The sequence below is a fragment of the Cucurbita pepo genome, chromosome LG19, assembly GCF_002806865.2.
Source record: "Cucurbita pepo subsp. pepo cultivar mu-cu-16 chromosome LG19, ASM280686v2, whole genome shotgun sequence".
Taxonomy (NCBI): Eukaryota; Viridiplantae; Streptophyta; class Magnoliopsida; order Cucurbitales; family Cucurbitaceae; genus Cucurbita; species Cucurbita pepo.
Window position 1 is genome coordinate 4,315,823 of NC_036656.1, and position 64,975 is coordinate 4,380,797.

The 64,975-nt window shown below is 34.8% G+C and overlaps 7 protein-coding genes across 11 annotated transcripts; 2 read left to right on the top strand and 5 right to left on the bottom strand.

Moving 5' to 3' along the window:
- Positions 1 to 1,780: 1,780 nt before the first annotated feature.
- On the bottom strand, positions 1,781 to 16,480 carry LOC111781827 (DNA polymerase delta catalytic subunit). The gene is made up of 30 exons (XM_023662539.1): positions 16,122 to 16,480; positions 15,894 to 16,004; positions 15,218 to 15,324; positions 14,969 to 15,128; positions 14,455 to 14,650; positions 14,204 to 14,339; positions 13,895 to 14,032; positions 12,901 to 12,978; positions 12,484 to 12,575; positions 10,906 to 10,972; positions 9,997 to 10,068; positions 9,601 to 9,687; positions 8,700 to 8,819; positions 8,521 to 8,619; positions 8,031 to 8,138; positions 7,823 to 7,918; positions 7,606 to 7,671; positions 7,417 to 7,473; positions 7,253 to 7,340; positions 7,083 to 7,162; positions 6,269 to 6,382; positions 5,870 to 5,984; positions 5,610 to 5,782; positions 5,413 to 5,484; positions 3,145 to 3,219; positions 2,985 to 3,074; positions 2,745 to 2,905; positions 2,365 to 2,438; positions 2,192 to 2,279; positions 1,781 to 2,040 (listed from the first exon to the last, which is right to left on the bottom strand). The coding sequence occupies exons 1-30, from the start codon at positions 16,372 to 16,374 to the stop codon at positions 1,953 to 1,955; spliced, it is 3,261 nt and encodes a 1,086-aa protein (XP_023518307.1). The 5' UTR covers positions 16,375 to 16,480; the 3' UTR covers positions 1,781 to 1,952.
- Positions 16,481 to 18,020: 1,540 nt separating this feature from the next.
- LOC111781382 (tRNA uridine 5-carboxymethylaminomethyl modification enzyme MnmG) lies at positions 18,021 to 26,990 on the top strand. The gene is made up of 13 exons (XM_023661940.1): positions 18,021 to 18,335; positions 18,532 to 18,683; positions 19,706 to 19,797; positions 20,589 to 20,702; positions 22,018 to 22,348; positions 22,715 to 22,894; positions 24,011 to 24,091; positions 24,576 to 24,794; positions 25,049 to 25,191; positions 25,356 to 25,522; positions 25,637 to 25,854; positions 25,963 to 26,055; positions 26,349 to 26,990. The coding sequence occupies exons 1-13, from the start codon at positions 18,140 to 18,142 to the stop codon at positions 26,553 to 26,555; spliced, it is 2,193 nt and encodes a 730-aa protein (XP_023517708.1). The 5' UTR covers positions 18,021 to 18,139; the 3' UTR covers positions 26,556 to 26,990.
- Positions 26,991 to 27,380: 390 nt separating this feature from the next.
- LOC111781383 lies at positions 27,381 to 29,768 on the bottom strand. Its single transcript, XM_023661941.1, has 2 exons — positions 29,561 to 29,768; positions 27,381 to 28,908 (listed from the first exon to the last, which is right to left on the bottom strand). Exon 2 carries the CDS (start codon positions 28,905 to 28,907, stop codon positions 27,519 to 27,521), a length of 1,389 nt encoding a protein of 462 aa, XP_023517709.1. The 5' UTR covers position 28,908; positions 29,561 to 29,768; the 3' UTR covers positions 27,381 to 27,518.
- A 4,483-nt stretch (positions 29,769 to 34,251) lies between these two features.
- LOC111781545 (V-type proton ATPase subunit H-like) lies at positions 34,252 to 42,620 on the bottom strand. Of its 2 annotated transcripts, none has more exons than XM_023662203.1 (12): positions 42,513 to 42,620; positions 42,159 to 42,229; positions 40,349 to 40,474; positions 40,096 to 40,198; positions 39,583 to 39,655; positions 39,109 to 39,174; positions 38,861 to 38,978; positions 36,552 to 36,713; positions 36,224 to 36,349; positions 35,854 to 35,979; positions 34,825 to 35,004; positions 34,252 to 34,710 (listed from the first exon to the last, which is right to left on the bottom strand). In XM_023662203.1, exons 2-12 carry the CDS (start codon positions 42,192 to 42,194, stop codon positions 34,462 to 34,464), a joined length of 1,365 nt encoding a protein of 454 aa, XP_023517971.1. In that variant the 5' UTR covers positions 42,195 to 42,229; positions 42,513 to 42,620; the 3' UTR covers positions 34,252 to 34,461. The 2 variants fall into 2 exon arrangements, with proteins under 2 accessions (XP_023517971.1, XP_023517972.1); XM_023662204.1 differs by having other exon boundaries at positions 42,462 to 42,527.
- A 1,330-nt stretch (positions 42,621 to 43,950) lies between these two features.
- Positions 43,951 to 47,553, bottom strand: LOC111781931 (50S ribosomal protein L21, mitochondrial-like). Of its 4 annotated transcripts, none has more exons than XM_023662671.1 (7): positions 47,397 to 47,553; positions 46,950 to 47,065; positions 46,217 to 46,746; positions 46,044 to 46,124; positions 45,135 to 45,236; positions 44,409 to 44,483; positions 43,951 to 44,312 (listed from the first exon to the last, which is right to left on the bottom strand). In XM_023662671.1, exons 3-7 carry the CDS (start codon positions 46,667 to 46,669, stop codon positions 44,199 to 44,201), a joined length of 825 nt encoding a protein of 274 aa, XP_023518439.1. In that variant the 5' UTR covers positions 46,670 to 46,746; positions 46,950 to 47,065; positions 47,397 to 47,553; the 3' UTR covers positions 43,951 to 44,198. The 4 variants fall into 4 exon arrangements, with proteins under 4 accessions (XP_023518439.1, XP_023518438.1, XP_023518437.1 ...); XM_023662670.1 differs by having other exon boundaries at positions 46,919 to 47,065; XM_023662669.1 differs by lacking the exon at positions 46,950 to 47,065.
- Positions 47,554 to 51,578: 4,025 nt separating this feature from the next.
- Positions 51,579 to 54,023, top strand: LOC111781930 (gibberellin 20 oxidase 1-D-like). Its single transcript, XM_023662667.1, has 3 exons — positions 51,579 to 52,130; positions 52,214 to 52,535; positions 53,503 to 54,023. The coding sequence occupies exons 1-3, from the start codon at positions 51,601 to 51,603 to the stop codon at positions 53,773 to 53,775; spliced, it is 1,125 nt and encodes a 374-aa protein (XP_023518435.1). The 5' UTR covers positions 51,579 to 51,600; the 3' UTR covers positions 53,776 to 54,023.
- Positions 54,024 to 55,954: 1,931 nt separating this feature from the next.
- LOC111782087 (E3 ubiquitin-protein ligase RGLG3-like) lies at positions 55,955 to 63,550 on the bottom strand. Its single transcript, XM_023662871.1, has 12 exons — positions 63,360 to 63,550; positions 62,820 to 62,896; positions 62,119 to 62,203; positions 61,894 to 62,034; positions 61,684 to 61,797; positions 59,257 to 59,354; positions 59,080 to 59,159; positions 58,905 to 59,010; positions 58,275 to 58,402; positions 58,070 to 58,202; positions 56,873 to 56,929; positions 55,955 to 56,400 (listed from the first exon to the last, which is right to left on the bottom strand). The coding sequence occupies exons 2-12, from the start codon at positions 62,886 to 62,888 to the stop codon at positions 56,320 to 56,322; spliced, it is 1,092 nt and encodes a 363-aa protein (XP_023518639.1). The 5' UTR covers positions 62,889 to 62,896; positions 63,360 to 63,550; the 3' UTR covers positions 55,955 to 56,319.
- Positions 63,551 to 64,975: the final 1,425 nt, after the last annotated feature.

The following is a 64,975-nucleotide window of genomic DNA, read 5'->3' on the forward strand; positions in this document are numbered from 1 at the left end:
CTAAGTTGTAAATAGTGTATATTCAATTGTCAATTTTGCGTATTAATTGAACTTAAGGAGACGTGTACATACTCATAATACATTATGGAAATACCCTTTTACATTTTAATTATTAATTAAAAATAGTAACTATACTCAAATTTTAAATCAATACCTATATTGAAATAAATAAATAAATAAAAAAAGATAAAAAGCTAACCCAATTACAAATCATCCTCTGTAATATTATCGCTTCATCCAACTTCATTCGAATATGAAAAAAGGTCACAATTCATGTAAATGGTCAATAAACCTTTGAAATCAGGAATTTAGGGTGCTACAAATATGACTTTTCACCATGGCCAAAACAATACACGAAAGTGTCATTATTGTTACACGAAAAGAAATTTTAATAAAACCATAAACAAATATGGGTGTAATGTTTTCTATCAACCTGAAGAAATTCCAAAATATATATATAGGAAGATGGAAGGAGATGAAAGAAGAACAAAATAATTTTGAGAAATTTTCTTTCCTTCTGGTTAAAAAATTAAAAAAATAAACAAATAAAAACAGTAATGAAACACATTCATGATCCATTCTAACAAAAACAAAGAACAAGAAATCAGAGGACCATGCCTGAAAAGTTGGAACAGTAATACCTGATGGATTGGAGTATGTGTTGTTTTGATGTAGAATGAGGGACCAATCTCCACCTCTGTTTCTGACCCTACGGATTGAACAAAGACTTCCATTGACATTTTGTTTCCCAATTCTGCACTGAAACATAGTGCGAAGATGAAAGCCAATGAATCAATTAGTGCAAAATCTAATTCTTTTTTNATTTTTTTTTTTTTTTTTTTTTTTTTTGACCTTCATCATCCACATTTTGCTGCCAAGGATCCATTCTGTCACTATCCACTACTTTACCATCCAAAAGGTAGGTATGTTCCACTCAAACTTTATAGCTAAACTGTTAAACTTCATAACTAAACTGTTCTTCCTTGGGTACTATTGTATGTGTCCATCTTTCCTATAAACAGGTCAAAGTTGAATGACATCACGATTCCTAACACAGGACAAGCAACCACTTTGAAGGGATGTCATCTTAGCCCAATCATGTCAAATTTAAGATTCTTCGACTGACTTGACCGTGACGATCCCCTGTTGCTTCTTATTAGCTACCTCGACTCAAGCCACACATTATAGCACTAGCACCAATATATCATGGACAAGCACCATCTCAAACAATAAACTTGTTTAGCTCTTCTTAGCTTATGACTCTCTTTAATCGTATTACTCCTTCAAAAGAGTTTCATGTACATCACAACATTTGCTCTCTAAAAGGAAGCTTTCACAATCCTCTAGGTTGGACTTCTTCTCAAGACACAGACTGTCACTACTTTTTTGCCACTAACATCTAACTTGAGTGTGTGTATTAGTATGTAAGTTAAACATTTCAAACGGTCGTTTCATCCAGTAAGTCGCTAAGCAACTTGTATACATGTGTGTGTGTGCGCCCATATATATCTGCCTTTTNTGTTTTTTTTTTTTTTTTTTTTCTTTTTCTTTGGATGATTTCATGATGGAATCAATGAACCCTAAGATTCATAGCATAGCCTGTTGCCCACTCTTCCAATATCTGGTTCCACTCGACTCTATGGACCCATGTCGATGTGGATTCACTATTCCCACAAATGCTAGAAGCTATGGCCCAGAGGATGGCCACTATGATGCAAAAAAACCATGAGCTCTGAAGAAAGATAATCGACAATATAACAACAGTGAAGAGAACCGGGAGTTAATGTACAAATGATGTAAAACCATATATTGCCTTCAAATGCATAGTAATTATAATAATTATAATTTACAGGAGGAAGGAGGCTTCTAGCAACAAGATTAAATTTCCAGTCAATATCAAAATCATGAACTTGATGGTGGTAAAAACAGCAAAACAAAACCTTTCAACGGTATTAGAAATTCCAACGTTCCAAAAGCTGTTTAGCTTCAGCCATGTCTTTTTGTGCCTTCTTTCTTCGATAAAATATTGGACAGTCTCGACTGTAAACCAAAATATAGCATTTGTGAAACTATGAATCAGAGGCACAAGAACAACATTTGAATCTAGAATAGAAGATCTGCATGCATGCTAATAATACTAGGAAAAAGTAATGATCATAAGAATTACGTCAAGAAGGTAATAAAACAATACCTCGTACAGAGAACATCTTGGTGAAGGGACCCTTGGCATTCTTGGCACTGCGTCCAAAGCCTTCCAAAAACCATCTCCAAATCAGACACTGCAACGGTTAACGACCAAAAATTTTATATAGGTGAGAATTCAATTAGCTAGATATTGGAACAAATTCTTACAAAGAAGATTACCATTTTCTACCGCTTTGCAGTAAAGTTCAGCTTCTCTTCCTTTGCAGTGTGCGCAGAGAGTATGGTCTGCCTTGCTGGAGTAGTCAAGTATAGTATAGAATTTATTCAATACATATTGCTCTGCGGACTTTCAAGTGAATCTTTTCAAAAATATTCAAAAGATAATAATTGTGTTCCTTGTTAAAATGACACAACAAACTAGCGCTAGTCTTAAAACAATTTTTGCTTTTCCAAAACTGTAACGCAGAATGGAAACAAAAATCAGTTCCTCTCAATTTCACTATAGCAAGGTTATTGAACTTCCTACATCGAACATTAGAAGAAAATATTGCCCTCAAACTAGATAAAACCAAAATGGATAATAAAACTTTCAAAATTACCTTAGCAGAGCCTTACAGCCAATGCAGGTAAGCTGTTTCTTGGCAAATTTCATTATGCCACTGTTTGAAGGAGTAGAAATAAAAATTGATCTCGTGTGACTTCCATGTAGAAGTTCCTTGCTAGCATTTTTCAGGATGGGCTCAAAAATTCGTAGAAGAGGCTGCAACTTAGACATAATCCTTCAACGTCTACGTAAATGAAGTAAAAGAACAGAACAAAAAAGAATAAAGAGATCAAACCTTGCTCATCTGATTCTCGAGATAGTACTGAGGGTCTATTGGTATGCTATTCTCTAGTACGTAAATGGGATCCTCTGATTTCTCATATGCCTGATTGTCATCCAATATTAATCTTCATACACATTGAGCATTGGAAGGGTTGAGATATCAAATGGATTACCTTGGCACCTTTTGCAGCTTTAATGATCACGTAAGGTACTCGATCACCAACATTTGGAGCAGTGGCAGCATCTCGCTATTAAGGATAGAAATAAGTTAGATAATCTTGTTTTAAAACCAGACACAGCAACGAACTGGATTAGGCTACGAGAATCAAAAACCATGTTTCTTACTGCAAGCATTCATTCAATGGAGTCATGAAATAAGAATATGCATCACAAAATGCAAGATATGATATGTAGAAAGAAGAAAATTTTCTTTCGTTTTACAAATACTTCTTGTGCGACTTAATAGTATATTTCCAGAATTCTTTTAGGATAGGGGTCAGAAAACACATGGATGTGTGAAAATACTGCGCTGAGGAGCACTGATTTTGAATCTATTAGAATAAGCATGCTATTTATCAATTAGGATACCAAAATAAAATAGGGATAGTGTTAGCAGCCTCATTTCAGATTATGAAAAGCATCTCCAACGGTTTCTATAAGAATCCAAGCTCTATTTTTCTTTTCCTTCTCCGGAGGGAATTTCTTCAATCATTGGCGATGAGCTCAAATCTTCAAAAGCTTCAAAGGAATTATTAGTTATTATTAAGGATTTCATTTTCAATATTTATTTGTGGTCTTTAGCAGCTTTGAAGGTGACTCGTGCAGTCACTCTTGTTGGAACCTTCATGGCTCTCTCCAATTGTTTGTCCCTCAGATAATGGCTTTGGTGGGATAGGGCATTAGCTTTAGTGACTATTTGGTCACGTTTTTCTTTCGGGACTTTTTTGTGTGGTTGCTTCATCTGAACTTTTATGTTCCATTAGTATGTTTCTTGTAATATATAGAATCAAAAAATAGCTTACTCTAGTCCCATAATTAAAATTATTACTTGGGCATTCCCATAATTAAAATTTAGCAAATCTACTAATAGATGAATTTCTCTTCGAGACCAAGTCCTTGCAAGCAAACATAAAACCCATGTGCAGGGGGGAAGTATAATCATTAGTGGGGTACTTGTAGAGTGTGGAATTGTTAGAATTTCTAAGCAACCACAGGTTAACTAAAAATAGGGATTGCAGTGATGAGAAAGTTGGGAAAATTAGTGGTCATCTAGTCATTGAAGCTTGAGCTCAGTCAAGATGGATGCATCCAAGTTATTCAATTACTTGATACCATATTCATGGTATAAAATTTTCCAATTCCTACACTTTAGGATTGGCAGTGGCAAGAGGTATAAATTCTTAATAATTCTAGGGTCAAGTGACATGTCACTAAAGATAAGTTTATGCATATGTATGCGCATGACATAAATGAGAGGGCTGCAGTGGTATGAACAAAAACATTTCAATCATACAATATACAAATTTTAAGAAAGATGTGAGAAAAATGTTTTCAAATTACCACAAGATAAACTCAAGTTGCAATGTCACATTAAAAAAGAATCAAGTTTCTTGGATGGTTACAAATTTTGGGTGGATGGTAATCTAGAGTTATGGTGTTTCATTAATGAATTTGAGTTTTAAGATTTTGTATTTACTTTAAAGTTACATTTACAAAGTGGCTAATTATGGTTATAAAGTACAAAAGTTATATAACTCTTGAAACGCCTCGTGAAAGGTCAAGGATTTTCTTTTGAGGCTATACAAAGTCATGTATGTTGTCTTTGTAAGCTAGACTTGAAAAATGCAGTAAAAAAGCATTTGTGCCTTCCTTTAACTAAATGCTAAGTTTCTTTTCAATTCTATGTAGAATAGGTAGCATGTGTAGAATCATTCAAGCTTGACATGTCTATCTTGCTTGTGGAGTGATTTGAATCTCAAACAAGTTTTCTTATCTTGAGATATTTGATCAATAAGGTAATCCAGGTTTTACTTTTCCTTGGGATAATTCCTTATCATTCTAGAGGACTTGGATATTTAGATCTAAAGGTCTTACTAAAGTTGTTAGATCGAATTTACAAGAGTTACAATTATTTGGGATGAAACCATTTTGATTGGGGAGTTTCGGCATTTATGATCTAGGGGTTTGCATATCTATGAGGGTTCTTAGGTTCGCTGTACTACTATTAGTCTTAAGCCAGACGTGCCACAGTAAGAAAACCTAGGATTGCATCTAATGAACACTACATGGTCGAACAAATCATGAATAGTTTTCCTCAATACACCCATGCAAAGATAATAGTGGAACCGATGTTCATTATGTCAACAAAATAGACGTGTAGGAATTTGACACCAAATAAAGAGTCAAACAACAAGGAAAAAACTATAATGAAACACCACAACCTTGCGCATGCGCTCAGCAAGTTCAACATGAGCTGCCTTCACTTCATAATCATCTCCAGTTTTTGTCAGTCCCTGTGGATCAAATAATTTAATGCACTATGAAGCCTTCAAGTTAATGTCCTAAAAGCAAACTTATGACAAGGGTTCCTTGACACTTAATGAAAGTGAAATAAAAATATTTGACATATATCTCCAACCTTAGTGATAACCAAGAGAGATAAATCCACACGGTTCATAAGTAGATCTGAAATCGTGTTCTTCACATATTGAACTGCCCCAGGGACATCTCTATCAATAAGAATTCTGTGCAAGCACTCATTTACAAGGTTTTTCACCAATAAACAATTATCTCTTCGAACTGTCTCAATGCCTGCGGTTGTCAAATAGAATATTTGAAATGGAGGGAAATAATTTAAACGTGGGCAAAGACAAATTCTTTTAGCTTCTCCATCATTACCTTTGGTATCCATCTTGTCAAACTTGTTTGGATTAGTCCAAAATAAACCAGCGTATCTCTTCTTACTAATCAACAGATATGGGTAATAAACTTTCTCAAACTCTAACTTGATGGGCTACAAACCATGAACGAACACACAATTAAAAAAAAATAGAATGAAGATGAAAACATCAGCTAAGACTGCACAGGGAAATTTATAAGAAAAAGTTACAAATCTGATAATAAACTGTTTACTTTGGATTTCAAAGAAAAACTATACAGTTAATTTACTCATATACTATACTCATAATAAAAATACAGAAGCAGATGGAAAACTTCTTGCAAAGCACTTAGCAGTATACCAATAAAAACGAGAAAAAAAACATAAAAAGGCATAACAACAGCGCAAGCAACTCTTACTTTTGTGAAAGTACCACTGATATAATCAGCTGCTTCCCTTCCCAAGATCATCGCTGCTTCTACACTGGGCACACCAAATTGTACCATTACTGAATCTGTATCACCATAGATTACCTAAAACCATAAAACGCTGACTTCTGTAAGGTCATCAATGAGATATAGATTGATGCAACACAAGAATCTAATTATTATTCTTTTAGAAGTTGGAACATAAAATCAATGATTTAACAATTCAAGTCTGTCTCAACCATTTAGACATATCAAAACGTTTTTTAGACCAGTGATTCAACTAGTAAGGGAAATCGTTGTTAATTGAAAATATATAGACAATTCTACAGGCATCGTATTCCAACGCTACAGAAACTATCAAATACTTAAAAGAAGTTGTCTACGGAAAGAATACAATTTCCATAAGTACAGAGCTTAAACAGGACAAAGAGGAGCTAAACGTAGTCCTGATTCTTTGGGATTGACTTGAACTGTCTGGTCTATTATAGTATTCAAATTCATCGTCAAATAGTTTGTACTGATAATCCTGTAATCTTCTAAATCAAAATGGAAATTTTACCCCTTCTCTTCTTTCAGTTTGTATTATTATATGTGCTTCTTCGTTCATTGATGTGCAACTAGAACTATAATTAGATAGATTCCCTCAAATACAGCCCATTTAAAGACACAAATGCAAATGATCGTTGAATTAATAAAAGGCAATACCGAGTTCCTCTGTAAAACTGAGCATAAATAAACTTGGAAAATGGAGCTAAGTCAATTATATTTTATTTCCAAAAATACCATCAACAAAATTTTAACTTACCTCAGCATTGTGCTCGTAGCCCCCAAGAGTTGTAAATTTATCTTCCACAAGTTTCTTTGTGTGCTCAATCATTTGTCGGCCTTTAAAGTAGCCAATTCATTAATATGAATAGCTTGAGCGTAAAGAATTTAATTAAGGATAATAAGAATTAATCGTATTTTTTAGTATACCATAGCTTGTAACACTTGAAGATATCTCTAGACACGGTAACTGACCAACAGTAGCTCCTGTAAACCCATACACAGAATTTGCACTTATCTGCAAAGATAGAAGGAAACATGTTAAGTCCAAAAAACTAACAGAATGGGGTACATAAAAAAAAAATGTAATGTACCTTCAGAGCTAGCTGTCGACCATCCAACACAGCCTTCTCAAAAGGATCCTTTGCCTCCTACACAAAGGCAACATGGATGTAAATATTATTGACAAAACGAAGTAAATTTGACTGACAAAACATGAAATTGGAACAGTACACTGATTGTGTAACGCAACAAGCCAACTACTGAAAGAGCAATGCAATTACCTTCAAATCTGCTTTTGCTCTTTTCCGAGCGGTCAATAATTCCTCTAATATTTCAGGAAGTATCCCCTGAATTATATCAAAGTTATTTGGTACATTAGTTTGAAAAACAATATTTACTGCAGAAGTTGTAAGTTTTAAACAGGTGGTTAACTTTGTTGAGGAGGCATAAACTAAACCAGATATCTTTCATAAGAATGGAAATTATTAACCCGCTGACCTTCTGTAGATTTGGCTTGACAAATATCTCACCAGAGGGGGTTTTATTGAAATGTTCAGGGGGCAGATTTAGCTTGCGAACGTCTTCTGGAGTCACCTTCAAAAGAATGTTTAAAGTTGAAGGCTTCCCCCAAATTTATTAAGAATAATTTCCCAGCGTGAAATGAACAGCACATTCTATAAGCCAAAAAATATGTTAGGGGCGTCACCAGAGTGCAATAACATAAATTATATGCCATCATGATGGATGGATACAGAGATGCAAAATCCAGCGTGGCAATGGGCTTCTCATAGAACCCAGCCCTTGCTTCCAAAACCTGCATGTTCGAAACCGAGATTATTCAGATATATTACCTATTTCAGCTGATACATTCATAGCAACATAGAATTGAAGTAATCGAATCGACCAAATTAAGTTTGCTCAAGTCTGAGGATTTTCACATGCAAGAAAAGTCAGTCAGAATGGAGCAAATATGTTAACCATTTCAATTCTGAGGCATGTTTTTGAGACTCAGATTAGGACCGACAAAGAATACAAAGATTCTGAGCTTAGACATCATCCTACATTAAAGTAACTACACTAAACATTCGTGGCATGAGCACCTATGGAACCTCTATCATTTACTACTTAAAAACATCAATAAGATTAAAATAAATTGTTGAGTCAAGGAAAAAGATGCAGGATGTCGAAGAACATACAGTAGCACCCTCATAGGTTCCTTGATCAGATCCTGCCTGTTTAGCATTCGGAATAACGAGGTTCTTTTGTTTTGCCTTCCTAAGGAGTTGAGAGAGCACCTGGAAACAAATTCTTAAAGTTGATAATAATTCTGCTAGGTCAAAAGGAGTGCCTAAAAATTAAAAGACAGAAGGATTACCTTGATGCTTTGCCCTCTTGAAAGAAGAAACGAAATAGGAACACCAGTTACTCGAGCCATCTCCACATAATTGTAAATGAACATCAGTTTATCTAAAAGCCGTTGTGGAAGATATGCATCCTGAATTCCCGCACCCCAAAAATATGAAACCAAAAGAATTTTAAGAAAGTTTGATATTACTCAAGAATATAAAGAAAAGATTGGAAACAACAACCTCAATGGAGTTCCAAAGCTAAGAAAATGCATAGTTTAAACAAAAATAATTGCACTTGGTGGCTGTAATAATATTAGATCATTTCCAAATTTCTCCACGGGATTCCAAAACCAAGCATATGAAAATCTACGGACACAACTTTTTTACTAAAAAGAGAGAGGAAAGAAAGCAGAAATAAGCAAAAGGACAGAAAAAGAAAAGGCTGACGGAAGACTGCATTTATCTTCTACAAAACAATTATATATTTTCATGAAAGGCTTAGGCCTACCAAATCAAGGTTTCCACCAGATCACAACCGACCAGGATGTCTAAAACATAAATGCATGCAAGAGGGTAGAAGTTTTCAATGACAGAACCATAGACTAATTCTTGGGGTTGCTCACTGAAAGAATCATTCTTCAAAAAATTTCCTCCTAACTTAATCATTCTTCAAAATTTTCCCTCCTAACATACCTTCTTTTTCTGATAAAACTCTTACCTTATCATTCTAACCAGGATGTAAGTAAACAGCCTCCATGTACACTAAATAAGGTAGACTAAATCCTTCTTCGTGCTTACAAACGTCACCACTATTTTGCAGGACTAATTTCAATTATAAAATGGATTGCCTCGAAAAAACAATGATAAGTAAATGTAATATTGAATGAGATGGTAATATCTGAAATGCAAATGAGTCGAGGAAGGCACCTTTAAACAATAAACAGCCAGCCGTCTACGTGTTTCTGCATTACCATTTTGAAGATCTGATATTATTGAATGGTGGACATCCTCTTTCTGCAGAAGTAAAAATGAATCATCATAACAACCATGAATAGATGGAAGCTTGATAATTCACTGTTTCTAACAAATTAAATTGTAAAATATAATTTATAACTCCTAGGCTCTTGGTAAACTAAAGAAATAATATGAAGCCCTCTTCAAATGAAGTAGTACTCTTTATTAGCGTAAACAACAAAATACAATGTTCCAAATCCAACTAACACTCACACCAGTGACTGAATACATAAATATTAATTGCCTAGAGAAACAAATTATAATAAAGATTCACATCAGAAGGTCTAAGGGAGGACTCTTGAATATCACCTGTTCAGAAAGGAAATGTGAAGAAACAGAATTCAACGAGTATGAACTTAATTTATAATCTCGTTGCATTGCCTGCAAAATAAGAGAACAAAAACATGAGCTAAATTAAGCTTTGATGAATTAAAAAACATCTTTATCTTTAAACTATTAAAAGGTAGAAAGTTGGAATCATCTTGTGACCAATTCCCACTCTTCAATAAGATAACTATAAATACATCCCTTCATAAAATCACATATTACTTTCAATACATGTAACACATTCATGGAATTCAATTGTTTTCTTTTACTAAAGGTTAAAAAAAGCTTTTAGTGGTCAAGTAAAAGATATATTCAAAACAAAAATTCTATTAAAAATTGAAAATACAGCGTAACTCAATATTTAATCCTCAAAGATTTTTCATTCTTGTACGGGAACTGTTGATCTCCCCTTGAGGGATTAAGAGTGCAAGCAGCTACAACCAATTAAGCCAGTTTATTCTTAGAACTGGCAAGACTAAAAGTAATTTGATTACATTTAACATTTGCTTTTGGTTGCTAGATTAAAAAAGTGTCAACGTTATAGTCAATAGTTGTAAGTTATCTTATATGCTTTATTTTTACATAAAGGCAAGAGATTAACATACACATACATTAACATGATAAAAAAAGGCATCAAAACTTGGAATAATATATTTGATAGTTTCAATTCGTTCAGAACATATTAATTGTTAGAAAAAAATAACTACACTAAACTAATACATCAAAATAATACTAGTCATACATTTCAAATATATGTGGTTTTATACAGACAACATATTAGTATTTAATAATGGTTCATTTAAAAACCTATTATGTTACAAAATGAAATCAAATTTAAAGCTCTTACATGCATCATCCGTGCTAATTATTTAATGTGTATAAAGATAAAACCTGAAGTAAATCAAATTGGACTCTTCCTTCCACCGTTATTTCTTTACTCTCCCTTGTTCCAAGCTGTCTGAGGCAATAATCAACAATTAAATTCATTTGTAACCAAGAAAAAAAATGACATAAAACATAACAAATACATAAATGTAAGAGTGAAACCATTAGAGCCATTCATATATCTTCTCTATATACTGCCTTTATTAGCATAACTGTAAAGCTTCATATTTTACAAAATAATGTAACTCAATCATTAATTTTTTTTATATTTGTGAGTGTCCGCCCAGCTTGTGCTCATCTCAACTATTCTCAAGGGCCAACTGTCTACCCTATTACATTTGGATGCATAGGTAACTCGTAAGATATTAGACCTTAGTGCCACCATGGCTTGAACCCATTCTCTATAAGCCCTTCATTAATTACATGATCCATCTTGACTATTAGGCCAACCCATAATGGTTTTTAATTGAATCATTAATTGTAACCAAACAGTATAATACTTGAAACATGTCAAAGTAAGAAGAAGAATGTTACAAGAACTTGCCATTCACTTTAATGAACGTTCACCATTATTAGTTTTTTTTCATACATATTACTAGCTAAAATAGTGAAAGTTTTGAAATACTGGAAATGAAATTGAAAATTGGTATAGACATTTTGGATGGAATCATGGAATTATGTATTTCGCCTACATGAGTATAATTTATCAACATAAAACACCACATATATAACTTGAATAGCATTAAATGTTCACCCAAGTAAAATAAAATAAAAATAAAAACAATGTCTTACTTGTAAATAAATGAAGTTGCAACCGAAAGTCGTTAAATTAAAAATTAAGGCATTGAATTCAAAGAGTTCTATCTATTTAATCCCAAAACATTAAAATTTTCAATTATGTCCCTAAATACTCAATTTTGATATTGATAAGTAATAGTCGTTAACAACTTAACTTTCTGCAATATCGATGTAGAGTGCTCATTGGACTAGTAAATGAAGGATGGCACAAGGAATAGGTCATCTACGTAAAATAATGGTGGGTAGGACCAAAAGAAATCAGTTCAAAATGTATTCCACTAATTTCCCCTATTAAATTTTTTGGCTCACCATTCTTTCTTGAATCACATCGTGTCAAACATAAATAAACAAACAATGGGAAATTCATTCACAACAAAATTCTCCACAAGGAACCCTGGCCCCATCTTCACTCCTTCTAACAAGGGGTTCTAATTGGACGATAGGAGTTCTTTGATAGTTTTAGGGATGAATCACATCAACTGCTTCACTCTTCTTAGAAAATAAAAACATAAAGATTCCTTCGGGCAAGAAGTAAGGCTTTCATTCCCAAAGAAACTTTGGGTGTCTGTTCATATTAGCCATATGTCCATCAAAACCAGAATGCTTACACAAACCCGTCTACTTGACAGCAGACAAATGATTATTTTTAATGGACAACATATTCATAGTAATATATTTTCAGAAAAAAATTGAATTTAGGAAAGAATAATTCAGTAGAAAATTTTATTTATGAAGCGTAAAAGTATAACACGATCAAAGTCGTAGACAACCTAAATTCTAGTATACCTTGAAGAAAAAGTTGTATCTTTAACACGAACTTTGCTATTCCTGATCCGACCCAATATTGGAAATTCTGCTATTTTCAGTGCCTCAGCTCTCTACATTCAGAGAAGCAGGATAGTGCATTAGTACGAGTTCAGAAATAATCGATAGAATCAACATTTAGTTTTGAAGTGATGGCATCAACATTTTCAGACCTCACAAAATATTGACAATGGATTCGGGAAAAATTCTATGAGACGTCTTAGCATTTTCAAATTATCAATAGATTGAGCAGAAAAACAACATAGAAGACATCTGTGAACTAGTAACCATGTCAACTACAACAAATAAATACTTCTCAGTCATGAAGAACTCTTCACAAGAAAAAGAATATTGCAAAGAACTCCAAATTTCATAAACCAAATACATTGGTATAAATACCTCTATTAGATATGGCAAATCAAATTTGCAGATGTTATATCCAATTATTATATCAGGGTCTACTTCACGAATTAGATCCTGCAACCAAATATTGTCGTCAGAGTTAAAATTGTTCTCGTCATTCACAATCTACACACATCAAAAGTCCATCTGTCACTAGGGTATAATACATCAAAGAATGAAATAATAAACATAAAATTCACTTTCATGTCCCCTTCCCTTGATCCACGATCATTTCTAATAAGAAAGGCTGTCAAACTGCAATTTATAAATTATAAAGAGACGTGAAGATAAATGTGCATTCTCACGTCTGTTAATTGTTACTTGAGCACATGATCACACATTCTTTGTCTAATAATTATTGTTTTATTCAATCCATAACCAAGCAAATGGTTAATATGATACTGAGCTAATAACTTATCTTTTGACATTATGATGTAAACTAGTGCGGGGAATTTTATTCATTGTAGTCAAAAAGTAATGAACAAAGACTGCGACTCCTTATTTATACAAGTAAGAGGGATGGAACAGAATTTAAAAGCCAAGGTAACTGGCTGAACAACATAAAAATAACTAAACAGTAAAAATGTTTACCATAAGATAAAAGATCACTTAAACAAAATTTTCATGAAACTAAGGAAAGTATAATAAATGCCTAGAATAGTAGCCTAGATGTCCTACATCACATTAGCTGTTATTACGGAGTCTTGACTACTCATTGATATATTGATTAAAGAGCCAATCTTCCTCTTATAAGAAACTACTTTAATTTAACAAATGAAATTACATATATACTGAAAACAGTAGCAAGAATAAAGCCATCAAATATTGTGCATAAGTCTAGAAGTTACCATGAATTCTTTAAAAGAGTTCTTTAGACTCTAGGAAATATCATTGGTAGTTATTTCATGAATGCAGGATTCACCTAAGATTTTACAGAAAGGATAACAATCATTTGAACAACTAATTATGAAAGGATGTCATATGATAATACCCTCCAAGCCAGCAAAACTTCACGTTCTGTATCAAATGATAAGACATCAACGCCCGCAATAGGAGAGCAAGAGTTAAGGGTCATGACATTGCGAATAAATGGTTGGTCCTCTCCCTGCAAAGTAACTAGGTTTGCCACCTAGATATAGGTAGACTCGTTCAGAAAGGGTAAACAAACTTCTTTTTCTTAGAAAGAAAGTCATTCAGAAAAGGTCAAAACCTAAACCAAGAAAAAGTATACAAAGTTCATAACTGAAAAGCCAAGAAATTGATTTTAGCACACACAATTAGATGAAATAAAGAGTTAAACCTGAATTACAGGATCCTTGGTAGGCTCAGGAAAATGGCCTTTACGCCCTGCACACTCAATATCAAAACTCAAGATCCGAAATGGAGCCATTTTAGAAAATTCCCCTTCGGGGGCATGGCTGATCAAGTCTGAATATCTATGAAGAGTGTTAAGGAAAGTATCCAGAATAAAAAGCTCGTCTAAAAGTAGAACTTGAATAAAAATTTCAAAAAATACACATAAAGACAGACACCTGTAGATCAAAAGGATACAGGCAATCAAACTCCAATTGGCAATATGATAAATTTCTAACAGTTTTCTTATATTTTCCCACAGGAACCTCAATCCAGTTTCCACCCACAACATTACAATCAATCATAAAACGGAGGGCAAATAGCACATTGCTTTCATATGTCATGAAGCTCTTCATACCAAAGCCATCGATTTGTATGCCCCTGTCAAGAATACCTGGAAAAAGAATGTTAACAACAATACAAATGAGATAAAGCATGACATCAGACTTCTCATAGGGACACTGTTAAAAAGAAAAAGAAACATAAGTTTTCATTGATAAAATGAAACATTACAAAGAAGTTAAAAAAATAAAAAGCATTTGTGTTACTCTACGGATAATTATTTCTAAAAGAACAAAGAGACATACAAATGGCGTGGAAAATATAACTTATTAAACGATGCATACAAAAAGAGTGAAAGATAAATAATGAAAGACCATATAAGACTTGTACCTCCCCATTGAGAAATTACTTCAAAAAGATAAATAATTACCACGGCAGCTGGCGACCATTGTTGGCAGTGCAACAACAATTTTAAGAAAGGATTGAGAAGTTTGCTGCTGGTAGTACATAATACTTCGCTTTTGCACCAATTCAATACGGCGCACGAAACTAGGTGCCTTACTGTTCCTATTCATCTCCTTCATTCTAGTCTGAAACACCATCACCAATTCAACAACGGCAGATTTTTAGAACTTCAAATTGCACTAGTATCAACAGGTGAATTGATATAATGCATTACCTCAAGTGTTTGGTGAAAAAGAGAGATATCATCAGGACCCATTCCTGGAGGGCAACTGATATAGAAGTATGGTTCAAATCCATGAACATGGCAGCAAACACTATGTCCTAGTATATATCCAACAGAATGGTGTACCAAATGAGTAGAAGCGTACTTTACAGAAACAAGAAAAACTTTCAACAATAAATCTCACACAAGACTTCTAACATAGAGAATCAGAGAATCTCTCCTCCACTCAGTCAAACAGTGGCTATAGCCTAAGTTATTAGAATATATAGTATTTCCTTATAAATCTTAATATTTATTCTGTTATTATAATTTATACCAGAATTTTTCTCCATGGAAAATTGAGTGTTTTATTCTTTCTTTGTAGCTCTTCGCTATTGATGATCCAGCCCTTGCTGATCCTCAATTGGACAATTTAACCTTCGTCATACACATACAAAATGGAGTGTGGCCTAACCTCAAGGAAATTACTCTCGCAATGCCACAGGGCCAGTTTTCGCACAAGCACAGAGCAAGAAAAATGTATGCAAATGGCTTAACGCGAGGGGTGATAATGTCAGTAGTCACACAAGCTATACTTAGGACATCTAACAAATGGTTACCATTATCTTCGGGACATATCGCTCATTAGAATAACGGATAATTTTATAATTCGTAAACGGATGCAAACCTTCCCTCGTAACCCCGAAAATTCTTAGAATAGCGGCAGGGCCAGACAAATTCGGCAACAATTCTCTGTGACTTTCCCCAATCACATAATCAATTTCCAATTGCTGAAACACTGAAACACCAACCGTGAAAAAAGTAAATAAAACACACAAACACGCATCAAATTTCTAAATGATTAAAAAAAAATGTAGTAACCCGAGCAGAAGCATAGCAGTAACTTTCAACTCACCAATGCTCTTCGACTGGGAGACGTACTCCTGGGAAAGAGGTGGACGAGTCCATTTAGAGAGACGAGAAGCGAGGGCCTGACGCTCCTCAATGTCGCGGAGGATGAGAGCGTCCTCGTCGAGAAGATTCTCGTCGAGGAAAACATCTTCATCGACAAAATCTTCTTCTTGAGACAGTGCCTGGTGCTTGGCCGGTGGAGCCGGCGAAGGGTTCTGAGGCGGTGGTCGAATTTTCCGACCGCTGCCCTTGTTCATGGCTCTGGTTTTTGTGGAAGAGAGTGAACTCAGAAAATGGAAGTGGAATGGCAGACGCGGAAGAGGAGTAGGGTTCCCGCCACTTTTGAAGACAGCTTTGCGATATTTTATCAAATCTTTCCCCTTAAAAGCTTCAAAAACAAAATCAAAAATAACAGTATTTATTCGAACCAATTAGTATTTATTCCTTTTCAGATTTTTATTAATATTTTTTAAATTTTAAAAATAAAAAATCTGCCCTTAAAAGTTTTTTAAAAAAATAAAAAATACTCTTAGAGATATATATACGTTTAAAAAATACTCTATATTAACAAAAATAAATAATATATAAACATTTATATTATAATTTTTTAAAATATAGTTGAATCGAAAATAATAACTTTTCATTAAGATACTAACGAATAAAAGTCGTTGAAAAATGTATTTAAATATCTAAATTAATAAGTAAAAATGAAAAAAAAATATATATATATATATATTTTATTTGATGAGAACGAATCTTTATTATTGGTTAACATCCTAACTACTATACCCAATTATATGGATAATAAAATTTTAAAATATTCCAAAAATAAAATGTTAAAATATTCCAATTTTAAAAAATAATCAAATAAAACATTTATTATTATTTCAAGAGTCATTCAGCCTCAAACTCTCTCAACCTAACCTAAAACACAATTTATTTGATTTAAAAAATAATAAAAATAACATTTTGGGTGAATAGTGTCACAATGGCTCTTCAATGGAATGATGGTGGTGCGAACACTTGTTGATAAGATGATGAATCACTATACAGGGAGTAAGATTCGGATTACTTTGTTGATCAAATATCTCAAGGCAAAAACATGATTTGAGATTCAAATCACTCCACAAGCAAGATCGACTATGTCTAGCTTGAATGATTATTGTTGATCAAATATCTCAAACAAATATTCGAATCACTCAATTAGCTATTAAGTAAATAAATAGTATTAAAATACTCTAAAGTGTAACCCACCCAAAATTTATAACAATCAAACTTAATTATTTTTCAATGTGGCATGAATTGAAATATATTTTGATAATTTTGACAACATTTTCTTCACATTTTCATTGAAGTATATTGTATGATTGATGTATTTTTGTTCATATCACTTCTTATAACTCGTTGAACAAGTTAGCTATGTGAAATTCGGATTTTGCATATAAGAATCGACGTATGCTCGAGCATTGGGTCGTATTTGAGTTAATATATTTTAGGATCGATAATTAGTCACATTTCTTATAGTACATTTGGAGGCATCGTAACCCTGATGGGTGTAGACGTGATTTTGGTGACGGGTCATACATCTCGTATTGATACAACAATAATAGTAAAAATCTATCTAACATGAAAAAGGAGTTGGAACGGTCATGCACCCATAGACAACACGTCATTAGATAAGAACAGTGGACATCCGACCATGACCGATAATATTAGTCTTAAATATAAAACCTATAAAAATTAGGGTTTTTTAAGTGTGAAATTTAAAAAGAGGTAAAATTCACATATTTTAGTAATTTAAATTCGCATAATTCAATTAATTAAGTCGTATTTCAATAATTAACCATAATTTAGTTACTAATTGTTTATAATATTTTACAGTTTTTTACTCAAGGAAGCGAGGGCGTAGATGAACCACAAAGTCATCATCTTCCTACGCCCAGTTGCTTCTCCTTAGACCAAAACCCAATGAAACTGCTTGTATGCACGTCCTGCTAGAACCATCAACATTTGCAGTAACTCATGGCGGCTTCAGGGTTGCTTATGTTTCATCTCCCTCGCCTCGCCCGCCATTTTCCGTTCCTTCATCCATTCAATCCGTCCGTTTCTTTACACAGCCTTGTATTTCGCCGGAAACTACCGCCTCACCGCCCCGTCCTCTTCCGCCGCAATTGCACATATAGGAGGTCGTTTGTTACTGCCAGTTCAAGTTCTCAAGGTTCGGTGCATTTTTCGTAGTCGTTTTTGTGGGTTTATAGCATAATTGGGATGAGAGTCATTGCTAATTTATAACGACTTCATGTTATATTGTCGAGTAATCAAGTGGGGGTGTTTAGCTCTCGGTAATTGGAATGACATTTCTGTTGCATTCTGATATATATTTATATATATTTTTGCCATTTGATGTTATGTAGACTGGAGAAATGGCGTTGGCGCCGTCGATGAAAGGTATGATGTTATAGTTGTGGGAGGTGGACATGCAGGTTGTGAAGCTGCTCTTGCATCTGCTCGTTTAGGGGCTAAAACTCTTCTTCTGACACTCAATATCGATCGAATTGCTTGGCAGGTTGGGATTCAAGCTATTATATTGATCATTTCAGTCTTAATGCGAGGTCTATTAGATTGATTTGACAAGATGAATTCTATATGCACAAACATTGAGCTAGTTGGTTATAAGTTAGTGTAATTGATGTTGGATTTGAACTAATGACTCCTGCTGTATGAAAGCAATACTCTAACCACTGAGTTAAGTAGGTCATTTATCATCACAAAGAAAAACAAATGGGCCCTATCACATCGATAGATTATAAATCTAATATTATTGATAAGCAATACCAATCAAATAAATCAACAAAATGGATTAGAGAATATTCATCTTGACAAGAATAATCTACATGATAAGACATAGTATCATAAGCACAAGGTCTATAGCTCAGTTGGTAGAACACCTCTTTTACCCACACGCTAGTGGCTTGAATTTTTAGTATTCTCTTATTTATTACCCGTGTCTACTATTTAGGCAGAATATCGTCACCCACTCTTACTAAGAAACTGAAAGAAACGAAGGAAGGGGGAAAGCGAGGAAGAAACAAATGTAGAAATAGAAACCACTTTCAAAACGAAGGGGACTAAACAAGAACAAGAGGGATCCACCGAAGAAGATACTTCTCCTTCCCTTTTCTTGGAAGAAAAGGAGGATCCGGACAAAATCGATGACACGGAAGATATATATAGGGAGCAACCAAAGAGTTTGGGGACATTAGCTAGTGGGTACTAACTTGATGAAATTACTTCCACTCGAACTGGAGGAGTAGATAGGTTGTGGTGTTGTATCTTTTCATTATATCAATGGAAGTGTTTTGTTACAAATGAGAGAATATTACATCCTATAGCTATAGGTACAAGATTTTTTTTTTTTTTTTTACTGGTTTTATTTGAAACAAGATTACATTAAAAGGATGTGGAGTTACAAAAAAGATCTCCAATTGGTCAAGAAATTTGTTAGAGTATAATTACAATAATATTTAGATTTCAAAGACCAAAAGGACGTTGCCGGAAAACATTTTTAACCTTGAAGTTTGATTTCAGCCTTGCAATCCAGCAGTTGGTGGGCCTGCAAAATCTCAACTTGTGCATGAAGTTGATGCACTCGGTGGTGAAATTGGTAAGGTCGCTGACAGGTAATGTTATGGTAGCCTCCTATATTTCCAATTTCCTTGCATGCTGTTCTTCACATATTCTCAAAAAGAGCGCTATCATTCATTCTCATAATTTAGAATAGAATGGCTACTAATATAATGAGTTGGTTCTTGGCATCTGCACATACTTACCTTCATCCTGTATGTGCAAGATCATCATTTTTAAAGCATGCCCCCCCCTCCACCCAAAACATTTTTTCTTCAATGAATAACCAAACTTTCATTGAGAGTGAAAGAATATAGGGGCATACAAAAATAAAGCACACAAAAGAGGGAGCGAACTAAAAATAAGTCTTTAGTCAAGTAAAGAAAGACCTAAAAGGTTACAGAAAAGCTTTGCCATCAAAGTCCACCAAGAAACATGGAGGATAAGGGACCAAATGTCATTCGGAGATCACTCCACCTAAAACATTAAATTTTTGGCTTTGAATTTTTGGTCTTTTTTGTATGATCTTCCACCGAAAATCTCTATTGGAGTAATTGAATTGTTATTGCATAAACGGTGTTAGAGAATTCCCAGCTGTCTGTATTCAAGCACGTTTTGTAGTTCGGTTCCATACCACCCGTGGTATTAGTATATTCTTAGTTTTGTGAAATCCCTCATCTCTTTCTCTCTCGCAAACTCATCAACACACATCAGAACCATGCCTCATATCTCACGTGCCATTGTATTGATTGTTCACTATTCCTTCTCCGTTCCTTCTTCTCTTGAAAATGATCTTATTCATAGTACATATTTTTGGTATAATATTCATTTTAATCTTTGTCCTCAGGTGCTATCTACAAAAGCGTGTACTCAATATCTCTAGAGGTCCTGCTGTACGGGCATTGCGTGCTCAAACGGATAAAAGGGAGTATGCACTTCAAATGAAAAGTATTGTGGAAAGGCAAGTTTCTTGAGTTTTTTTCACCCCTTAAAATATTATTCTCTCTTTGCAACAATGTTTTCTTTTAGGTGATTGTCGTAAATTCAGCCTCCTTTGGTTGGTTATGATCTATAATATTTGGTAGGGATTAAATGATGATGGTTTTCTCTGCTTTTAATGAATATTTGACATGATTCCGTTGTGATATCCACTTTTTGTTTGATCTGGGTTCTTTTATTAATTGACTCTAGGTATGATTTTAGAGAATATGCTCCATATTTATGGTGTGAACACTGGGCTTTCTAATTTAACTTGCTGCTTTCCAATCAGCATCTTATTTTAAATTTGGACAAGTCAGACATTGCTTATTGAACATGATCTGTATATCACCTCCTCAAAAGACTTCTTTATAAAATGATATGGCATTTAACAGATTTGTCAAATACTGTAGGATCGTTAGTGTTTTGAAGATCACACGTATCTGAGAATTTATTTTCTGGAAAAAATTATTGGGCACGCAGGGAGTTCTCTTTCTTTCAGCATACAGGGACAGATGTTCTCCGTAAATTTTTAGGTTCTAAGATTAAAATGAGTATTACAAAAGCTCTTCAGCATTCTGGAAAAAAAAAAAAATATCTCCACCGCCTGGTTGTAGATCATGGTGTCATAAGATTTTCAAAGAGCTTTAAAGAAAAATAAGGCAAAGGGGATGGTAAGCACATGGATTCAAGATCACTGGATTATCAATTTTATCGACTATGTAATGGATATGAACTGGTATAAGTCTCTCTTTTCTTTGGATTGGAAACTGAACCATTTCATTGATCGGATGAAATTACAAAAAAAGAAAAATTCTATCAATAGATCACAAAAACTTATCCCATCGAACGAAGAAGTCATTCTTATTCACCTCTTTGTTAATTTGAAAAGTAATAGGAACCAATCTGTTCCTCTACTTGTAACGTTTCTTTTCTACTTTTTGGAAGTTACAAGTAGCCAACAAAGTTATTTACAAATTTGGGTATAGCCGGAGTAGAACTGTGAAGCAAAGGTCAAGGTTGAAGTTAAAGTATTTATGTCATATTGCTGAGTTACTAACATAAAAAATCATTTATTACTTAAGAAAGTAAAATGTTATCCCAAGATTTTGCTATTTCTATCTGTGCCTGTGCCTTTTCCTCTCTGTTTCGGCTTTTCTCATATGACCACATCTTTTTGTTTCTGTTTTTTTCCTTTTCTTTTTCTGTTTATTATATTATCCAAAATAGTCAATTCTGTTTGGTTATGGCTATTCTGCAAATGTCACTTACTAACTGTTGTAATTTTTTCCTTGCAGCACACAGAATCTTTCTATTAGAGAGGCAATGGTGACAGATATTTTATTAGGAAAGAATGACAATGTGGAAGGTGTTTGCACCTTTTTTGGAATGAACTTCTACGCACCTGCAGTTATTCTCACTACAGGAACGTTCATGAGTGGTAAAATATGGGTTGGTAGAACTTCCATGCCTGCAGGAAGAGCTGGTGAATCAGCTTCACATGGACTCACTGAAAACCTACAACGTCTTGGATTTGAAAGTGATCGGTTGAAAACAGGAACCCCAGCCCGGGTGGATTGTCGAACTGTTGACTTTTCTACACTGGAACCTCAACATGGTGATGATGAGGTTGTTGCATTTGATCTCATACGTAGGTTCAATAGATTTGAAGTATCTTTTGCATCTTCATAACATGCTTCCCGTTTTTATTTTTGTGGATCAAGTTGTCAACCTGTTTGGCTGCATTGTGTATCAGAGCATCACCATGCCGACATGTTTTATTGCTCAATTGCTGAATGTACTAGATAGGCTGACCTTGTAATTGTTTGGATGTGTACCTGTTGTTAGAAGGCTCGTTGGATTTACGTTTAAAATATAACTAGTTTCTATCAAATTCAAGCCTGAAATGAGACTATTTGCTTTCATTTTTTTATTTTTGCTATGATTTTGCAGCTCTAAATGGTTATCTTCTAAGCTTGAGGTGGTTATAAACAGGTCAATTGGTTTAGTTTCGATCCTGATTGTCACATTGAGAGAGAGCAAATGTGCTGCTATCTGACTCGCACTACAAAAAGTACACATGAACTTATCAAGGAGAATCTGCATGAAACTCCCACTTACGGAGGCTGGGTGGAAGCAAAAGGGCCTAGATACTGCCCTTCAATTGAAGATAAGGTACAGATTCAAACCTTTTAACACCTAGACTCTATGGTTAAATCTTAATCTTCAGTTAAGTTCAATTGAGTTTGAAGAAATGTTTTTTCAGAAGATTGTAGAATGTGAGAGGTCCTTTTTCTCTCCTTACAACTATCTCTATATTAGTGTTTTGCTTGCTAGCAAATTTATCTCGAGTAAGAGGAAAACTTAATTCTCCTACATGTTTTCCTTTTTTTCTTTTTTTTTTGGTTAATTTTTCGTTCTTATATACTTCCTTTTCCATTTCTTGTAAAATATCCGTATGTTGTGCTATTACTAAGGCATTCCTATCATTAGCACCCATAAGCTTTCAGAGTGAAGAGACAATAGATTTTATTTTTCCCCCTGATTTTTTGGCATCTGGACTGTCGACTTAGTATCATTAATCACTCAACCAACTTCCCAGCAATCATGAAAGTTGAAAAGTCAATTTAGTCAACTCTATGTTACATTCAAGACTGTCAGATTTTGGATCCTACTTTTATTAGTTAGTATAAGGAAATTATTGACTTCCTGTGGTAGGTCGCTGATTGAACTTGCAAACTGATGAAATGTTGCAATGTTCCAAAATCATTGGGTCAATAAGAAAAGGAAGTTCATTGAATGAGCAAGAGCAACGATTGGGAATGTGGAATAATTAATAAAGGACAACTTTATAGATAATAAAAAGAGTAAGAGCAACGATCTTACTTGAACAAGATTCGTTCTAAAGGTTGTACAACTGTATTCATGTGTTCTAAAAAACAGAAAAATAAGAGTAGATCATTTTTACAGGAAAGTACTTGGATTACATTATACACAACAATTATAAATGGTATTTAGAACATAATGCATGATCTGATCTATATAAAATGTTTAGTTTATGTGAGACCCCTGTTCTGCAGAACCATTCTCCGAGTTGAACTTCAGGTCTGATATGGAATAAACTTCATTGTTGGGGTAAAATGTGTTTTTTAGACAACAACAGTACCTTGCAATTTTATTTTAATATTTCTATAGTTCCTTTCTTTCATCACTTAATCTATAGCTTCAAATAAATTAATTTGTTTCTTATGATTTAAAATATATCTAATTTGTCCGTCTTTCCTCTTATAGATTGTGAGGTTTCAAGACAAAGAGTCTCATCAGATTTTTCTTGAGCCAGAGGGCCGGAATGTGCCTGAGCTTTATGTGCAGGTGCTCTAGAACATCAGCTTGGATCTTTCTTTTTCATCTTTTTTAAATAACAGGATGAAATGAATGTCTTATCAGGAGGAAGAAATGAATAAAGATGAGAAGCAAAACTTGAAAAAAAAAAATCGTTTTATAACACGGAAACCCATCCAATTGTTATGTTAATGCATGTTTTCAGAAGTCGAGCTTCCTAAAATAGTTCCATGTCCTGAAACCATGAAACGGAATCTTCCTACTTTTGCTAATAACCTTCATGCTTCCAAACTTAACTTTTCTATCCCTTCTTGGGGATCTTTTAAGGTTAAAGATAGTGGCTTTGGGTTTTTTCTATTGTCCGGTAAAAGTTGCTTTTCTCTGGGAAAAAGGAAATATACTTATAATGTCGAATCAGGATCCACTAGGACAGAAATAAAGCATTGAGTCGAACTCTTATGTCGTCCCATATTGCTTTGTTTTGTTCTGTTCTTTGATGTAGCATTCTGTGCAGGGATTTTCTACTGGTTTGCCAGAACGACTACAGTTGCCACTTTTGAGAACTTTACCAGGCCTTGAGAACTGTTCAATGCTTCGACCTGCATATGCTGTGGAGTATGACTTCTTGCCTGCTCATCAATGTAGCAGATCTCTTATGACAAAAAAAGTTGATGGACTTTTCTTCTCTGGTCAAATAAATGGAACCACAGGCTACGAAGAAGCAGCTGCACAAGTATGCGTCTTAGTGCCCCCTAGTTGATTTATTGCCAAGTTTTATTCATCTGAAGCTATTCATTACAAAGAATATAATGTTGTCTTTTATATCCATTGTAGGATAATGACCTTACTTGAACGTGGTCTGTTCTATATGTTGTACAACTGTGTCTTTGAGTTCGATCCGAATTATGTGTTGGCCCAGTATGATTGTATGATGTAGTATTGTAGTCTAATACATATCTTTTAACCGTGGTTTATTGAACTGTGCAGGGAATTATATCTGGTATCAATGCTGCCAGATTTTCAGATGGCAAGTCCCTCATTGTTCTTGAGAGGGAAAGTAGTTATATCGGGACCTTAATCGATGACCTAGTCACAAAAGACCTTCGTGAGCCTTATCGTATGTTGACAAGGTAGCTGTTCAATATATTATTCTACCCGTGTACATTATGTTGTCTTGTATATTCTTTATAAACCTACAAAGTACAAATAAGAATTCAGAATGTTATACTTACACTATAGTCAATTATGTGTGATGTTGTTTAGTAATCATAAAAAAATAATTACCTGTTTCTAGCCGCTCAGAACATCGCTTACTTCTCCGATCTGACAATGCGGATAGCCGTCTCACACCTCTTGGCCGTGAAATTGGGTTAATAGATGATAGGCGCTGGAAACTATACCAAGAGAAGCAAGCTAGAATATCTGATGAGAAGAAGAGATTGAAAACTGTCAGGATATCAGGTTTGTTGATTGTTACTTCTTTCATTTGTAATTTCATCCTTTCACTATAAAATAGATCCAAAACATGATGTTCTGAGATCTGAGATTGGTAGACTTTTCATATTTTCATTGTAGGAGGAGAGCTGGCTGCTGATATTTCCCGCCAGTCCGGTCAGCCCGTGAAGGACTATTCGACATTGGAGAGTCTTCTTAAGAAACCGCACATAGGATATAATGTTTTCGATAAGCATGGTTTTGGGAATAAGCTCTTAACCAAATCTGAAAAGGATTGTGTAGAGATTGATATCAAATATGAGGGTTTCATTTTACGGCAGCAAACACAACTCCAGCAGGTTCTCTCACATCTTCTGCCCTTCTTTCAAACTGTGTTGTAGATTCTTTTTTTGAATCGCTATCCCTTTCGGGTATGAACCTTTTCCACCTCATTGTCATGCTTATAGATGGTTCATCAACAACATAGAGTACTTCCTGAAGACTTGGATTACTATGCAATGACGACATTGTCCCTCGAGGCCCGTGAGAAACTATCTAAGGTTCGTCGTTCGTCTTTAACAATTTTCATAGTGATGTCTTTGGGGTGGATGTCTGTATTGGATGTTTCTGTTTCCATTTCTCTCTTTACTAGCATGAAGTACACATTCAATTGGGTATTAATTGGAACAAACATGTCAAGAAGAAGCCTGAAAGTAGTTTGGAGAGGGTAGAGTTTCATGCCAGGCCATGGATATACATTTGGAACTTTTTCTTAGCCATCTCATATGATATAATTGTATGGGATTCTGCAACATGTACCTGTTCAAATACAAATAGATTGTTACACTTTCAGGTGAGGCCACAAACGATCGGTCAAGCAAGTAGAGTTGGCGGGGTAAGTCCTGCTGATATCACTGCTCTCCTTATCATCCTTGAATCCAATAGAAGGAAAGCTCAGGAAATGAGGCGGCATCAGATGCTCGGTTCTATCATCAGAGAATCTACCGATACAGAAGAACGCCCATCTGGAGCGAATTTAACTGAGGCAATCAGTTCTTGACATGCCATTGTTGGTCTATTGCTAGAGAATTCATTGATTCGATGTTGAATCGCAGTCGTGCGTTCTATGCTGTTTGGCTTTCTAAAGATGATTTTCCTTAACCAGCCAAATGAGAAGCCATTGCTGGAGGTTGTGAATCATTCTGGGGCGGCGAGCCATAGCATACTTTTTCGGCTGCTGGGACTTTCAGGGAAACTGATATACACACGCAGTTCGGAAAAAAAATCTCGATCAGTACCACAGTATGCAACCGAAGGGTATTCGAGGCTAGTTCCTTCTTCGAGAATTGTTCGTACAAATGCATTTTCAATGCTTTTGAGAGATCAAATTTGATTTATATGTCCTGCAGTTTGTAATGCTCTTTTAAGTTGTTACCATATGGAAAGAACTCAAGGTTTTCAATAAGATTTAGCAAGTAGTAGTTTGTCTACACTAGTTTCGACTCACTCTCAATTCGATTCAAGTTTTCTAACTGAATTAAAACCTTCAAACACTCAAAATGTTTACATTTTTCATACATAGCTCAGTACATACTCTTTGAATCCTCAATTCCACATTGATGTACTTCAAAAAACTACAATAAAATCTCATATCAAATGTCGAAATTTCTCTTAGTATAAGTAGGAAAGCCGTGGAAATCCATCACAGATAGTACACTAACACAACGATCGCACTGCTGCAGTCGAGTCTCCACCAACGAAGCCAAACTCCGTTGACGTCGCCGACGAACTTCGAGCTTCAAGGGTGCTGGTTGCATAGGTTGTCTTCATTTAGTAAGCTATACAAAGGATTAGGATACCATTCTCTGAAAAACACAAACCTTAAATTGAGAAAGTGGATGATCATTTGAATATATGATGTTTCATTTATTGAAGATCCCCACAAAAAAAGGGTCAAGATCTACCTACTCCTTCATTAACTCACTGTTTTTCTTTAAACATAACTCCCAGTCCTCTAAACACTTCACTGTAGAACAATGAGACTCCTACATGTTTTTCTATTGTGACCACGACCACCACAAGTCCCACACAATCGAAGCGACGGCTCTTTGTCAGTCGATACAAGTTTTTCCTTTCTGGGTCTCCCACGAGACCGTTTCTCTCGGTCATACGATATCTTTAGACAACGAAGAGCGATCTCTCGTGCCCTCCAAGCTTTATCGTAAGATATGGTAACTCCAAGTTGTTTCTCTACATCTTTGATTATGTCATTTGGTCTATAATCAGATGCACCTTCCTCAAACTTGGACTTGATCAGCTGACCAACAACCCAACTACTGGCTTGATGATGGTTGCGATGAAACTTCTCGGTCGAGCAAGTATGGACGTTGTGGAATTTTCTTATCAAAAAGCAATCAGAATCGTTCATCTTCGATGCACGAACTCGCCATTTGCAGCCTTTATCTACACATATAACAAACAATAAGTCTCTTGTCGAACGCCTTACTTTGAACTCGAAATTTTCTCTTATAGCCATCAGACTTAATTTGCTCTGTACATCCTTCTTGCTTGGATAAGATTGCCCCACTGCTATGGTATAATTAGACGTCCACTGCTCGATAGTCAAATTCTTCGGCACATTAACGTTCAGCTGCTCGGAATATATACATGGTTGAATGCTCGAGTTCAATGGATCAGGAGTTTCATATACTTGGATGCTTTTTCTGCCATTTCGAACAGTAAGACTATCGAAAGACATATTACTCGAGGTATGGGGATGAATCTCATCGCTACATCCATAAGTATCGTTCTGCATATGCACGTTTTCTACCTCGTTATCACGTTCTCTATTATCATTACAGTCCTCGTGTTGATGTTGAACAACATTTTGCATCTCATCATCACAATTCAAGTCTTCCTGAGGGCCACAACTTATAGCAGTTGTGTTCTGTTCTTCGGTTTCAGTAAGAGCAAGAAAGGGAGGAAACTGAGAATCTTGTGCAGTAGGCACAAAACCAGAAGTTTGATTACTTACACTTCCCGAGTCGAACGGAGCTGGATAATGCACCTCCTTTCCTTGATTTAACGATTCTCTACGCTTGATAGTGATGCACAACGGTGTTCTCCTGCCATGGTCGTCTACAAGATTCTCACCGATGAAAAAATCGACATCTTCATTGTCTAATATCTCTGTTGGTGGAGTCGGAACATGAGCTTTATACAAACATTTCATAGTAGCCACAAATTCAGCTCGGTCAACTTTGACAATATCATACACTCTGTCCAGAAGATCAGTATATGTAATCTTTTCATCGACGACGATTCCTTTTAATTTGTCGCCATTAAATTCAAAACCATTCTCACTAAATATCCAATCGCCATTGTACATAACCAGAATTCGCACCGGAGACATCCTGAAAGTATGCATTAAAGACAAAAACTTTTCATTAAACTCCAAAAGGAACAAACCAATATGATCTAGACAAATTCTAATACTCATTTTGTCCTGAGACATACTAATTGTTACTTATACTTCAGTTTTTTTGATACTCATGGCCAAACACTTTAAGAAGATTAATGTGTAATCCATTGTTAATGCCTCAAAGAAGCAAAGATTCTTAGGGTTCTAAGCAAAGAGCTTCTAGGATAAACCAGGCTACGTTAACAAGGCTAAGCCCCAGATACTAAAATTCAGACACAGTTCCACAAATGAATAAGCAGCAGCATGATTTTTCGAGTTGCAATTGACTACACTCGATCAAACAGAACAAACATTTGAAGGATCAACCCCTTGATTACAAAATTCCTCATAACAATTAAACGATGGAAACTGAAGGCGTTCAACACAAAAACTAGTTGGAATACACATAAACCTAGATGCATAAAGACTGAAACAGGGGAATTTCTTGGAGATTGACAAAAACCTAGATAAAATCGAAGCAAAATAGGCTTAAATCTTAGACCAAAAAGTCAAAAAGTTTAAAATCGATTTTAGGGGTTTCAGAATCAAATGGACTTTGCGAACCGCGAGAATTGAAGTAGGTTTGAGAGGAACCGAAAACTTACAGAACGAGAGAGAAATCAAGAGCTCTTGTATGGAGGAGGAGGAGGCGGCGGCGGAGGAAGAAGCCCACCGGGGCAGCGTGACGGTGGAGCTGATTTTCGCGCTACGGCGGAGGTAATTTTTAGCGTGGCAATCAGATGGCTTTTTTTTTGGTCCCAAAGCGGACGTTTTTTTTGTTCCACGTACATTTTCTTTTTCTCAAAATAGGGTAATATAAAAGTTACTAATATCTTTTTTTTTAAATACTCCAACCTTAAATAATTCTTATTTGTATTTTACTCTCACCATTTTTTTTTCAAAAATATCTTCTAAAATTTTAAAATAATAATAATAATAAATATTTTTAAAACATGTTTCAATTTCATCTATATTTTTTTTTTAAAAAATTAAAACTTAAAAAATATCTCTAATTTTTCTTTATAAATTCCAAAATACTTTTACAGTAAGTATCACATTTCTCAGTAAACTTTCAAATATAACATTAGCAGAAAGATGACCTATAAATTATAAATAGACAGCTTCCATTCAATATTATAAAACTCGAGTGTATTAGTGTTTTTTTTTAAATTAATTAATATATTTTTAAACGTAATACTATTGATAAAAGTATTTTATAGACGAGAGAATATTTTTATAAATTTAACGTGGAGAAAACAACAAAAACTTTTGGTATTTTTTGAAAAAGGATAACGAGTGGCTATCCATTCTATTAATTGCTCTAAAAGATTTAAGATAGATACATTTATCCACTAATATAGTAAAAATAGATAAAATTAAATACAAATCTCCAAATTGATTCATGCCGGTGGGATATCGCCGCCGCAACTGCCACTGACAAAGAGGAAAACGACCCGTCTCTACCGGCGGCGCTCCGTCGACATGGTTTAAAGAAGAGAAATTTTAAATTTTATAAAAATAATTAAATTTGGAAATAACATTATATATATATATATAATATTGTTTTTTTTTTTCCGAAAAATGAAAAAGACAAGACAAAATAGTCTCAAATTATTTATAGGTTTTTCTTGACGTGTTAGACTTTGGTGGATGCCGTTGGGTTGTAATATTGTTTTTTATTTTTTTTTTCTTTTTTCTTGCCTTTATTTTCTTCATTTATTATTAATTATAACGTAAACGTGACGCTTTATTCAATTATCTCTCATTTTGAGATTAAAAAAATTAGAGAAAAAAAAGTTTTTTTTTTTTTTTTTTTTTTTTAAAATTTAAGATACAAATTAAATTACTATTACATCGCTCTAGTTATTGATTTGAAATATTATTTTAGTTCGTGTACTTTAAATTTCATATTATAGACGTAAATAAATTATTAGCCGTGACGATTTAAAAAAAAAGATTATAATTAATATATATCATATTTGATATTTTATTATAAGAGAAATATCTAGATATTTGCTTTATTACTATAAGTATCTTTTCATTTATTGTTATTTTTTGTTTATTACTCTTATTTATTTAATTATAAATAAGATAACTTTCACACCAATTAGTGTTGTCGTGGATCAATCAAACATTCTCAAATCTTAAAACAAAATTTGTAGACCAAATAGTATTTTAATCCATTATTAATTAATTATATTTAGAATAAAATTAAAAGCTACTTTTCAAATAAATAAATAAAATTGTCCAAAGAAAATTATAATTCTCTGAAAATAAGTTATTATTGAAAACCTATAACAAAATATATTAAAATCTTAAAATAATATTTATGATTTGACATAAGATATTTATAAAATTTTATCAAATTATATGGTTAAAATATTAAAATTTAAGATTATGATAACTAAATTCTAACTCGAACCAACTTTGTAATTAATTAACTAATTAATTAATTAATTTTATATTTATATATATATATATATATATATATATATAACATGCAATAAAAAAAACACACGTACGAGCGTACGTCGAATATTTAAGAATCCAATAAAAAAATATATTTTTGAAAATAATAATAAAAATTTGACAATTAGAGGTTAGACAGTTGAAAGGTTGAGGTGTCAATACTATTGATTTCATGAATTTAATATCGAAAATTAATATTTATTGAATAAACTGTCTGTTGATTGGGAATTTAAATAAAAAATATAAAAAAAAGTCAAATGTTTAATTTTTTTATTAATTTACAAAATAAAATATACTACGAATAGAGGCCACGCAATATAAGATTTATTTATTATTTAGAAAATAAATAATACTATAACATTCTTTAACAAAATTAAATGACAAATTTAGTCCTCAATTTGATTTTTTTTTTTTTGGTGAATTTAGAGGGAAAAAGTTGTTTTTCTATAATTAGAATTTATATTTAATAGGAGTGTTGAATGAGTGACCCGAGCTATCTATATAGAATTTACAACCCAATTTCTTCTCCCTCTCTATTTTTGATGTCATATTATTTTTATTAATTATTTTTAAAAATATTACTTTTCGGTGTTAAATTAATAATTAAAATATCATAAAACCTAAATGTTTGTAAATCACAATCATTAATAATGGTTACCATCATCAAATGGTTTTAATCTTTGTAGAGTGGGATAGAGTTGGCCGAGTTGGGTGCAAATTAACCTGAATGGTTTTGGTTAGATGAATAAGGTTGGTCGAGTTTTCGAGTCGTATAAACAATATTCAGATGTCTCTGAGGTTTGATTGAACTGTTTAAAAACCAAATTAAAAACAAAATAGTAATGTACAATTTAATTAATTAAATAAATAAATCCCCGACTCGAGTCCATTGCTTGTTCAACGGAAAATTGATAGACAACGAACAAAGTCCAATTTTCTCTCGTTAAATTATTCAACATGTTGCTTAAAGTCCAAATTTATTTTAACTTTTGTTGATTTTATTGTAATAATATACAAAGAAAGAGCATAACGGAAACGGAAACAAAAAGAGAGAGAATATTATTATTTTTATAAGAAATCACACTGAAAAATTATACTAATACAGACTAACGAACAACAATGAACAAATCAACCTAAGGAGATTCCAGAGATCTCCGTTTATTTTCCGATCAAATAAATTTAGTACGAATATCAACAATCATCAGTCTAACCAACGCCAATACATCTAAATATAAAATCATAGTATCGTAATAGAATGAACGATCTGCAATCGATTTACTTCAGAGCTTGAAAAGCGCAGGAAGCGAGAGGAAGAAGGAAGCAAAGAGAAGAGCCATGGAGGCGGCGGCAGGCAGAGCCGCCGCTCCTCGGTCGAGCGCCGGAGCGGGAGCGGGAGTCGGCACTGGAGATTCCTGAGCGGAAGCGACGGCCGAGAAGACCGCCACAATGGCGAAGGCAACCACGTAGAAGACCTTGGAAGTGCCGGAGATCGCCATGGAAACTGAGAGTCGAAGAAGAAAAGAGAGAGAAGTTAGGTCGAGAGAAGGAGAATCTCTTTGATATGTGATTTGTGAATTGGTGTAATAAGAGCGTCTAGCGCGGGGCTTATTTATAGAGTGGGCCTGAAGGCGCGTGGACCGGCGTCCAATGCGATGGTGAAACGTGGCGTGCGGAATTGGCCACGTGGAGAGTAATGGAATAAGAAAAATAAAATAAAATAATAAATCGTATGATTTTGAATACAAATTTTCTCTTTTAATTGAAATTCTTTTTATAATTAATTTTTAATGTTAATAGATCATATTATTGACGTGACAATTAATAATAAAAAAATACAAATTTTTTTAATTAATGAATCATTGAGATTATTTAATAATAATATTGAGGTGAAAAATAATAAAAAAAAATAAAATTATATTGGAAAGGGTAAAATTGGGAAGGTGGGAGGTGTTCAACGAAAGCAGACGAAAGGGCTAAGTTTGTTTTTGCCATTTCTTGACTTCAAATTCCTTTTTTAGGTTTGTTTGTTTGTTGTAATTTTCTCCAAAAGCAAACCCCTTTTCACATTCTAATTTGTCCCCNTTTTTTTTTTTTTTTTTTTTTTTTTTTTTTTTTTTTTTTTTTTTTTTTTTTTTTGTTGAAAATATAAAAATAATTTAATGTATATTCAATGCTAATATGACTATTTTAGCCTTCAATTTTGATTCATTTATTTGTTCGACCATAAATCAGCTTTGATCGAGAATTTCTTTGTTTTTTCTTTCATTTCTCGAAGATTCGAGATAGAGTGTTTGAAGGAAGAGTCAAATAGCATATATGAACTATCGAGAATTTCTTTGTTTTTACTTTCATTTCTCGAAGATTCGAGATAGAGTGTTTGAAGGGAGAGTCAAATAGCATATATGAACGAGGAGATGTTAACGGATGCGAATTCAGCTCGATTTGCGAGTTGACCGACATTTTCTACGTTACGTCAACTCAATGATACATTGTAACTTGTAAGTGTTTAATATTAAAATTTTATAAAATTTTAATGATTAATATAACATGTATTATGGATAAATATGATTTTTTAAAAATAATTATAAAAAAAACCATCGAACCCAACCCAAACAGAAAATAGAGGGTTATGAACTCTATTTAGGTTACTCGAGTCACCATCAAGTTGGTTCGAAATAGGTTTGGTCTGAAAGATTTTTCCAACCTAATCCGTGCACACTCGTAATTCTTAATACACATCGNATATATATATATATATATATATATATATTTAAGAGGCTCATATATCTCATAGAGGTCTCTTCCAACTCTATGAATAAAAACACAATGAATGAAAATGTGGCGTCTTTATTCATTATGATCATGAACAATCTGGGAATGCAAGAACTGAACAAAATCTCTCATTGAATAATCACACCAAAAAATTAAGAACATAATCACTTAATAAACATAATAACCCCTCTAGAAAAAGCTCCAGCGCCCGGGATGGGGCGGGTTTATTACAACTTACATAGGCGTCTCTTACCCGAAAACCGACTTAAGCCTGCAGAAAGCTGGCATACTTGGCACCTAGGAACAGCCTTTGAATACAGAGGAGGGAATATTTGGTAACTTCAGCATTCTCATGATTCATCAGTTTCATCACTCTTTCCTTCGCCTTCAAGTCTGTCACTATAACTCTCCCAGCAGGATGGTGCTGAATGAACTGGGAAAGATCAAAACAAGCGACTGCTAGAGCCCTTGGATCACTCGACGAATCCAGAATGGTGATAAGGACCCTCAATAGCTGCATCACAAACAAAATTTACGTATTACTTTGGCTTTCGTGACTCGATATCTGTCATATATTGTATGGATCTATGAAGGATAGCAACATAATAAGCATAGCTGGGGAAAAAACCTTGAAGTCGTTCTCTTCGAAGCTTGTGATATTTTCGCGCCAGAAATTTACATCTTTGTGCATAGGAGACCAGTCAAGATGGCCTAGAAGGACTTCTTGCTTATACTTGTCAAAAGAACTTAGTTTCTTGATGTTATCTTTCAGCCCTTCTTCTAGTTGATTCAAAGCATCCAAAAGGTCCTATTGCATATTCGCAATCACATTTGTAAATACACTATAAAGAAGGAAAAATAGAGAGAGGAGGCTTGAGCAAGAATCGGCAGTGAACCGTGAACCATGAACCGTGAACCGTGAACCGTGTATCGGTAAGAAACTGTTTTGAAGCTATTTTTGCAAATTTTTTATTTTACAATAGGGGAAGCGGGGAAGCGGGGTCCGTGACAATGAAAGAGACTATGGAAAGGTAAAATGTTCTCTGTAAAAACCCAGTAAAGTTCAATCACAAACCTATCTTCAGTTCCTCCAATACCCTCTTTTTAGAAAGATCAAAATAGAGGACATGATAGGGAAGTCTTATCTAGAAAAGTGTTGAGGTCATAGAACAAACGTTTAGTAAACAAGATCTAACGGTCGGGAAAATATGAACCGGAAATATCAGGAACAATGAGTGATGTCATCCATTACACGCTCAGAAGAACGTACAAGGGGTAGACGAAAGTTAACTTATATTTGATACAGAAAGGGGGAAATGGAAGCAGAAGAGGTGAAATTGTAATGGCCTAGGCCCACCGCTAGTAGATATTGGTCTCTTTGGGCTTTCCCTTTCGGGCTACCTTTCAAGGTTTTTAAAATGTGTATGCTAGGGAGAGTTTTCCACACCCTTATAAAGGGTGTTTCGTTCTCCACCCCAACCGATGTGGGATCTCAAAGAATAATACTTCAGCCATCAAAGATTTGGATAAAACACAGGTGACATTGAATCAACCATAAAAAAAGCAAACAGATCAAGGACGGTTTCTTTGATGTCAATCAATGGTGTTGGTGCATTGGCTATTATAAAGAAAATGAAAAATCTTCAACTTTTCGTACCTCATCACTCCATGCTTGGGATTTCAAACTTTGAACAACTTGTGGTAGTCCGAGACCCACCATTTGAGCTCCAAATGTCCCCTTGTGAAGTAAGTTCTTTAAGGTCAAAATAACGACTCGGACAACCTAGTAGAAATATCACAAACAAATTATGTAAACATTGATGTTAGAAGTTGAACATGGTAAACTAGTCGACATAGTGTACGTCGCTAATCTACTCGAAGATATGAAAGTATAAACGCAGGGTGTAACACTGCAAAGAATGTACAGGGCAGAATGAATACAAGTCAGTTATAGAAAACTAAAATATAAAGAACAGGGCAACGTGTAGCTTAATTAGATTGACACATGTACTAAACGATGGCTTCACCTTCTCTTTTGTGGAACTCTTGACGACATCGATAAGTCTTGGAAGGGTTCTGGAAGTGGCCAAGAATTCAATAGCCGGCTCATAATATGATAAAAGCCAAACACAAAAACATGTTTTATATAGAATCTGTCAGAAAAAGAACAATTAGTTTCAATGTTAAAAGCTTAATAATAGCAGATTTCAAATTAAATGGAGTAATTGAACACTGGAGACAGCTTAAAAAATGTGAACCGAGCGTTACATGATAAATATGATAAGAAATCCCAAGTAAACATGCAACTAATATGAAGATGAGTGCCATTGTCAAGAAGTGAACGACGACGATTACCTGAATAGATTGTTGAGTCGACGCAGGAGAAATCAAAGGGATGAGCAGCTTCACTCCATCTGCTTGGACAAAGGAGGATTTGACTTTTGGTTCCTTCAGCAGAGTTGCAAGGCAATTGATAGAAGTCTGTACAGCACGACTGGGATGTGAAGGATTCTTCAGCTATACAACATTTTAAGACCACTATGTCAGCATCAATGAAACTAGAGCGGATGTGGATGACCAGCAGCTGGTCTTATTCATTATGTTTCGAAGTTCAAACGAAAGAAGCACGTACAATATGTTGGTTTATATTTATGTTTACATAACATATTTCTTTTATGGATTTTGCTGACTAAATCTCGTGTTCATACCAATTAATCACAAGTGTTAACACGGAATTTTTTTTTGAGATCTTCCAAGGTAAAAACCACAAAACAATATCAACCGACATCATTTCCAGAATAAGTTGAGATGACCATACTTGCAATACATCAAAATATTTGTAATGGCCCAAACCCACTGCTAGCAGATATTGTCTTCTTTGGGTTTTCCCTTTCGGGCTTCCCCTCAAGATTTTTAAAACGCGTCTGCTAGGGAGAGATTTCCACACCCTTATAAAGAATGTTTCGTTCTCCTCCCCAACCGAGGTGGGATCTCACAAATATATTGAGAAATTTTCTGATTTTGTTGCATCCGGATGCCTTGTGGTTGGTTTTTAAAGTTTGTTTTTTTGTTTGTTGGTGATAGGATCTTAGTTTTCTTTGAAAATTTTGAAGTAGCGATGTAATGACCCAAATCCACCGCTAGCAGATATTGTCCTCTTTAGGCTTTCCCTTTCGGGCTTCCCCTCAAGGCTTTAAAACGCGTCTGCTAGGGGAAGGTTTCCATACCCTTATAAATGGTATTTTGTTCTCCTCTCCAACCAATGTGGGACATCACAATGGTCACCACACGGAACTTAGGAAGAAATACTTGTAGGAATCGCCTTAGTATGCATGCATGCTACATTAGTTTCCTTAGTTGATTAGACTTTTCTATGTTATTAGTTTAAATTGCAAAGTACGTGAACTATGACAAGTTAAACATGTTTTATGCTTCTGCTTTGTGTGTAATTGTTTATGCATGCTGAGAGGAGGATGGGAGAATTGTGAACTCTGCGTTCCGGGTGTTGATGGATGTTATCACCCCGATGAGCATAATTTCCTATCTTTGCATAAACGGTATAATGTATGTGATTCTTGAAGCTTGCTTCTTTTTGGAAATGTTTAGGAGACGATGTAATGTTTAGGAAACGTTTTAGGAATAAGCCTAGGGATCCAAGATTAGAGTGGCTAGCCACTGAGCCTAGATCGACCCCTCCCCTAGGAATTTAGCAGATCACTACGGTAAACGTAGTGCCTTAGGGATGTTCATAGGCTGCTAGTTGTCTGAACGGTGTCTATAGTTTCGTGGGAGGACTAGAGGTCCTGATCAGTTCTTACTGCTCCTAGCCGTTTCGCATGAAAAATATGTCCCCACGTAGTATAGCCTATTAGCTGCATGGGAATGGGTTGGGTCGCGCCCCCCAGGGGGACTATTATGGGCTTAGGAGGTATTCAGCACACCCCTAGGCAAGATACCATGTGGTCTCAATTAGCCATGTAGAGGTAGTGCCTCGTAGAGAGATACCGGTCAGTCCAACTTAGCATAAGGAACCCCTAGGTACCAAATGAGAGGACGGAGAACAATAGAAGTCCAAAGGGGAAACCCCTAAGGGGCTAAGATTAGAACTAGACGTCCTAGAGCCAATGAGAAACTCGTGTTGACAGTTAAGCTTAGGATGCGATGAGAGCCTACAAGTAGGTGGCCTATTGGGTATAATTTTATACTCATTCCTGCTATCTCTTTTTTTTTTTTTCAGGTACATGAGGCGTTGGGTCGAGGTAGAGCGTGATCAGAGGGGCGAATTGTCACGGAGGAATGCATGTCCCAGGGCATCAGTCTAGTTTTTTTTTTTTTTTTTTTTTTNTTTTTTTTTTTTTTTTTTTTTTTTTTCATTTAGATTTTTCACATTTTTGTTTTTTGGAACTTTCATTTGTTGAATCTTTGTATTGAAACTTTCGGTTTTAGGAATAAATGATTTTGCCTTTACACCTTCTCAACTTTTTCTTTGCATACACATTATCTTTTGAATCACGGCTCATAGTAAAATATCGGGTCGTGACAAGCGATCAGTTCGAAAAGAAAAATTGTTTTTCATATCAAAAAGAGAAAGTCTCAGTCTTTCCTTATGTTACAGGCTCTCGACATCGAAGGAATGGTAAAGGTATTGAACATAAGCAGCATACCTGTGCACAAAGCCATTTCACCAGTCCATCCAAAACATCATCAATGGTAGTAATTTTCCTCTTGGAGTTCGAGGCATCACCATTTGCATAACTGCCATCATGTGTTTTTTTTCTAGCACTAATGTTATAAGAAAGAAATTAAATCATGCCATAAGGTTTATATAAATCATACATACACGCATATACCCGCCTGCACACACAACAGTTTCCTAAATAATATATGGTGGAAAATATTTCCAAAAGTGTACCTCACTATCAGAGCAAGTATATTACAGCTCTTCTCCTGTATGAACCAATTGCCCTTCCAAAGCAATCTGAAATACACAAGAAATATAAATTATGTGAAGCGAAACTCCCAAAACCAAAAAATGAAAGCAGAAATCGGAGACTTTTCTTCTGGGGAAGGTTATAAAGATTCGGAAAAAAGTGTACAAAAATTTTGCGTAACTGGATGTAAATTATGTTATACATGTAGGTTATAAAGCTTGGTTGAGGTTCAACCATTTGGGGCCATGAAGTTATGTTACGCTATACAGTGGAAGAATGAAACGAAACTTGGTCGAGAAACAATGTAACTTGTAAGCAAAGAATGTAATAACACAGCAAAAAAAAACACAAAACAAATGATCTGTCGAAATTACCGAGTCCAACGTTCGTGCCAATGAAATGTACGGTTAACGTAAAATATTGTGCATAAAGCCATGCTTGAACCTCATACATACCTTAGGAAAGGTTCATAAGTATCTTCACTAGAAAGAGAATCATCATGGAACAATCTTGCTCTTTTTGGGTTTGCTGCAAAGTATTTACCATATATCAGATAATCATTAAATATTAAAACAGTATCGAATTTGATCTGATTTATCAAAATATATAACAAAGTTTCATGTTACCATTAAATATTAAAGCAATATCAAATTTGATCTGATTGATAGAGATCACAATCTTAGTCCTATAGCACACTTTCTAAATTTTATTTCGTAATTGGAAAGCCTAAATATTTGACATCTCTTCCAATATTCCCTTCTAAATGAACATTTTGTAAATGTAGTGGCCAAGCCATGGATACATATTTATATTTTATTCAAAACAGCTTTAGAAGATTTCTTGGTACTAATTTTGTTATGAATTTGATGATTTAATAGAAAGTATAATTTTGAATCATTTAAACAACTTCTGATGATTATCCGAAACATAATCATAAAGTACTGTTGATATAAAAATCATCGAGTTACCTGTAAGCATCTCATCGATTAATGCTAAAACATATTCCACTGTTTCTTCCTTAAATATATCTCGTAAAATGCTAACAAATACACGAACATAAGCTGGACCATCCTGCAAAATCCAACGGCACTTAGTATTACGAGATAATGTAAAGAAAATCATTCCTAATTTGCCAAACAAAATTTCAATCACAAAAAACGTAATGATAACTTGATGAATCATGTTATGAAAATAGATCAGGCATGTATGAGGGAAAATTACATCATCCAACAACTGTGCCCTGTAACTCTCTGGTCTGTTATCGTAACGCCTTAACAGCTGAAGGCTTGTTCCATTGATAAGTTTAGTAGTCATGTATGTCTCCCATGGAATGTCCCTTGTGAGAACCTTTCACAATTAGGAAAAAAAAAATGTTAATGATGTAGTTGTTGAACAAAATCATCTGAGGTGAAATGATAAAATCCAATTACTATGATAATTCGACGTCATAAATCATATTCGGAAAGAACTTCTATTCTTCTAGAACAATAATAATTATACAATCATTCAAAACCGAAAAAAAGACTTGCGCCTCAAATTTCCAACATAAAATTGGAGAAGATGAAGCCAATGGGTTCAAAGGTTGTTAAAGATCAAGGGAGTTTGAATCATCCAATAATAGTATTTTTTTCTAATAAGAAATAATTTCATTAATTGAATGAAATTACAAAAGGGAGATCCCTAATCCAAGGGAGTTACAAAAAAAACAATAGAGTCAAGGAAACGAAACATCCATACGACTTTCTTTTCCTTCATGAGAGGATAGCCCACCAAAGTGTAAGAGAGGATGGTGGTGGGATCCCTCGGAAGAGTCGTTGTCCAACCAAAAGGGGATAGATCCAATAATTGTAACATCACAAGGCCATTTCATAATCGTGTTATAAGAGACAAAACTTTCACAATCAATGTGAATAACACTATTCGATGTCCATCAGAGAAGCAGATGTGGCATTAAATCAATCAAGCTGACAGAAACATTTCAGAAGAAAACTTAGAAACGCTGTTTGTAGAATGGAATGACATACTACCTTCGAGTCGAGCGTGTTCATAGCAGATGACTAGTAATCAACACCTAGAAGTATCAGACAAAANTTTTTTTTTTTTTTTTTTTTTTTTTTTTTGCTGCTGCTAGAATCACTGCTCAAATCGCTACTCAAAGGACAGCCTAGAAGGACTTTTAAGATCTTCCCACTACTAGCAAAACCTTTTTTGAATCCCGACCCCGACCCCAAGAATCACCTTAAAAAGAAAACCATCTTGATGAAACAGTTTTGTTTCGTTTCCCTATCTCCAGATCCAAAAAGACAGCAAACAAAAAGGGGCGTCAAATGAGAAAACTAGAAAAATTAGCATCAAGTATCAGTTACAAGAAAAATCCTATTTAGAAAGGCTTCTCTAAGGGCTCCTCATGACCTCTATGACAAATATAAGCTGGAACATCAGAGGCCTCAGAGTATTCAAGAACAGGAATGTATGGAAACAACCGCGCTTTTTGCCAGGAAATTTTGTGGTTTTTTCTAGTATTTCTTTCTTTTTGACAATGAAACCGGTGTTTATCAAAAGAACAATCATAATGATGATTCACAGGAGAAAATCCCTAGATTCTTTATGTAACTTTATCCTAATACCCGCTCCAGATCATGTATTGGATCACCCAACTGAAGTGACTAGTAGAATTCAGACTTGAAAATATTAAACAAAGGAAACTCTCAGAACAAACAGCTCGTTTTCCCTCATTTCAATTTCTTGATCGAGTTCAATTTTCTAATGAATGCAATTAATATGTTCAGATGAACAGCAATCTTAGATCCTAGAAGAAATTTGCCATTACTAATGAGTAATAACAAATTGTTGGATCATTGACCAAACTGCTCAAACACATAACATTCAATCACCATGGACGTAGTTAAACTCGCGTCCCCCATCGAAGAAATCGCATCATTTAGAGTACTACTAATTACCATCTAAACCCACTTCAGAATCAAATCTAAGAAGGCAAAAAAGAAAACAATATGGAGATCCGATCACCAACCTGCTCAGTGCTAAGCTCAGCCTGGTCAATTGCCATCGCAACTTCCGCTTCCAATTACACTTCCGGCAACGCTGCAGATCAAGCAATCAGATCAAATCCCAAAAAATGAACTCAAATTTGCTCGACAAATGAGAGGAAAACTTCAGGTATTGTTTCAAAACACATCAAAATCTCCAACTCCCAGCGACTCCGAAGATATAAAATCGAAATTGCTTCAACCAAAAAATCTCTCCAAAATTAAGGGTAGATAGAAAATACTGATAACTTTCCATCGAATGGGTTAAAAGAAAGAAAGAAAAAAACCTTATCCCAATTCAGTAAGGAAAAAACATAGCCGCGAAATAAAAAGCTTACAATTTGCGAAGAGGGTGACTCGAATTAGCTTGTCCAGTTCGTTTTTTTTCTTTTTCCCCCTTTTTTAACTTCCTTTTTTCTTGAAGCACGGGAGTGAAAGACAGACCCGTCCAGCTAAAAATGATATATAATATATATGTATGTATATATGTATGTATGTATATGTATGGGTTTTCAAATATATATGTATATGTATATATGTATAAATCTCAAACCGCCCATTTTCTATCTATATTTCTCATCCATTTTCAAAAATTTCAAAATTATTTTTAGAAATATTTTATTTTTTTAATAAAAAACATTAAAATTTTATTTAAAAACTTTATATTTATTTGTCTAAATAAGATTGTTCGTATTGCATTGAATTAAGTCTACACAATACGAAGGTATATATAAAACTACCGTGTATATAAAATTCTATTATGCAATTGCAGATGTTATATGTTATTTTAGTTTAATAGAATATAGAATATATAGAATAATAGAATTCATACACGTCTTAATCAATTAGTTAAGAAACTACGTAATTATTATAAATGTTTGAAAATGCTTCTTTTTTTTTTTTATAATTTTATTCACATAGCCCTAATGTTGTAAACAATCAATTGAATAATGTATAAAATAAAATAAATAAATAATTCATATTAGCATGATACTTCAGAAACTTTAGGGGTAGTGTTGTTTAGACGCAGTGTGGCATCTTTTGATGGCAAAGTAAGAGAATAGAATTCCTGCTAAAAGATAAAAAGAAGCATATAAAATATGTAATTTGTTCACAAGGGTGGGTCGTTCACTTTCACGGAACTAAACTCAACACAATAATTTTGAACGTGTCTTGATCCTACCATAAAGACTTTAAAGTAGATGACAAGCCAGTCATCCAAGTAGCTCTAATCAAACTATCTTGTAAAGTGATTAAGGAGGTTTCAAAACAATTTTCTTTACTCTTGGCCTTGATCATCAAATAGATTAACTACTTATCGTTTTGGAATTTTTGGATATTTTAGATCTAAAAATCTTGTTCTTCACCATGATTGTTAGATCAAAATTTCCAAGGATTTCATACCACAACTTCAACCAATCAATTTGAATTAAGCGGTAGATAAAACACTAATTACCATCTTAAACGTCAATTATGGCAATTACAACATAACTCTACAAAAAAAAGGCACTAAACGTCAACAGTTCACTATGTATACATAGACCTTCACCCACACAAATAATCTGGTTTTGGGAGGGGAAGCCCAGATACAATGAAACTAGTAAATTATTCAATCCATGAAATTACAAAAGAAATTATTCAGGTTCCAGATCCTTGTGCAGATTCAGAAAATAAAAGCAAACATACGCATTGAATGTATGATCCAGGAAAGGTCTAAAAAATTATGAACATACCAAATCTCAGTACAACAAACTCATACATAATTATGGAATAATCTTATTTAATGCAATTTCAACTTATTGACAAATGTATGATGACAACAATTTTCATGATCAAATTTAAATTATTTAAATAGAAAAGGTCAAGGAACAAAAAGGATGGGAATCATAGTGAAATGGCATTCCTACAAAACATGCCTAAGTCGCACTATCAAAGAATTAGAATCAAGTATAGCATATCATATGACATCAAAAAAGCTACACCCACTTAGCAGTTCCAGTTAGTTAGAATCATGGAACCTTCTTCTAAGCAGCTACTGCAACTTTTTCTTGCTTCTTATCAGCTGTTTTTGAAGCCTTTCCAATGTTTTCTGGTTTGTCAATACCTTGGATATCGATGATCCTCAACTTTGTTAATTCCTAAGATATAAAATGTTGCCAGAAAGGATCATCAGAAAACTTGGATAATAAACTTTTTACTTCTTTCTGGAAAGTCTGGATAGGAATAGGATATACCTGGCGGTGTCCTTTGGTTCGGCGGTAATTCTTCCTCCTTTTTTTCTTGAAGATGATTACTTTTGCATCTAATGCCTTCAGAAAAGGAGGAAAAAGCATTCAGATCTTACGAATTGGAACACAAATTTGAGAATTGAACTTTCAAGATATATGTCGTTGGGAATTTGAAACAAAAAAAGAGAGCCAGGAAAGAAAAATTTACACTCAGCAGACCAACCAGAGTCACAGAGCACCACAGTTAATATGATATGATCATAGAAAATAAAGTACTGCAACATATTACACTTATTGCCAACTCGGCTAATTCATATACCAAAGCCCTCTGTCATTCACAAATTTTTTAAGCAATAATTGCTCGAAGAAAATGCCTTTTGAATTCTTCTGAACATTGTAAAGTCTCCAGATTTTATTATTTTCTTCTAACCTGATGGATATAATAAAACTAGAATGTAAATCTTTCCCTTTGACTAACAAATTGGATCTTCCTATTTTAACAATTGCGTTGTCTAAATCCATTTAATGTATAAGTTCCCAAATGCGGCTAAGACTAGAAGTATATTTTATAAAGCGCATAAAGAACTAGAGAACTAGTCCTTAAAAAATGCATTGCAATGGTCCACGAGAATCACTAGAGAACAATGCACATCAGAAAGAACACAACAGCAAAATTGTTTATAATATAATGCATTAACAACAAAAAGCAAATAGTTTCGCCGTCACTCTTACATGTTCCTCAACAACTGCTTGAACAACTGCACTTGGGATTGTTGGCCTGCCTACAATTGTTTGGCTACTTGAGCCAAGCATGAGGACCCTATTCAATATCAACTGTGAAAGATATATCCATTTATTAAAAAAAAAAAATTCATTAAAGCCTGCTCAAGATGAAGTACAGAAAAGGTTCAAAAATTCAACACATAATCAGAATCCTAAACTGGGCAAGATATAACAACAAACATGAGAAAATCTACAAAAGCGCATTCAAGTCCGACAAGGAAAATGGGGCGATAGAAATTGCAGAAAAGATCCTCTTGTGCTCACAAGTGAGTAACAATAACTTAAATAAAAGCTACCAAAAGATAAATTTCATATTTTCCTCGTTCTTTAATTTGCTTGAAGCGATACTTCTCATGAAACAAAGTACATGACTACTTAATTTAGCCTCGTCTATGACAACAAGTGCAACTTTTCATGTATGTAAAACAGTTGCCTTTTAGAAGCCTTTCTAAACTTTCACACACTGCCCCAAAAAAGGGCTCTTCCATACTAATTCACCCAAAAACTGCTCTACAGCCTATCAAATTAATGTTTAGGTCGAATCTTTGTAACCATCAAGACATCATAGAAGTACCACAAACTTTAGCTTAGCTAATTACAATCTGGAAACAATAGCAGAATATAAAAAATATGAGTACAGTCTTAAATCAAACAACATTTCAATTCTAGGTCCCAAAAATTGCTTCCGAGTTCAACGCCATTTAAAGAGGCAGTGTCAAAACATGGAGGGCTCATTCAAGCGGGAGACCATGTAGAACATGGACGAAGGCTAGGATGTAAGTTTTGAAAAAAAAAAAAGAAAAAAAAATAACGATAACTGAAACATCCACAATGGAAAATGGAATAGGAGTTACGAACCTTATCATTCACATCGCAGAATTTTAATCTTTCAGTAAAAATACTGTCTCCATTGCTAACCTTGAATTGGTGTGAGCCAATCTACAGAAACAGCCAAAAGAAAAGAGTCTATAAATGATAAGTATCCAACCATTAATTCAAAAAACTCATGAAGCCATGCCACAAGTTTGTACCTGAACAACAGCAAAAACAGGCTCATACCCCTTGAAAACGCCATCAGATCGATCAAGTGGCCCAACTACTTTATATCCAATATCAGCCGCTTCTGCCTCCTTCTCCTCCTTTGTATACTCCTTCTGCATACCCCTACTCAACCCTGAAATACCATCATCCTCACTACTATCATATGCTTCTTCATCTTCATCTTCATCTTCATCTTCATCTTCTTCAGTATCATCATCGTCATTGCCATTACGACTATCAGATGAGAGATATTGGGAGTGTGACCAGCACTTACACAAAGGATCAGTTTTAGTAAAAAGATAGGTTGATGTAGAGGCACGTGTATGGTGGTAATTCTGGTAGAGGAAGGAAGATGTGATTTTCAGCGAGTGGATATATGGCTTTCCAGAAAAAATGGCCGAGGCATGACGAGTTAGTACTTGTACACACCGTCTGTTTGCCATGGCGGTGGTCGTTATGGCCTTTGACTTATAGTTCACTACTCTACACAAGCTGCATCAATCTTCTTAACCTTCTCAATCTGCAGACAGAAAATAAAAACATAAATAAACCAACGTTTCCTAGAAGTCTAGCACTCTTATCCATATTGAAAACATAGAAATTTTTGCAATCCAGATTCAATTCAGTTTTTTGTTATAATATAAAAAATGATCGTCGGCTTGATCATATGGATAAGCGGGATCAATCCAAACATTAGTTAGAAACTGAGGCAGTTTAATTCACTCTGGTTCGGGTTTATTGGTCAAGTTCATCAATCCTCAACAACGCTCTTCCTCTCTGCACTAACATCATTCAAGCGTGCGGCGAGCGGCGACAGCAAGGCAACAAGGAGTAGAATGCTTCAATGCGGCAAGGACATGTAAAAATAATGAAATCAAACCCTAATTACCAAAGGGTGAGGCGGCTTAATACATACAAGGCGAGCTCGAAACATGGAGACAGAAAAGGAAGAATGTCAACTCGCACAACCCGCAACAAGGATAGAGGATCAATTCGAATCAACAAAACTCAGATTAGAGCAAAGAGAAATCTGATCTAACCCACCTCCAATCTCAAAACCACAGCAAAAAACGAGGAACAAGATTCACACATAATTTTCCAGAACCAAATGATCATTTTCAATGTAAGACAGTGAGAGATAGAGATTTTTTCAAAATTCAAGAAACTTACAGAGGAGAGTCGACGGCTCTTGCAGGACGGAGGAGGAAGCCCACAGGTGCAACATGATCGCCGTCGGTGGTGGAGACGATAGCTGGAGGTGAGGGTTTTGGGACCTGTGAGTGAGGGTTTTTGGATTCAACGACGGTCTTACTTTCTAAAATTCTTAAAATTATTAATTTACTTCTTACCTTTNTTTTTTTTTTTTTTTTTTTTTTTTTTTTTTTTTTTTTTTTTTTTAATTTTATGAATTTATTAAACATTTAAAATTCATTAATTTATTAAATATAAAACTGAAAAAAAAAAATAATTTAACAATTTTTAATTGACGCCTAATAAATTTTTAATGATAAAAAAATGTTGATAAATTGTTACCATCGTGCTAAAAAAGTTCTTTCAATCATAAATTTTAATTTTACGTCGAATAAATTTATAAATTTTAAATACGACTTAAATTTATTATATACTAAATTGAAAATTAAAACATATTAGATATAAAATTTAAAATTTAAACTTTATATTGAACGTCTGGATCCATGGGCTATCCATTAATCACGATAGAGGCTTTAAGCCCAATTAGAAAGCCCAAATAGAGGCTTTGAGCCCAGTTTAAAAGCCCAACGTTTAAGCCCATAATGGGTTCATGGATATCAAATCTCCATGCCTTATACCATAATAAATATATATTTTTTGAATTATTAGTCCAAATTAAAAAAATAAAAAATTAATTATATTAAAATTAATCTTACATTTAAATAGACTATTATTTATGTCAATTTGAACATAGCTCGATCGAAAAAAAAAAAATATATATATATATATATTATATTATATAAAGTGAAGACAAAGAAACAATTTATTGATATATTATTAAATGTTGGGTTGAAATAATGTTCCCTTTCTTATGTTCCACAAAACCCCACCCCAACCCAAGGGTATTAAATTATTGAAAGGCACTTGTATTGTATTTACCATCTCAATAAATAAATAAATAAATAAATAAAAATTAATTATTGGGTTCTAAATTAGTCAATAAATCTAAGTGGGGGCAGATGTGTAATTGTCACACCAAACTTTTCCTAGGCTGACGACTTAGCTTCACGTGGACATAGCACCTGGGAAGATCCATTACGCAAATTATTTAATGCTCTTGTCTTCGTCCTCCCCTCCACATCATTACCCAAATTATTAATTTTTTTTTTTTTAAATACTTGCTATTTTATTTCAGTCTATTCAAAATAAAAATAAAAATTATAAAACAGACAATATTTGTTAGCAGTGGGCTTGAATCAGTGGGCTTGAATCGTTATAAATTATATCAAAGTGGGACTAGAGTGGTGTGTCGGCGAAGACGCTCAATCCTAAGGGGGTGGACTGTGAGATCCCAGTCGATTTGAGATGACAAAGAAACGTTCCTTATAAGAACATGGAAACCTGTAACGCCCTAATTTTTTTAATTTTTATAAATAGTATCAGAGTCAGACAAAGGGCAGTGTGTTAGTGAAGACATTGTGAGATCCCATGTTGATGGGGGTGGAGAATAAATCATTGTTTACAAGGGTGTGTAAACCTTCAAAACTTTGATGGATTGTCTAGAGATGACAATATCTATTGCCGGTGGGCTTGGGCTGTTACAAAATCTCTCCCTACGTGTTTTAGAACTGTGAAGTTAACGACAGTATATGACGAGTCAAATCGGATAATATCCGCTATTTGTTACTAATTTAAATTAAATTGTTTGTTGGAATAAAATAGGATAAAGGTAGAATCTTTCACATGAAGAACCAAAAATGAAATTCTTTGTGGAATCTAAGACCATTCTAGACTCAAAATGTTATTGGTGTAGACTACTAGAATCAGCATCTACCAAATAAATAAATAAATAAATAAATAAATAAATAAATAATATTAATAATACGAATCCCGAAATTTCCAAATTTGGAGGCAGGCCAATTAAAATTTATTGAAAAAAATAAAAAAGAAAAAAAGAAAAAGAAAAAAGGAAAAAAAGAGGGGGTGGGCCCACAGAACTAAGGCATATGGAACTCACGTGAGAAGCACGTGCTACAGGACCGTTTGGTGGGGACAGAAATGGTTGTGGGCGCAGCGCATGGGAATAAAACCCACGTGAAGCTCTTTGGTCTGCTTCCTTGTCTCACCCTCCCTGCCCGCAGACAACCCCTCCGTTGGGCAATTTGTATCGTTGCTGGCAAACGACAACTGGACTAATTTTCTTTTGTCGCCTTCTGTCGATCACTCTGCNGTGTACTCCCTGATAACACAAGTTTCTCCTCCATTGCCATGTATATTAGTGGTGGCCTCCTATTCTCTTTTTATTTTTTTAAATATGAAACATAAATTTCAATATATATAAAATTGAAATTATTTGATAAAAATCGAGAAAAATAATTGATATAAAAATTTGAATAAATCCAAATTTTGTTGATATACGAAAATAAACGTAAAAAATATGGCATGATAGTTTGGATTTTTTTAAATTTTAGTTAAATAAAAGTAAATTAAAAGGCCATTTTTGGAATAGTAATGGATTTAATAAGACATTTAAAAAATTATATTATTGAAATAAGTGAGTTTTATTTTTTTATTTATTGAAATTAGTAAATATTAAATAATTCCCGACATGGTAACAAAGTCTAACATCTAAATTATATGAAATCAAAAGTTTATATTAATAAATTATTCACGTGAGTATTTCAAGCATCAAACGACAACAAAAATTCAATTTTCAAATAAATATTTTGTGAATTTTGAAATATTAAATATCTATAATAAATTAAACAAAAAAAAAATACAAATGTCACAATTTTTTTTAAAAAAAAGATCTCATATATTATTAATTTAAATTTCAAAACAATATATCAAAATTGAAATTAAAGTTATTATTTCTCTAAAATAAAATTTTGAATTCTTAATTTAATTTTAAAATAAAAAAAAAATCTCTTAAACAATAAATTCGAGATTTAATTTTGAATTTTTTTTAAGTGAATGGTATAATAAAATGTTTTCTTTTTATTCCAATTATTATTATTCATAAAAATAGGGTAATAGTAATAAAAATATAATAATTAGATTTGGAGCATATGATTAATGAAAATTTTCCAAAAATAGGATGCAGCTTGCAAATTGCAATTATAAATTTGTCTTTTGAATGTGACACACATCATGTTGTGGACAAATAAATTAAAACAATCAACTAGTTGGTTGAGCTGACTTATCACTTAGTCCAATCTTTTGATGTGTATTAAAAACTTTATATTAAGATGAAAAAACTAAAAAACGCACACATGTTAAAAAAATATTACATGGTTTCGAACATGCTCATATAGATATTTACTCGAGCAAAGCAATTTGTTTTGGCAGCTAAGATAAGTATTAGAGTGAGTAACAGACTATTCGGAGGGGACTGCAGTGGGTAAGATAGTACCCGTTATGGTATTGATCAGCAACATTGCCAAGGTTTATGAAAATATACCCATATTTGAAAAAGTCGTGAGAACTCTCGTTTTCTTTCCCACCTCTTTAGGGTTTCGGGTTGATGAGATTCGATTCTCGCGAAAAAAAAAAAGATTCAACAAGATATGCATCTCTGAACGTGTGTAGTGTCGCTTGTTAGACGAACACGACTCTCCACAATGGTATGATATTGTCCACTTTGAGCATAAGCTCTCATGGCTTTGCCAAAAGACCTCATCCAACACCTTCCCTTAATCGAGACTCGACCCGACCACCAATCTATTGGCACGACTAAGTTTAGGGCATGACTCTGATACCATGTTAAACGAACACGACTCTCAACACTGGTATGATATTGTTTACTTTGAGTATAAGCTCTCATGGTTTTGCTCTCGACTTCTTAAAAAGCCTCATGTCAATGGAGGTAGTATTTCTCACATATAAATCTATGATCATTTCCTAAATTAGTTGATGTGGGACTTCCATCATCCAACATCGTTAATAATCTCTTTACGATAATTTTTACTCGGGTAGGTGGTTGGAACTCTTTTTTCTTGAATGAGTGGACGTGCAACTGTACCAATGTGATGAGCTTGAGGATTAAACGTGACATTATGTCTTGGTAGCTACGTTAAAAAAACGAATATAAATAATATTATGATCGAGACACGTAGATATTTTAGGCCCATTTATTTAAACGAATCCAACCCCTTCAAATTCCTCTAACCCAACAAACCAAGTAATGGATTCCGCCGCAGCAACCACCGCAATTCTGACCAACATGCTTCACAACGCCGCCACCGCCGCCGCCACCACCACCACCACCAATCTCCCAACGGAATTCCTCTGGCCACACGCCGACTTAGCCACAAATGCCGACGACCCAGAAGAGCTTCAAGAGCCATTAATCGATTTATCCGGGTTCCGGCGAGGGGACGCGGCGGCGACAGCGGAAGCCGCCGCTCTAATCCGTCAAGCGTGTAGGAACCATGGGTTCTTCCAAGTGACGAACCATGGCATGGACCCAGATCTAATAAACGCCGCATACGAGCATGTGGAGACCATTTTCAATATGCCTTTAGTCAAGAAAATTAGTGTCCGAAAGAAGCCTGGAAGGGTGTCTGGATATTCAGGGGCCCATGCAGAGCGATTCTCCTCTAAATTGCCATGGAAAGAGACGTTTTCTTTTGAGTATTGTAGCGATGATTCTGAATGGCCTGATGTTCTTCATTATTTCAAGTCCTTATTGGGTCGCGAATTCGAGAAAACAGGGTGAGTCCTCTGTTTTCTTTTTGTAATGTAATGACCGAGCTGTGCTCAAAGAAATTAATAATAACTCGTGTTTGTTTGTGAAGATGGGTGTACCAGAGGTACTGCGAGGAGATGAAAAGAATTGGGCTAATGATAATGGAGCTTTTGGCTATAAGTTTGGGAGTTGAAAGACGGCATTATAGGGAGTTTTTTGAAGATGGGAGGTCAATAATGAGGTGTAATTATTACCCACCGTGTGAGAATGCAGGGCTGACGCTAGGGACTGGGCCGCACTGTGACCCGACGTCTCTAACAATTCTGCACCAAGACCAAGTTGGTGGCCTTCAGGTTTTTGCTAATAATAGATGGCTTTCTGTCAAGCCACGACCGGATGCTTTGGTTATTAATATTGGTGACACCTTCATGGTACTCACTCGTTGCTATTCTCTTCGTTTATTATCGTTGATTGAAGATATATGTCTTTGGAAATGGTTACTGAGCTGGGTCGGAACGGAGAAGTCTTCTTTGTTCTTGTTCTTGTTCTTTCAACTTCTGTTTCATTTTTTAATCTCTACAGAACTTACTGTTATTTTGTTAAAGATTTATGTCTTTAAATATGTCTATGACCCTGTTACTTTTTATTCACGTGATACATGTCTTTAGAGATGTCTACCGGGCAGGATAGAGATGGAAAAGTCTTCCCTGTCCCCGTCTCGTATTTCATTTTCCAACTTTTAGAAATTCTCCATTGAGTTGACGGGGAGAAATCTCTTCCTGTGTAAACGAAAATTCTCTACCCTGTTCAAGATGGGTCTTCCTAAAGCCTCAATTTTAGAGGTGTCCACAGGGCAGGATAGGGATGGGAAGGTCTGTCGCCGTCCCATCCTAGTCTCTTATTTCATTTTCCAACTTTGAGAAGTTATCTATTTAGCTGACAAGTAGAAATTTCTTCGTGTGTAAACGAAAATTCTCTACCCTGTTCAAGATGGGTTTTCCTAAAGCCTCAATTTTAGAGGTGTCCACGGAGCAAGATAGGGATGGGGAAAGTCTGTCGCCGTCCCATCCTAGTCTCTTATTTCATTTTCCAACTTTGAGAAGTTGTCTATTTAGCTGACGGGTAGAAATCTCTTCGTGTGTAAACGAAAATTCTCTACCCTGTTCCAGATGGGTCTTCCTAAAGCCTCAATTTTAGAGGTATCCACAGGGCAAGATAGGGACGAGAAAGCCTGTCCCTGTCCCGTCTCTTATTTCATTTCCCAACTTTGAGAAGTTATCTAAATCTCTCCCTATTTTCTCTCTCATTTTCGAAATAAACCGAAATTCTCTATCCTGTTCAAGATGGATGGTTAAATAGAGGTTTTTATATGTGATAACTAGTTGAACGATGATGCAGGCACTATCGAACGGGGCGTACAAGAGCTGCCTGCATAGGGCAGTGGTGAACAGGAAGAGAGAAAGGAGGTCACTGGCGTTCTTCGTGTGCCCAAAAGATGATAAAGTGGTGAGACCCCCACAAGATTTGGTGGGCAGAGAAGGGCCAAGAAAGTACCCTGATTTTACATGGTCAGATCTTTTGGACTTTACACAAAACCATTATAGAGCTGATGTTGCTACACTCCAAAGCTTTGTTCATTGGCTTCGACCCTCCCATACCCGTTCCTTTTAACAACCGTCCTTGCTATTTCTATTCTTTTAAAAATTGCAATATAACAAAATTACCTAGAAATGACGTACTCGAACACTATTCTTTTATTCTTGTCACTGTTATATCGTTTCGGATTATCGTGTCGAGAAAATATTGTTCTTATTGATATTCTCCTTTTTATTGTCTCTGCCCAATGCTTTGTCCTTGTGTTTGTTTGTATATTGCTTTTGGAGGGTCTTACCTAAATGCTAGTAATGATGCTGCTGCAATTTTGGCTGTTTTATGCCCTGCCTTTCTCTCTTATTCCATTTCTTCTTGTGGTAATAATGCCTTTTTTTTTACTTTTTTAACTCTTCCAAGTGGGTGCTTGTTTTGTTTGTTCATTTTGTACGCTACCCATTAGTGTTAATGAAACTAAGAGAGTGGTAAATATCTCGATTCGATCCGTTAAATTAGGGTAAATTCGATCCAGAGGTTAGAAGTTTAAATTTATCATCTCACCTGTAGTTGGACTAAAACATGATAAAAGAGTTATGTTTTATGATATTGTAGTAATGTTGCTTTTGTTGTTGGAATAAGTGTTAGTATATTGTTTGAGCACGTGTTTAGGTAATTTAAATTATAAAGACTATATCCTCGAGTTAAATTTAAGGTAGGAAATGACTAATTTTAAATAATATAACTCGAAGAATAATTAAATATACTAGATATTTTATATATATATATATATATATATATATATATATGATAATAATTTTTTTTTAACTAAAAAGTTTCATCAATATCTATTTTTTTTTAAAAAAAATACTTTTATAATTATTACAATATTTCAAAATATAAATATAGATAATGGAGAAATGTTGATAGATTCATATATATTGATGGTAAAAAAAATTTTAATTTTTTTTTATGGTCAAAACCTTTTTAATTTTTAATTTTTTTATGGTCAAAATCTTTTTAATTTTTTTAATGTAAAAAACCTTTTAATTTTTGTTCGATGGTCAAAATCTTTTTAATTTTTTTATGTATTTTTTTATGGTCAACTTTTTTTTTTTGTAATAAAAGTAAAAGGTATTAAGGGTGGGTAATCTTTTTTTTATATAAAAAAACTTACCTTTAATTTATTATATATTTTAATTTTTTTAAATACAAATATCAACGTTTTTTTGTCTTGTATACGCCTCCTATTTTATATTTCTAAATTAAAATTTATTTTTGTCTATATTGGAAGTATAATTTCTCCTCAAAATTAAATATATTAAAAAAAAAATTTATTGGTAAGGGATAATCTTCTGTTTCAAAGTAAATTCAATAATATTTTATTAAAAAAATATTATTTAATGTTCAATAAAATTTCTTATATGGTACGGAAAATTTCTTATATTAGCGTAAGTCCACCTATTATACTTAGATTCAAATGCAAAAAAATGCTTAAACCTNGCCCAAAGAGGACAATATTTGCTAGCGGTGGGTTTGAGCTGTTACAGTTTACCTCCTATTCATCAGGTTTAACCTCGATTAAAAATACCCATTTACACCCCAGCCTTTTTTTCCTATACGACAAGATACTAAAGTACCATTATCATCGAAAGCATTTATCTCGTTGATCATTACATTATGCCTGCCATAATGAAATAAATCTTCATGAACCAAGTTAGGGCAGAAGGTTTAAAAGCAAATTTGCTCTGCATTTTAATCTATACCATGAATAATACTGACAAATAGCTAAACATATTTGTAAAGTTAACTGAAAGTTCAAACGAACCCGATAATTTCAGGAATGGCAGAATTTCTCTATATCGAGAAAGCGCTTCCTTGAAACCTCTACATGGCCTGTGATCGGGATAAAAGCTGAATACATGCTGATCACGCGTCGATTCTAAAGAAAGAAGTTGAAAATAAGGTAATCAGACAAGAGAAAAGTTGGTTACTAACACTAACAAAGGATCTAGAAATGATCACAACCAATACCAACCATCACCGAAACCGAGACAAGGTATNCCTTATTATTATTATTATTATTATTTTTTCTTTTGAGAAATGATCGACGGAGGTTGTCACAATGTGGATGACCAATTCGCAACTTTAGACGTATTCCAATCTGTCTGTGATTTGTGGTTCGGGATTGTATGCACCGACTCATTTGAAAAACTGAAGTAAACATAAGATATTTACATGTAGATGAACAAGTTTTCATAAATTAAAAAAATAAGGAAGATATTTTTTAACATTATAGAAACATTATGAGAGTGTCCTAATCCTCAACTCCATACTCTCAACATTTTGTAACAATTTTACAATGCAGAGTTACTTATACAACAGAATTATTGCAATATTCCCCATTTGATGCACAGTGTATCTTATGAGATAGTTTCGCATTTCGGCCGTGCTGGTCACCCGCGACCGGACCACGCCGATTTGGTTCTTAGCAGAAAAAGAAAAGCCCCATAAAAGTTGGTTCATCTTCATCAGCCGTTCACAAACTGTACAGTACAAGTTTACTCATAACAGTAAACAAACTTCAATACTTTGACAGGGCAATGACGAAGTTCTTTTGTTTGTTTACTAATATAGTCTCACGCGCATCTTTATAGGTTCTTGACACGATGGGCATGTCGAGATGGTAACCCCACAATCCTTGCACGTCTGGAAAAAGAATAGCAAATAAATAGTTGGCATAGGAATTTGGAATTCGAATTTGACGGGAACTCTTTAGCTAAACTATGAAAATTACTGCTGAACTTTGTCCCTTGTTCTTTCACAAGTTAAAACGTTACCACTAACTTTTCAAAAATGTTTCAAAACTACCAGGGGAGTAGAAATTTGTTAGAACTTAGGGCAATAAATCAACGTGACAATTACTTAAAACGGTGTGACAGTAGCTAGGATGCTTGCCTGGATTATGTCTGAAATAACGACATTTAGACACGTCTACTTTTCGTTCAACATTCTAACCGTTTTTTACTCCAAGGTAGCTATGAAATATTTATAGAAGGTCAAGGATAATATTTCAACTTCAACTTTTGAAAGAACGTGGTTACCTTAGGGACAAAGTTACCAACAAAAAACTGCAACCTATCTCTAGCACTGTGAAAAAGTTTCATGGTAGAAAACTTACTGTATGACCACAAGCAAAAGCCATGTCTTTTGGGTTTGTTTGGCATATTGGGCAGACCTTGAACAAGTAAAATTGATATAAAAAGTTAATATTAATGAAGCCAAAACAGAGATAAAAAAGTTTCAATTCTCAAGGTAATACTCTCACAACCCAATGCATTTTCAGCAGAACAAATTCATATTCCCAGTTTATCAGAGATTCATCTGATACCTGACTAACTTGTACTTTACTTTCCTATGCAGTTTCGTTCCTATTAATATCGTTCCTTCAAATTTGAATTTTGTTTTTATTACAGTTGGAGAGGGGAATAAAGCATTTCTTGTAAAGGTGTGGAAACCTCTCCTTAACAAACGCGTTTTAAAACCATGAGGTTGAGGGCGATAGGTAACGGGATAAAGCGGACAATATCTACTAGCGGTGGGCTTGAGTTGTTACAAATGATATCAGAGCCAGACACTGGGCAGTGTGCCAGCGAGGACGCTAGGCCTCCAAGGAGGTTGGATTGTGAGATCCCACATTGATTGGAGTGGAGAACAAAGCATTTCTTATAAGGGTGTGGAAACCTCTCCCTAACAGACGCGTTTTAAAACCGTGAGACTGACAACGACAGGTTACGAGCTAAAGCGGACAATATCTTCTAACGGTGGACTTGGGTTGTTACAAATGATATTAGAGCAAGACACTGAGCGGTGTGCTAGCAAGAACGCTGGGCTCCCAAAGAGGGTGGATTGTGAGATCCCACATCGATTGGAAAGGAGAACAAAGCATTTCTTATAAGGATGTGGAAACCTCTTCCTAACAGATGCGTTTTAAAACCGTGAGGCTAACGACGATAGGTAACGGGCAAAAGCGAACAATATCGATTAGCGGTGAGCTTGAGTTGTTACAAATGGTATCAGAGCCAAACACCAGGTGGTATGCCAGCAAGGACGCTGGACCCCCGAGGAGGGTGGATTGTGAGATTCCACATCGGTTGGAGAGGAGAACAAAGTATTTCTTATAAGGGTGTGGAAACCTCTCCCCAACATACACGTTTTAAAATTATGAGCCTAACGGCGATAGGTAACAGACTAAAGCGGACAATATCTACTAGCAGTGGGCTTGGGCTGTTATTGTTTCTATTTGCTCCGTAAGTTTTCAAAACTAACCTTATTTTTCCCATTCTTTCTCCATAAACAAAATGAAAAAGAAAGTTACCGATTCAGACGAGGAGCTCTGCCTTTCAGCATTAGCTTTGATTAAATTTTGGTTTGCAACTGCATTGTCATGGTTGATAACTTCAGGAGGAGGAGGAACTGGCCCTGCACTTTTGCTATATACAGATTCTCTCCTGCATAATACAGACCCCATCATGTCTGCAAGGAATTCTAAATTCTCTTGGAATTGAAAACTCTTAGCTTACTTTGAATACTGCAGAGAGAGAGTGGCTCTGTATTGAAATGGGATTTCCATGAGCGCAGCCAGAGCAAATGCTGCTTCCTTCTTTGATTCTTCTTTGCTTTCAGACATGATTTTTGTGAAGTTTACAAACTGAACCAATACAGAGAAGCAGATATGAAGTGAAGTTACAAACTCGACGAAACACGATCAAACATCGATGTCCACAGCTTTCATACGACAACAAAACCAGCCACATATACTCATGAACTGTAGAGGTCTTAACCAAAAGCAACTACAAATTTCAGTCAAAATATTTTTCACCAAAAGAAAGTTGACTGATTTTCTGGATTCACAAATATTTAAAGAACGCTAACGCGATGTTCATCATATTAGTTTTGGGAAATGAAATATGAAGGTTGAATTCAGATCTCCAAGAATATCCCACACCATTAAATGAAGTTAATAGAACATGTACACAACCATACGTGTAAGAGCCCAAGTTCACCGCTAGTAGATATTATCCGCTTTGGCCCGTTACTTAAAACGTGTCTACTAGGGAGAGGTTTCCACACCCTTATAAGGAATGCTTTGTTCTCCTCTCCAACCGATGTGGAATCTAACAATAGAATTCAATGAAATATTAATTAAATACCTGGAAATTATCAAATGCACGTTGAGGGATGTTATCATCAAATTGCCGCATAGCATCCCACGGTCCATCCCCTACCCCGACTAGAACGATCGATAGAGGATAATGGCTGGTGATTCAAGTATTATGAGACTTCGAGCGCAAAAGCAACCAAACTGAATAACAATTATTGTTTTACCTAGCAGCAACAATGGAGTTTATGGTTGCCTGCTCTTGAAAACTTAATCTACCTGGTGGTGTGTCAGGATTTCTCGTAACCTGTTCGATGTTGTACACTTTTAGGACTTAAAGAGAATGAAGTATACACGAGACAGTGAGAAGTAAGAATTAATATAAACCGAGCACATCCAACAACCTGTCCATCTGCAACAATAACAAGGACATGATACTGCCAATTGGTTTTCTCAACAATGCCTATTGCAGCATCAATAACAGGGGCAAAAGAGGTTGGACCTACATAAATAAGCTTAAGCACTTTAACTTGGGAAGAAGAAAATTACATTATCCAGCCAAAGCATTTACAAAATAATCCATAGATGACAATCGGTTGGGGAGGGGAATGCATCGCACTAAATGTTAAATGATTCTTCTTCTTTGGTGAGTTGCAAATTAGGTATCAATGGAGTACTACATGGTTTATGTGAGATCCCACATTGGTTGGGGAGGAGAACGAAGCATTATTTATAAGGGTGTGGAAACCTCTCCCTAGTAGACACATTTGAAAACCTTGAGGGAAGCCTAAAAGGAAAAGCCCAAAGAGAACAATATCTGCTAGTGGTGGGTTTGGGCCATTACAAATGGTATCAGAGCTAGACAACAGGTGATGTGCCAGCGAGGAGGCTGAGCCCCGAAAGGGATGGACACGAGGCGGTGTGCTAGCAAGGATGCTGGGCCCTGAAGAGGGGTGGATTGTGAGATCCCACATCGGTTGGTTGGGGAGGTGAATGAAGCATTCTTCATGGTATCCTTAGCAGACGCATTTTAAAAACGTTGAAGGGAAGCCCAGAAGGAAAAGCCCAAAGAGGACAATATTTGCTAGCGGTGGGTTTGAGCTGTTACAGTTTACCTCCTATTCATCAGGTTTAACCTCGATTAAAAATACCCATTTACACCCCAGCCTTTTTTTCCTATACGACAAGATACTAAAGTACCATTATCATCGAAAGCATTTATCTCGTTGATCATTACATTATGCCTGCCATAATGAAATAAATCTTCATGAACCAAGTTAGGGCAGAAGGTTTAAAAGCAAATTTGCTCTGCATTTTAATCTATACCATGAATAATACTGACAAATAGCTAAACATATTTGTAAAGTTAACTGAAAGTTCAAACGAACCCGATAATTTCAGGAATGGCAGAATTTCTCTATATCGAGAAAGCGCTTCCTTGAAACCTCTACATGGCCTGTGATCGGGATAAAAGCTGAATACATGCTGATCACGCGTCGATTCTAAAGAAAGAAGTTGAAAATAAGGTAATCAGACAAGAGAAAAGTTGGTTACTAACACTAACAAAGGATCTAGAAATGATCACAACCAATACCAACCATCACCGAAACCGAGACAAGGTATCAAGCCATCATCATCAAAAGGAGACAATGTTTGACCAATTATAGAAATCGCTTGCTCGTACGGATTGGGTATGCTGCTAATGGAATGCAGACTTCTTCTTCTGAAAGAATGCCTGCCTGCAGTCAGTGAAATGTAACTTCTAGCAATTTATGGAAATGTTCACAAGCTTCATAACAATTGTTAAATAAAGAAAGATTCACCTGTCCACTCATTGCTCTTTGTAAAGTCGATACCGAGAATTAAATTTGATGACTCAAGACCTTCGTGTCTCAATGCAGATATAACCTGAACGAAGTGTCGTGTATTTCCAGTATGCAAGTACTTGTGTCAATGTCTGCTCGAGGGGTATGGTGAAATTGATAACAAATATCTTTCTACCTATCTATCAGACTAGAAGAGAGCAATTCTACTATATATAAGTGCTTCATGTAACAACCCAAGCCCACCGTTAGCACATATTGTCCGCTTTAGCTCATTATGTATCACCATTAGCCTCATAGTTTTAAAACGCGTCTACTAGGGAGTGGTTTCTACATCCTTGNAGCATTATTTATAAGGGTGTGGAAACCTCTCCCTAGTAGACACATTTGAAAACCTTGAGGGAAGCCTAAAAGGAAAAGCCCAAAGAGAACAATATCTGCTAGTGGTGGGTTTGGGCCATTACAAATGGTATCAGAGCTAGACAACAGGTGATGTGCCAGCGAGGAGGCTGAGCCCCGAAAGGGATGGACACGAGGCGGTGTGCTAGCAAGGATGCTGGGCCCTGAAGAGGGGTGGATTGTGAGATCCCACATCGGTTGGTTGGGGAGGTGAATGAAGCATTCTTCATGGTATCCTTAGCAGACGCATTTTAAAAACGTTGAAGGGAAGCCCAGAAGGAAAAGCCCAAAGAGGACAATATTTGCTAGCGGTGGGTTTGAGCTGTTACAGTTTACCTCCTATTCATCAGGTTTAACCTCGATTAAAAATACCCATTTACACCCCAGCCTTTTTTTCCTATACGACAAGATACTAAAGTACCATTATCATCGAAAGCATTTATCTCGTTGATCATTACATTATGCCTGCCATAATGAAATAAATCTTCATGAACCAAGTTAGGGCAGAAGGTTTAAAAGCAAATTTGCTCTGCATTTTAATCTATACCATGAATAATACTGACAAATAGCTAAACATATTTGTAAAGTTAACTGAAAGTTCAAACGAACCCGATAATTTCAGGAATGGCAGAATTTCTCTATATCGAGAAAGCGCTTCCTTGAAACCTCTACATGGCCTGTGATCGGGATAAAAGCTGAATACATGCTGATCACGCGTCGATTCTAAAGAAAGAAGTTGAAAATAAGGTAATCAGACAAGAGAAAAGTTGGTTACTAACACTAACAAAGGATCTAGAAATGATCACAACCAATACCAACCATCACCGAAACCGAGACAAGGTATCAAGCCATCATCATCAAAAGGAGACAATGTTTGACCAATTATAGAAATCGCTTGCTCGTACGGATTGGGTATGCTGCTAATGGAATGCAGACTTCTTCTTCTGAAAGAATGCCTGCCTGCAGTCAGTGAAATGTAACTTCTAGCAATTTATGGAAATGTTCACAAGCTTCATAACAATTGTTAAATAAAGAAAGATTCACCTGTCCACTCATTGCTCTTTGTAAAGTCGATACCGAGAATTAAATTTGATGACTCAAGACCTTCGTGTCTCAATGCAGATATAACCTGAACGAAGTGTCGTGTATTTCCAGTATGCAAGTACTTGTGTCAATGTCTGCTCGAGGGGTATGGTGAAATTGATAACAAATATCTTTCTACCTATCTATCAGACTAGAAGAGAGCAATTCTACTATATATAAGTGCTTCATGTAACAACCCAAGCCCACCGTTAGCACATATTGTCCGCTTTAGCTCATTATGTATCACCATTAGCCTCATAGTTTTAAAACGCGTCTACTAGGGAGTGGTTTCTACATCCTTGTAAGAAATGTTTCATTCCCCTCTCCAATCGATGTGGGATCTCACAATCCACCCCCTTGGGAGCCAACAACCTCGCTGGCACATCACCTGGTGTCTGGCTATGATACCATCTGTAACAACCCAAGCACACCGCTAGCAAATATTGTTCTCTTTGGGCTTTTCCTTTCGGACTTCCCCTCAAGATTTAAAAACGTATCCACCAAGGAGAGGTTTCCACACCCTTCTAAGGAATGCTTTGTTCCCTTCTCCAACTGACGTGAGATCTCACATAAACCAAAAAAAGTAGCGGCTTAGATAGAATATAGATTTAGTTCAGCATGCTTTCATACATGAATTAAGCAGCCAAGATAAAAGAGTGAACCTGATCCAATGAGCTGAAATTATCAGCAATATGTCGAAAATCTATGTTCCGATGATGATCTGAATCCATCTAACTCTCTGCATACAAGAAGGTTCAAGCAGGCTCTCATCAACATAACTATAATACAGTAATTCCATAATCCCCAATCTCAAATGAACTCTTCAAGAACGCCAAATATACATTTAAAGAATCAATCACTTCTTGAAAGGAAAAATAACAATCAATTAGGATGCCCTTTTCGCTGAACTTGAGACAATGAAATCAATATGGCAAAATCCACATGCATAGCACCCCAAAAGAACTTGATATCAAGTCACCGATCAATTCCTTCGAACTTGCTAAATCAAGCATTGAAAATCTATGATCATCGCATTAAAAAACACCCCCAAAACGATTCATAAATGCTAGAAGCAAGAAGGATAGCATGACTGAAGCAAAGAACAGCAACTTAAAGCTGCGAACAAGCTAAATTGAGCAGACCTAGAAAGAAAATCAAGCCATAGAGAAGAAGAACGCATTTAATAGGAAGCAGTAACTCACAGAGAGAGCTTTGGATGGGCTGCAATGGAGGGAGATGCAAACGGAGAAGAAGGTCAAAGGGGAATTAAGAATAGTTTTGAATATGCGATTTGTAAATGATAGAAAGAGATTCCTTCTGTTGATTGTCATCTCAGACTTTGAAGCAAAAGGGTTCGTTGTTAATGCGTGCACCCATCACCCATGTTCAAATAGATCCGTTCCAGACTACTACTGCTCACCATTTCTCAAATATTATATTAATAATCATTTTTAATACTATTTATTATTTGTAATATACAATAATACAAAAATATATATATATTTTTTTTTAGAATTATATTGTGGGAAAAAGTCATATATTTACTCGGACGCTCGTAGCATATATTTAAGTATCTTATTGGACTCTCGGGTTATTATAATTACAATATGCTCCTTCTCCGTCCGTTCTCTTGGAATTCAAGGAGAAGTTTCGGGTGCCGAAGGGTTGGTTATTAGGCAACATTTGGTCTTCTCTCTGACCCTTTAAGTCTGTTTTGTTTCAAGGTTTGTATGAGTATTCTCAATTGACTCTCAAGAGATTGGTTAAAGCCTTGGTTGACCCTAGGATTTTGGTCAAGAAAACCAAGATAACTCCTTGAGCAACTAAGTCGGCTTAGGTTGACTCCTTGAGGGATCGACCAATTTAGCCCTCAATAGATTGGTCAAACCGCCCTAGGGTCTACCTTCCGGACCTTTTAACCTACTATAAAAGGAATGGTTTAAATGGATTTGATTCGAATTACTGGGTTGAAGATATTGGTCAAATGGAACCAATCCAATTTGTTATATCGACCTTTCCTACAATAGAGTATTACAATTGGATAGAAACAAACATTTATAAATGTTGATGGGTGATTATATATTTATATGGTGCCAACCATGTAATGGTTGGAAAATTCACGTGTTCACGATAATATATTAATGTGTTTAATCTACTTATAAACTCGATAAAACTAGCCCTTTGTATGCTAGTTTCAAATCTATTCAATATTTTATTTTACAGTAACAAAAGTTAAATTGTAACAGTCTAAACTTACTACTAATAGACATGTTTTAAAATTATGAGGTCGATAACAATATGTAACGAACTAAAACGAACAATATTCGTTAACAGTGAACTTGAACCGTAACAAAATCTCACATTAGATCTGATAATAATTAGAATAAAATATTGTCTTCAATGGTTCATTATTTTATTTAGTAATATTTTTTTATTAAAAAAAAAAAAAAAATTGTTGTAGCAATTGCAAGCAAAGAGATGTGGCTAATTGGCTTAAGAATTAAGGTGGTCGGCCAAAGTGAAAGCGAAAGCATTCTTAATATTATAATTTAATGCGTCCATGCACAATCCACTCCAACTCACATGGATCACGTTAGTTCATGAACCAACATTTTTAATAAAAATTAACATATTTAGAGGTAAATTTTATTTATTTTTCATAAAAAAAAATGTAATTAAAAAATGACTAAATAAACTAATTTTTAAATAGACATTTACCAAACATTTCCCTATTCAATCACTTGACATCTCATACTATATATATATATATATATATATATATATATATATATATATATATATATATATATATATATAT

Bases quoted from the DNA above. Each gene is read 5' to 3' on its own strand.
- LOC111781382 (XM_023661940.1), top strand. From the start codon at position 18,140: ATGGCGGCTTCAGGGTTGCTTATGTTTCATCTCCCTCGCCTCGCCCGC. The intron at 18,684-19,705 runs GTTGGGATTCAA...GTTTGATTTCAG, and splicing joins TCGATCGAATTGCTTGGCAG to CCTTGCAATCCAGCAGTTGG. The intron at 25,855-25,962 runs GTTCTCTCACAT...TCATGCTTATAG, and splicing joins AGCAAACACAACTCCAGCAG to ATGGTTCATCAACAACATAG.
- LOC111781931 (XM_023662669.1), bottom strand. From the start codon at position 46,669: ATGGCAAACAGACGGTGTGTACAAGTACTAACTCGTCATGCCTCGGCC. The intron at 46,125-46,216 runs GTACAAACTTGT...CTGTTTCTGTAG, and splicing joins CTGTTTTTGCTGTTGTTCAG to ATTGGCTCACACCAATTCAA. The intron at 44,484-45,134 runs GTAAGAGTGACG...CCTTTTCTGAAG, and splicing joins AAGCAGTTGTTGAGGAACAT to GCATTAGATGCAAAAGTAAT.
- LOC111781383 (XM_023661941.1), bottom strand. From the start codon at position 28,907: ATGTCTCCGGTGCGAATTCTGGTTATGTACAATGGCGATTGGATATTT.
- LOC111781827 (XM_023662539.1), bottom strand. From the start codon at position 16,374: ATGAACAAGGGCAGCGGTCGGAAAATTCGACCACCGCCTCAGAACCCT. The intron at 14,033-14,203 runs GTTTAACTCTTT...ACCTATATCTAG, and splicing joins CCAAGGATCCTGTAATTCAG to GTGGCAAACCTAGTTACTTT. The intron at 6,383-7,082 runs GTAAGTTAAAAT...TTATGGTTTTAG, and splicing joins GCTACGAGCACAATGCTGAG to GTAATCTATGGTGATACAGA.
- LOC111782087 (XM_023662871.1), bottom strand. From the start codon at position 62,888: ATGGATTCAGATCATCATCGGAACATAGATTTTCGACATATTGCTGAT. The intron at 62,204-62,819 runs GTTCACTCTTTT...CACTTCGTTCAG, and splicing joins ATTTCAGCTCATTGGATCAG to GTTATATCTGCATTGAGACA. The intron at 58,403-58,904 runs GTATTTAATTAA...GTATTGGTTCAG, and splicing joins GTGCATTTGATAATTTCCAG to TTTGTAAACTTCACAAAAAT.
- LOC111781545 (XM_023662203.1), bottom strand. From the start codon at position 42,194: ATGGCAATTGACCAGGCTGAGCTTAGCACTGAGCAG. The intron at 35,980-36,223 runs GTGAAGCCATCG...TATTTCTACTAG, and splicing joins AGAGTTCCACAAAAGAGAAG to GTTGTCCGAGTCGTTATTTT. The intron at 34,711-34,824 runs GTTTTTTCCCCA...TTTGTGATGCAG, and splicing joins TCGAAGAGAACGACTTCAAG to CTATTGAGGGTCCTTATCAC.
- LOC111781930 (XM_023662667.1), top strand. From the start codon at position 51,601: ATGGATTCCGCCGCAGCAACCACCGCAATTCTGACCAACATGCTTCAC. The intron at 52,131-52,213 runs GTGAGTCCTCTG...TTGTTTGTGAAG, and splicing joins CGCGAATTCGAGAAAACAGG to ATGGGTGTACCAGAGGTACT. The intron at 52,536-53,502 runs GTACTCACTCGT...ACGATGATGCAG, and splicing joins ATATTGGTGACACCTTCATG to GCACTATCGAACGGGGCGTA.